At 40.1% G+C, this 72089-nt stretch overlaps 1 protein-coding gene across 1 annotated transcript; it reads left to right on the forward strand.

Moving 5' to 3' along the window:
* Nucleotides 1-31270: 31270 nt before the first annotated feature.
* On the forward strand, nucleotides 31271-58410 carry LOC125269615 (highly reducing polyketide synthase PKS6-like). The gene is made up of 6 exons (XM_048192545.1): nucleotides 31271-31328; nucleotides 31430-31583; nucleotides 49529-49689; nucleotides 50125-50331; nucleotides 50908-51089; nucleotides 51183-58410. Exons 1-6 carry the CDS (start codon nucleotides 31271-31273, stop codon nucleotides 56742-56744), a joined length of 6324 nt encoding a protein of 2107 aa, XP_048048502.1. The 3' UTR covers nucleotides 56745-58410.
* Nucleotides 58411-72089: the final 13679 nt, after the last annotated feature.

Genomic DNA, 72089 nt, shown 5'->3' on the forward strand with positions numbered 1-72089 from the left:
TCAGGGCGCGAAGAAATATAGAGCTGAGTATCATCAGCGTAACAATGAAAACTAATGCCATGCTTCCTAATGATATCTCCCAAGGTTAGCATGTACAGAGTAAAAAGCAACGGTCCTAGTACTGAGCCTTGCGGTACTCCATATTTAACTTGTGATTGATATGACATCTCATCGTTTACTACTACAAACTGATAACGGTCAGATAAGGATGATTTGAACCATGCCAATGCAATTCCACTAATGCCAACATAATTTTCGAGCCTGTTTAGAAGAATATTGTGATCAATAGTGTCAAATGCAGCACTAAGATCCAGTAACACTAATAGAGAGATACAACCACGATCTGATGATAAGAGCAAATCATTAGTAACTCTAATGAGAGCAGTCTCAGTACTATGGTATGGTCTAAATCCTGACTGGAAATCTTCACAGATACTATTTCTTTCTAAAAAGGAACATAGTTGTGATGAAACTGCCTTTTCTAGTATTTTTGACAGAAAAGTGAGATTTGAGATCGGCCTGTAATTGACTAATTCTCTAGGATCAAGTTGTGTTTTTTTAATAAGAGGTTTAATAACAGCCAGCTTAAAGGTTTTTGGTACGTATCCTAGTGATAAAGATGAATTAACAATATTAAGAAGAGGATCTATGACCTCTGGAAGCATCTCTTTCAATAGCTTAGTCGGTATAGACCTCTTTAGAGCAGACGTCACAATTACGTCACTTGCAGCTGCGCGCGCATAGTGGTTGCAGAAAAATAGCGGTAGCAATTGGAGGAAACTGTGCAAAATCCACAGAATAAGAGAAAAACGTTTTGTTGTGCCTCTGGATGTTGGAATCGGAATGCAAAAAAATATAGTTTTCATTTTTAAAGAAAACCATCGTTGAAAACGTCCTTTGAAGCTAAATGGAGACGTTTCACAGACTGGACTGATGACACCTGCAAGGATTAGTCTACTATTAAAGCAGGAATTTGATGTAAACAGTAAGTCTACATATTATTACAATATTCACATATGCAGTTCAGAGGACATACATACATAGCAGTTACAGCATGAAATAATATTTAAACCTATAACATTTTACATAGATAACTTTTAAACATAGTCTATAAAATTTTTATTTCACAATTCTGACTTTTTTTCTTGCATTTGCGTGTTTATGACTCCCAGTTCGGCCATTATAACTCGCAATTGTGAGTTTATTTCACAATTATGAGGGGAAAAAAGTCAGAATTGCGGGATAAATTGCAATGCAGAAAACGAGTATAACGAGTTACAGGATAACGAGCATATCTCACAATTCTGTTTTTCTTTGTAAGAAATGTGAGATATAAACTCAGGTTTGCGAGAAATAAAAGTCAGAATTGTGAGATATAAACTCGAAATTAACTTTTTTTTATTCTTTTATTTCGTGGCTTCCATAGACTACTACTGCTCAACTGTCATTTTCTGCAACCAGGTAGGCTCCGCCCATAAAAAACGTCATCGCTGTTTGCAAACACCAAATTGGTCTATAGGGTCTAACATACATGTGGATGATTTAACAAGTTTAGACAATTCTTCCTCTCCTAAAGCAGTAAATGAATTGAATTTTTCTTTAGGGACACTACAATGCACTGTCTGACACAAGACTGTAGTAGACGGTTGCATGGTTATAATTTTTTCTCTAATATTATCAATCTTGCAAGTAAAGAAGTTCATAAAGTCATTACTGCTGTGCTCTTTGGAAACATCAGAAGTTGAAGCTTTATTTCTTGTTAATTTAGCCACTGTATCAAATAAATACCTAGGGTTGTGTTTATTTTCTTCTAAAAGTTTTGAAAAATAGGCAGATCTAGCAGTTTTTAAGGCCTTTCTGTACTCAGTCATTTTCTCTCTCCACGAAATGCGAAATACTTCTAGTTTTGTTTTCTTCCAGCTACGCTCCATTTTTCTAACTGCTGTTTTTAGGGCCCGAGTGTGCTCATTGTACCATGGTGTTGGATTAATTTCCTTAATCTTTTTTTAAACGCAAAGGAGCAACTGAGTCTAATGTGCTGGAAAAGAGAGAGTCAATAGTTTCTGTTGCAATATCGAGGTCTTCTAAGCTGTCTGGTATGCTAAGGCGATGAAACTGATCAGGAAGTTTATTTATAAAGCAATCTTTAGTGGTAGAAGTGATGGTTCAACCATATTTATGGCAGGGAGGCAGTTTAGCCACTTTCACTAAATGTAATATACACGAGACTAGATAATGATCTGAGATGTCGTCACTCTGCTGCAGAATTTCAACGGCATCAATATCGATTCCATGTGACAATATTAGATCTAAAGTATGATTACGACAATGAGTGGGTCCCGACACGTGTTGTCTAACACCAATAGAGTTTAGAATGTCTGTAAATGCCAATCCTAATGAGTCTTTTTTATTATCTACATGGATATTAAAATCACCAACAACATTCTCTTTGATAAAGTCTGTATTGTGCCCTGGTGGCCTGTATACAGTAGCCAACACAAATGTCAACTTACATAATGTTACGTAAAGCACCATCACTTCGAAGGAATTATATTTGAAAGACTTCTGTCTGATACTGTAAATATTACTATAAATTACAGCAACACCTCCCCCTTTTCCTTTCTGTCGAGGATTGTGTCGATAATCATAACCTTGAGGACTAGACTCATTTAAAGTAGTGTAATCGTCCGGTTTTAGCCAGGTTTCTGTCAAACACAGCACATCTAGATTATTGTCTGTGATAATATTGTTTACAATAAGTGCTTTTGAAGAAAGTGATCTAATATTTAACAATCCAAGCTTTATCATTTGTTTATCATTATTATCTCTATTTTTTATTTGTTGAACATCAATTAAATTTTTACCATTAAATGGGTTTGGAAGTTTTTTGTTTTTATTAATTCGGGGTACAGACACAGTCTCTATTTGATAATATCTAGGTGCAAGAGTTTCTATGTGTTGGGAATTATCTGACTTCTGTAACGTGAGGCAGCTAGCAGACGGTCGGTTTAGCCAGTCTGTCTGCTTCCTGTCCTGGGCCCCAGTTTGTCATGTTTTAGTTCTGAGACTATGTGCCATATTACTAGAGAGAAGAGTAGCACCATCCCGGGACAGATGAATACCATCTCTTTTCAACAGGTCAGGTCTGCCCCAAAAGCTTTTCCAATTGTCTATGAAACCTATATTATTCTGCGGACACCACTTAGCAGATTATCATCACTCAATGGCTGGCTGTCTAACTATCTCATCACTCCTACGAACAGGAAGGGGACCAGAGCAAATTACTTCTCCTGACATTGTATTTGCGAGTTCACTCACCTCTTTAATGTTAATTTTAGTGATCTCCGACTGGCGAAGTCGAACATCATTTGTGCCGACGTGAATAATAATTTTAGAATATTTACGATTAGCATTAGCCAGCACTTTTAAATTTGCTTTGATGTCAGGTGCTCTGGCTCCCGGCAAACATGTGACTATGGTGGCTGATGTCTCTATTTTCATGTTCCGTGTAATAGAATCGCCAATAACTAGGGCACTTTCAACAGGATTCTCAGTGGGTACGTCACTGAGTGAGGAGAACCTGTTTGATGTTCTTAATGGAACGGAAGAGTGGTGTTTTCCGCGGCTAGGCCGCCTCACCGTTACCCAAGTGCCCTGCTTTAGATTCAAAGATTACAGGCTAGTGACGTCAGATTAATGTGGTAGGCAATAATAATAATATAAGCAACAATGAATAAAAGTAAGAGATTCAATAAAAGTAAGAGAAAACAAAGCTATACGGATACGCAAACACCAGCAGCGAGGCAGAGGCAGCGAGGCAGACAGGAGCAATCGAGCCTAAATCGCCTATGGTGACAAAGCACGCAAATAAGCAGGCGTTTCGCCATAGGATTTCAGGTCATTCGACTGAAGCGACGACACTGAAGCCACAGCCTCGTGGCACGGCAAGTATCGCAGTACTCATTCCGTATCTCAGGGAACCAAGTACCAAGTACGTTCCCTTTCGATACTTCACTCGTACTGCGTATGGGGAACGAATTCAACTGCGCCGTGCCATGGCAGGGAACGACTGGACTTGTCTTGGGCACCGATAGGGAACCAGTGGACAAGTGAGAAGGCCGAAGCCGTCGAACCCATGTTACACTTGCAACGAAGGGAAAAACTCCCGGAATGTCATGAAGCGGAGCTTGGTAGAGGCCGCTGAATCACACCGACAGGACCCGAGCTTGTAAGGTCGGGATATCCAAATTATAAAATCTGACAAAAGTGGACAGCAAGGACCAGCCGGCTGCCTCACAGATGTCTTTAATGGAAACTCCACTGGACCAGGCCCAAGAGGAAGCCATTCCTGTAGTTCTGGGCAGTTCTGGCCCATAGAGGAGTAACAAAGAGCAATAGCGTTGACTAACCAACACGAAAGATGCTGCTTAGAGACCCCCATCCCTTTGGTGTAGCCTCCAAAGCAGACAAAGTGCTGATCAGATTGCCGGAAAGGCTGAGATTGCTCAATGTAGGTCCTCAATGCCCTGATGGGGCAGAGTAATTCCAGCTCTCGCTCATCCGATGAGGGAGGAAGTGCTGAGAGGGAAATGACCTGTGCTCTGAACGGAGTTGAGAGCACCTTAGGGACGTAGCCATGCCTAGGTTTTAGAACGACTTTGGAGTCGTTAGGCCTGAACTCGAGGCACGCAGGGTTCACAGAGAGAGCCTGCAAGTCGCCAACACGCTTAACCGATGCTAGTGCAAGCAGCAGAGCGGTTTTGAGCGTCAGGGGCCTGAGGTCAGCTGAATGCAGTGGCTCAAAGGGAGGCCCTTTGAGAGCTCTGAGGACCAGAGAGAGGTCCCAGGTAGGGATGGTGAGAGGACGAGGAGGATTTAATCGCTTAGAATCTCTCAAGAAACGCACCAATTGTTTCGTCCCAATGACTGGCCAGCGATAGGAGCGTGAAACGCTGCAATGGCTGCTACGTAAACTTTGAGCATTGAAGGGGTGCGACCCATATCCAAATGCTTCTGGAGAAAAGACAGTATCGGTAATACGTCACACTCCTTAGGGTCTATGTTGCGTGCAGAGCACCAGCCAAAAAAGACAGACCATTTCTGGGCGTAGAGGCGTCTCGTGGACGGCGCTCTTGTGTGAGAAATGGTATTTAGCACATCCCCTGGGAGGTTAGCAGGCTCCCATCGAGGGACCAGAGGTGCAGAGCCCAAAGTTCTGGCTGAGGATGCCAGATCGTCCTGTTCACCTGAGAGAGGAGGTCCCGTCTCAGGGAAATTGGCCACGGGAAAGCCTGAACAGCTCTGAGGACCAAACTTGGCTCCTCCAGAGCGGGGCCACCAGGAGGACTCTGTGTTTGTCTTCCCTGATTCGCCTGATGACTTGAGGGATCAGAGCGATCGAGGGGAAAGCATAAAGGAGAGTGCTGGGCCAGACGTGGGCCAGCGCATCTACCTCCTTCGAAAAATAAATTGGGCAGTGAGAGTTGTCTTTTGAGGCGAAGAGGTCTATCTCTGCCTTTCCGAAGAACTCCCAGATTCTGAGAACCATCTGGGGGTGGAACATCCACTCGTCTGCACCACGAGCCGAAGGCCGACCTGCCCTCGCAAAGAGTGCCCCAACCCGTGTTGGACGTGTCTGTCGAGAGCACCGTCCTTCTGGACACCGCCCGTAGGGGTACTCCTTGACTGAACCACGTAGGGTTCATCCAGGGTTTCAGAGCTGTCAAACAGACTCGATTGACCATGAGGCGCAGGCGGACGCGCTGCCAGGCATGAGGAGGGACCCGAAACTTCAACCAGTATTGCAGAGGCCGCATCCGAAGAAGGCCGAGCTGCAGAACCGGGAAGGCGGAAGCCATCAGCCCTAACATCCTCTGGAAAAACTTCAGAGGGAGACAGGCTTTGTTCCGGGAAGGCGGAAGCCATCAGCCCTAACATCCTCTGGAAAAACTTCAGAGGGAGACAGGCTTTGTTCCTGACCGAAGCGGCGAGCTGCTGAATAACCAGAGCGCGCTCTGGTGAGACTACAGCTGTCATATGGGCTGAGTCGAGAACTGCACCCAGGAACGTTATACGCTGGCTGGGGAGCAGTGAGCTCTTGGCGAAATTGACCCTGAGACCCAGGCACTCCATGTGGCTGAGCAACATGGATCTGTGATGTTCTTGCTCGGCTCGAGATTGGGCTAGAATGAGCTAGTCGTCGAGATAGTTGAGAACTCGGATTCCCATCTGTCTCAGAGGGGAAAGAGCCACGTTCATGCACTTGGTAAAAGTGCGAGGAGCTAGGGACAGCCCGAATGGAAGGACCGTGTATTGGTAAGCCACACCCTCGAATGCGAATCTCAAGAATCGCCTGTGATGGGGGGCTATCTGGATGTGAAAGTATGCATCTTTCAGGTCCAGCGAGCAGAACCAGCCCCTGGGGCAAATCTGCACGAGGATCTGTTTCAGCATTAACATTTTGAACTTCCGTCTCATGAGGGAAAGGTTCAGAAGTCTGAGGTCCAAGATGGGTCTGAGACCGCCATCTTTTTTGAGGACAAGGAAGTAATGGCTGTAAAAGCCCAACTCGCTCTCTGAGGGGGGCACTATTTCTATAGCCCCTTTCTTCAGCAGAGACATCACTTCTGTTCGAAGGACATGTGCGTCGTCCGTGTTGACTGAAGTGGGAAGTACGCCGCCAAAGCGTGTGGGTCTGCAAGCAAACTGGAGCGAGTAGCCTTGAGATATTATCCCCAGAACCCACTTTGACACTAGGGGGTTGGCCTGCCAGGCCTTGGTCCATGAAGCAAGGGGTTGAATGGCGGCAGGCGGCGGGCTGCTGAGAGGGGGCCCGCACACTGGCGAGTGTGGGAGAGGAAAATTGCTCTTTTTTTGAGAATGTAAAATATTTGTGTTCGCCATAACAACGGCGTTTTGCGTGGGTGCAACAGCAGTGGACCCTGGAAGCAGAACACAACAACTGGTTCCTGTGCCCGGAACTGAACGGGGCAGAGGGGAAAGTGGACGAAAAAGCTTTTGGGGTGGTCCGGCCTCGGCGGGACTTAACCCCTTCCTCTTTTCTCCCCTGTGATCAGGAAGACTTGGGAGGCCTCGGGTCCAGCTCTATCTTAGGCCGGGGAGCCTGCTGTTGCCTCGGGAAGGAGGAGCGCTTGGCGGGTCGGACTTGGCGGCGCTGTTCCTTCGGAGCTGGAGCTGCCTGGGTGGTAGAGGGAGCAGGCTTGCTCTGTTGAGCCGGCACAGTCCTGGGGCAGCTGGAAGCAGAGGTAGAGCTGGAGCGCTTCGGCAGGAAGTGTCGCATGGCCTGGAACGACTTCTGAGCCACGGTGAAACGCTCTGTAAAGCCCTCTACGGCTGGCCCAAAGAGGCCGGACGGGGAGACAGGGGCATCCAGGAAGACCGTCTTGTCTGCGTCCTTGATTTCAGTCAAGAGCCAAAGATGGCGCTCGAGCACGACCAGGCTGGCCATTGACCGTCCGATGGCCTGGGCTGTGGCTTTCGTGGTGCGCAGGGCCAAATCCGTGGCACTGCGAAGGTCATGAAAGGCAGGTGCGTCGATTCCAGACCCCTCCAGGGAGCAGTGGAGCTTGGCTTGGAACACCTGGAGTATAGCCATGGTGTGCAGCGAAGAGGCAGCTTGGTCTGCAGAGGTGTAGGCTCTGCCAGCTAAGGCAGAGGTGGTCCTGCAGGGCTTGGTTTTCCACCCCACGGCCGCGGGGGGACAGAGGTGAGCTGCCACTGCTTCATCCAGGGGCGGTAAGCTGTCGTAGCCCTTCTCCGTGGAGCCATCAACTGAAATGAGAGCTGACTGTTGAGAAGTACGTAAGCGAGCCGAGTAGGGTGCGTGCCACGACTTGGTCAGCTCATCATGGACTTCAGGGAAGAACGGTGCAGAGCGTTGGCGAGGGGCCTGGCGACGTCCCGGCAGGAACCACTCGTCCAGTCCGCTGCGGGAGCCTCTTCGATGGCGGCAAGAGCGTCTTCCAGTCGAGCTTCTTCCAAGGCGGCGAAGGCTTCAGCCGGAGATCAGCGAAGAGCGATGTGAAGTCGTCGGTGAAGGAGAGAGAACTGAAATCCTATGGCGAAACGCCTGCTTATATAGCCCTAAACCCCGCCCATTTCGGCGGGAATATTCGTGTGCTTTGTCGCCATAGGCCGACAACTATGAGTGAACTAATGACGATGCAGTTACATTGCGTTATTGAAAAAGGCTTCAGTAACGGGGAAAAAGGAGACCTTTCCCCATACGCAGTACGAGTGAAGTATCGAAAGGGAACTAAACTACTGTGACTTACAACAGATCCTGGTTAATCGGTTCCCAAAAAAATAAGGTCAGGAAGCGTTTGCTAGGATCAGATTCAGAAGTTCACTCTCCATCTAGACGCAGACCGTGATCATACTGTACCTCCATTCTCTGACTTTTTGAAAACTTAACTGGGCTGAATACTTATATAGTTGTGTTAGTACATGTGTATTTGATAGTAAGTTAATGATAATCATGAGCTGAATTTGGTAAGTAGTTAACAGTGAATTAATTATGATGTGCCCCCTCAAGTAAAGTCATGACATAATTATGCATTAACAATAGGGTGACCAGACGTCCCCGTTTTCCGGGGACAGTCCCGGTTTTTGGTGCTCCGTCCCTGACTGGAGCTGTCCCCGGAAATGTCCCCGTTTTATGTTTTATATCTCGTTCAAAATAATCCGCAAATACATTGCAAAAAAGTCTGGCCAGCATACAGGTTTCTTAATAGTGCTGTTAATATGTGACCCGCTCTGGTGAAATGAGTCGGAAGTCGCAACGTTCTATTTTAAGATATGGGCCAATAATGTGGAAAAACAATGAAAAAAATATTTATTTTTTTTTAAAGCTAATTTCAAAGAACAGACTTTCAAAAATAATCTCCCAAAGTTTCATAGTCCAGATAATTGAGTAAAGGTATTTAAATGGCTAGTAAATTTGGCATGGTTTTACTAAATTTGCTGGAAATGAACTTCTCAACTCCTCTCATCACTTATGAGCATTTCCCGGTATCCCCTGAAACGTCATTATCTATGCTCTACAAATATGGTGTTACACGTTGTATAGAACCAATCAAACAGCTTAGAAATGTAAACAAACTGACCTAAACGCTGATTTTTAACAATGGGAAGCCCCGTTTCGACTGACAGGCACGCGATTGGTCCAGCCATCCTCCTGTCAGACTAGCGCGCCTTATAAAATAAAACTCCCATTTGCGTGTCTCTCTTTAAAAGCCAATAAAAATTGAATCCATATAGGTAGCATAAAAATTCGTTTTGCATACAAAACCAAAGAATTTAAACTTTCATATCAAGCCTCCAACATGCTTCTGTTGCGTTGTTTTCACCCTCTAATGAGTCTGAGTAATATGCGTTTACAACAAAAATAGCACAGCCGCTAACTGAATACAGGTATGTATATTTCACGTGCTCATAACTTCATGAAAAATACACAGATCATAAAAATGGCACATCAATATTTAAAGCAGATTCTCAAGATTAAAACGAATCCAAAATCAATATAATATATTGTGTTGATCACAAGATATTACTCACGGAATGATTTAACATACTTGGCTAAAAACATGTCTCTCATCTCTCCGGGATGCAGTGTGTATCCAATGTTCCCGGACCCATCCATGTTCGTTTTCCAACGTGGAATAACACAAAATAGATATCATTTTAAAGCTTAGAATCTCATCTTTTTAATGCATCTAACCATTTTGAAAAAAAAATCCTAACGAGTGCAGAGAAGCACCTCTAAACCGGAGTTTACTGCCCGTTGGCGCCAACTGGCTGCGGAAAAAATGAACAACAATTTTTAAAACTATTCTTTATGCTATCACCACGAAATTTTAACCAGATGCAGCTCACATATAGGAGAGCATCACCAAAAAAGAATTTTTTAGCGATCTTATTGTGTTCCTGAGTTATTCCATGTCAAATTAAAAATAAAGAAAAATTATTTTAAAAAAGTATATATATTTTTGTCTTTTATCAGCTGTTTCTCAGCAAGAAAATGTCCAAATGTAATGTAATTTATATTTTCTTAAAATTTAAAATATTTTCTAACAAATGATACCTACCTTTTGACTCTCCTTGCTAGAGTTTTGGAGTTATGAGTCTTTACTTTTGTGTGTGTCGCTCAGGAAAAAAAAAAAAAAAAAAAACTCTAAAAAATCCTTCAGGTCTTAAAGAGTTAATTCAAATAAGTATATACTTTCAAATAATTTTTCTAAACATATCTCTATATTAAAATCATAGATTAAAATATGTTAAACAGTTCAATACCGCTTTTCTACAGTATCCATATACACCGGCAGCGAGTTCACGCACACCGCAGTTGAGCGCAGACACGCCTCCTGTCACTCACTCAGAGCAGCGACAGGCCTCGAGACTCTCTCTCGGTCCGGTTGAAGGGTTTTTGTTATATAACAACTTATATGACAACTTTAGCACATGTGTCAGCTAAACATTCATTTAAAACATAAATCGTCTCTATGTTGTATTTTGCCAACGAACTAAAATCGAAACCGTGATATGGCTTTGTGCCTTTATAAAACAGCAAAATACGGTGATTAAGTATATATACAGTCTGTGCTGCGTGTTTTAAAGAGAAGTGCGCACTTTGCTCACACGATCAGCTGGCGATTTGGTGATCAAAATTAAAGCTCAAGGATATATCTTAGAAATTGGCTACAAACTAGTATTTTAATTTCCCTATACGTTGTGTAAAGTAGCCTAACCCAAAAAAAAAATAAAAAATTGTCATCGTAGGTGCATGTCCACTGTGAGAGACATAATCTAAAAAAAAAAAATCCAGTAATCACAATGTATGATTTTTTTAACTATTTATTTGTATGATACAGCTGCAAATAAGTATTTGAACACCTGAGAAAATCAATGTTAATATTTGGTACAGTAGCCTTTGTTTGCAATTACAGAGGTCAAACGTTTCCTGTAGTTTTTCACCAGGTTTGCACACACTGCAGGAGGGATTTTGGCCCACTCCTCCACACAGATCTTCTCTAGATCAGTCAGATTTCTGGCCTGTCGCTGAGAATCACGGAGTTTGAGCTCCCTCTAAAGATTCTCTATTGGGTTTAGGTCTGGAGACTGGCTAGGCCACGCCAGAACCTTGATATGCTTCTTACAGAGCCACTCCTTGGTTATCCTGGCTGTGTGCTTCGGGTCATTGTCATGTTGAAAGACCCATCCTCGACCCATCTTCAATGCTCTAACTGAGGGAAGGAGGTTGTTCCCCAAAATCTCGCAATACATGGCCCCGGTCATCCTCTCCTTAATACAGTGCAGTCGCTCTGTCCCATGTGCAGAAAAACACCCCCAAAGCATGATGCTACCACCCCCATGCTTCACAGTAGGGATGGTGTTCTTGGGATGGTACTCATCATTCTTCCTCCAAACACGTTTAGTGAAATTATGACCAAAAAGTTCTATTTTGGTCTCATCTGACCACATGACTTTCTCCCATGACTCCTCTGGATCATCCAAATGGTCATTGGCAAACTTAAGACGGGCCTGGACATGTGCTGGTTTAAGCAGGGGAACCTTCCGTGCCATGCATGATTTCAAACCATGACGTCTTAGTGTATTACCAACAGTATCCTTGGAAACGGTGATCCCAGCTCTTTTCAGGTCATTGACCAGCCCCTCCCGTGTAGTTCTGGGCTGATTTCTCACCTTTCTTAGGATCATTGAGACCCCACGAGGTGAGATCTTACATGGAGCCCCAGTCCGAGGGAGATTGACAGTCATGTTTAGCTTCTTCCATTTTCTAATGATTGCTCCAACAGTTTACCTTTTTTCACCAAGCTGCTTGGCAATTTCCCCGTAGCCCTTTCCAGCCTTGTGGAGGTGTACAATTTTGTCTCTAGTGTCTTTGGACAGCTCTTTGGTCTTGGCCATGTTAGTAGTTGGATTCTTACTGATTGTATGGGGTGGACAGGTGTCTTTATGCAGCTAACGACCTCAAACAGGTGCATCTAATTTAGGATAATAAATGGAGTGGAGGTGGACATTTTAAAGTCAGACTAACAGGTCTTTGAGGGTCAGAATTCTAGCTGATAGACAGGTGTTCAAATACTTATTTGCAGCTGTATCAAACAAATAAATAGTTAAAAAATCATACATTGTGATTTCTGGATTTTTTTTTTAAAATTATGTCTCTCACAGTGGACATGCACCTACGATGACAATTTCAGACCCCTCCATGATTTCTAAGTGGGAGAACTTGCAAAATAGCAGGGTGTTCAAATACTTATTTTCCTCACTGTATATATATATATATATATATATATATATATATATATATATATATATATATATATATATATCTATAAAACACCTTTATATATTCTATAAAGCATCCAAAAACACCTAATGTAGACTTTATATCACAACTAAAAAGATGTTTGAACCCTCTTTAATGTCCAGGTACAAGTCAATGCTGTTTCTTTTTTTAATGTGCACACTGCACATGGTTTGAAACTCTTAATTTTGAGCTTCCAAAGTGCACCAGATTGATGCATTTAACCTTAAAATGTACAAAATTTCTCCTCACCTAGAGGAGGTATACAGAACATTTTACAAATTCCAGTGGGAAATAATAATGTAACCAATTTAGCCTACATTTTATGAACTTTACTCAACAATACTACATCAAAGCTCCTTTCATGTCAGTAAAGCTGTTAACAGAAAATGAAAATGTCATTGGACAAAAGTTGTAATTTTGTACAGAAAAACAGCTCGTGAAAATTAAAATATTCAATTCAATAATAAATGTTGCAAATTTTTTTTGTGTTATTTATTTCATATTTTGTAATGTGATTTTTTCAAAATAGTGTAATAGTTTAATAGTTTTTTGTAGTTAGGCCTACTGGCTAGTTATTTTGGTGAATTGCATTAAAACCAGACCAAAAATCCTATTAATAAAATTAAATTATAATATTTATTAATGTAAAATGTGAAACCCACAACAATAAAAAAAAAATAAAAAATGTACTGTCCCCGTTTTTTAATTAATAGATAATAACAAATGAGATTTTGGTGGTATTTTGACCACTCACATAGGAAATGTCCCCGGTTTCCATTTCAGAAATCTGGTCACATTAATTAACAAGCCATTAGTTGATGTTAGTATATGGTTAATTAACCATATACCTTGTGCCTACGGACGAATCACAGCCGTGCTGATATACAGCCATATCGCACGGCTATGAGTGTGATATTGCGTTTATACAACAGTTTGACGGCACGAGTGTGTAAATAAATAAGAAATAACAATGGAGTATCTTTAAAACCCTCTTTTGTGCAGCACTACCTCCTTCCGCCATGGATTCAAATCTCAAGTTGACAGTTGGACCAAGCCTCCGTTACTAACTCTAAAACGTTAAAGGATGTAAGTTAATTATTATCAAATTTAACATAGCACAATTCAACTTGCTCTTGTCACAGACACGTCAGGTTCCAACATCCACCAATCACAGTGCACACCTTCCCCAGAGCACTGATCACCGCCACCTGCACCTCATCACCTCACTCATCAGCAGCACCATAAAGAGCACACGCACACAGCACTCCATGTCCGGTCTCGTTCGCATATACCTGTGTTAATGCTTACCTCAAGGACTCCTCTCTCCATACCTACCAGTCTCCAGCGTGTCTCCTTCCCTCTGTGTTCCTAGTCCACTGTGTGTGTGTGCTTCAGCCAGCTCCAGTCACCTCCAGTGATCTCCAAGCTCCAGCATATCCATTCATCTCTGCATCTGAAAGAAAAGGACAGTAACTATCTCCATTATTCTCATCATAACATCCATTGACTCTCATCTGCTTACCTGTTGAATGATCCTTGCTCTACTGGTGTCAATAAAGACCAAGTTACCTGTTTACATCTGTGTCTGCCTCCTGTGTACCGTAACAGAAGACCGGACCAACACCGCAGACCCAGTATGACCCAGCCGGATCCATTCCAGGCCTTGGTGGATGCGCTTCGGCGAACCCTCACCACCAATCCACCGCTACCATCTCCAGTCACTTCTCCCTCACCTGCACCAGCGAACACCACCGCCAGCACCACAAGACCTTCTTCACCGCCACCGTACGCCAGTCCCATGGCCAAACCGGCGCCCTACTCCGGATCGGTGGAGGATTGCAGCGGATTCCTGCTGCAATGCGAACTGGTCCTGGAGATGCAGCCGCACCTGTACCCGAGCGAAACTTCCAAAATCGCCTTCATCATCTCTCAGTTAAGCGGCAAAGCATTGAAATGGGCTGATTCCATCTAGTCACAACATGGTGCCATAACACAGTCCTATCTGGCGTTTATTTCCCACTTCTGGGAGGTGTTCGGAAAACCGATTACAGATTCGTCTGCTGGTGAGAAACTCTACAATTTAAAACAAGGATCAATGTCTATTTATGATTATGCTTTGCAATTCAGAACGCTTGCTGCAGTTAGCGGATGGAACGAACAAGCTCTCATCACTACATATCGTCAAGGATTGGAACCTCGGGTACGGCTGCATCTCGCTGCATACGAGGACTCCGTCGGCCTTGAGAAGTTCATCCAGCTCTCCATTCGTTGCGCCACTCGCATGCAGGCGTGCCTCCAAGAGCACCAGGACCCGTCACTTCCCAACATGCTCCTCTGCCGATCCAAACCCGTCAGCTCCCCAGAACCAGCCAACGAATCAATGGAAGTAGAAAACTCCCGTTTGTCTCCCACTGAGCGCCGCCGTCGTCTGACCCTGAACTTATGTTTGTACTGTGGCGCTCCTGGGCATGCGATTGCGGCGTGCCCCACACGACCTCCTCAACCCATGGTGAGTGCCATCATTCCTTCTACTCATAAGATGAAACCACTCACCACTGTCGTCAATCTTACTGCCGCTGATATCTCTCTTACAGTGGTCGCGCTCCTCGATTCAGGGTCAGCCAGCAACTTCGTCTCAAGACCTCTCCGTCTCCGACGATCTACCAGATCAACTCCTTAACAGGCAAGCCTCTCAGCCGTAAGAGTGTTCGTACAGTGGCAGGACCCCTCAAGCTTCAAGTTGGTCTACTTCATCAGGAAGAATTACATGTGCTGGTTCTGGAGGATTCCATCGCTGACGTGGTTCTAGGGCGCCCCTGGTTGGAGCAGCACAACCCGACCATCTCCTGGAAGACGGGCGAAATCCTGAAGTGGGGCGACACCTGTTTCTCTCGCTATCTAACTGAACTTCCTGTGCCGTCTACTCCATCTTCTGATCTCTCCCTCTGTGCAACTTCCATCGAGAGTCCAGTTGAACAACGCTCCATCGACATCCCCAAGTGTTACGCCCCCTTCAGCGATGTCTTCTGCCTGCAGAGGGCTTCCAAGCTGCCTCCACACCGGCCATGGGACTGTGCCATCGACCTGCTTCCGGGTGAACCAGTGCCGAAGGGTAAGATCTACCCATTGTCCATCCCGGAGGAGAAGGCCATGGAGGATTACATCAAGGAAGCCCTAGCCCAAGGATACATCAGGCCGTCTACTTCCCCTGCTGCTTCCAGTTTCTTCTTTGTGGCTAAAAAGGACGGAGGCTTGCGGCCTTGCATAGACTATCGCTCACTCAATAAAATCACCATCAAGTTCAGGTATCCCCTTCCTCTCGTCCCAGCGGCCCTGGAACATCTCCGTGGTGCCACTGTGTTCACGAAGCTGGACCTCCGCAGCGCGTACAACCTCATCCGGATACGTGAGGGGGACGAGTGGAAGACCGCCTTCATCACACCTACAGGGCACTACGAATACCTTGTTATGCCGTATGGCCTGGTCAACGCCCCCTCCGTATTCCAGGACTTCATACATGAGGTGCTCCGGGAGTTCCTCAACCGCTTCGTTCTAGTCTACATCGATGATATACTCATCTACTCCCGGAGCCAGGCCGAACATCGCTGACACGTTGCGGAGGTCCTCACCCGTCTACGCCAATTCCATCTATTCCTCAAAGCAGAAAAGTATTCCTTCCATCAACCTACCGTCTCGATGTTGTCGCAGCAGCAGGGGACGCCAAGTAGACTCCATCCATGCGCCTTCTTCTCCCGCAAGCTCAGCCCGGCGGAAGTCAACTACTCCATCGTTGACAGGGAACTCCTCGCTATAAAGCTTGCCTTGGAAGAGTGGAGGCATTGGCTGGAGGGAGCCAAACATGCGTTCCTGGTGCTAACCGACCACAAAAACCTGGAGTATCTTCGTTCTGCAAAACGGTTAAACCCAAGACAAGCCCGTTGGGCCATGTTCTTCTCCAGATTCAACTACACCATCTCCTATCGTCCAGGCTCAAAGAACATAAAAGCCGACGCTCTCTCCCGTCTCCATGCTCCAGATGAAAAGATAGAAGAACCCGAGCCTATCATCCCGAGCTCACTCATTGTAAGCCCCATCACTTGGTCAGAGGAGACCATTCCCTCCTCCAATGCCTCCACAAATCCTCCGCCGGGCTGTCCACCCGGCTTGCTCTACATCACCCGGACACGACGCACTCAAACCATCCACTCCGCTCACACGTCACTAGGCACTGGTCACCCGGGGGTCAATGAAACCCTCTCGTTGCTGAAAGAACGCTTCTGGTGGCCAGGGATGGCATCTGATGTCAGAAGGTACGTGCAGGGCTGTCGGGAGTGCGCCATCTCCAAGAGTCCTCGTCATCTGCCAGCTGGGAAACTCCTTCCTCTGCCCGTTCCCAACCGACCATGGTCACACCTAGGAGTGGACTTCATCACAGACCTCCCTGTTTCTGATGGAAATACCTGCATCCTAGTCATCGTAGACCGTTTCTCCAAATCCTGTCGTCTCATTCCACTACGAGGATTACCCACTGCCATGGAAACCGCAGAAATGCTCTTCAACCACGTGTTCAGGTATTTCGGAATACCAGAGGACATAGTATCAGACAGAGGACCCCAGTTCATTTCCAGAGTGTGGAAGGCATTCCATTCCCTCCTAGGTGTGGCCGTCAGCCTAACTTCGGGATACCATCCGCAGTCGAATGGGCAGACGGAAAGGAAGGTCCAGGAGATCGTCCGCTTCCTCCATACCTTCTGTCATGACCACCAGGACTCTTGGAACCAGTTCCTGGGTTGGGCCGAGTACGCCCAGAACTCTCTCCGGCAGTCGACTACAGGACTCACACCATTCCAATGCGTACTCGGCTACCAACCCCCACTGTTCCCCTGGACCGGGGAACCCTCTAACGTTCCGGCAGTGGATTACTGGTTCCGAGAGAGCGAGAGGGTCTGGGACTCAGCGCACCATCAGCTGCAACGAGCCCTGCGCAGACGCAGAATGACAGCTGACCTTCGCCGTTCCAACACTCCAGTCTTCCAGCCCAGTCAGAAGGTTTGGCTGTCCACCCGGGACATCAGACTGCGTCTGCCCTGCAGAAAGCTGAGTCCCAGGTTCATTGGCCCATTTCCCATCATCAAGCAGGTCAACCCAGTCACTTACCAACTCCAGCTTCCACAAGGGTACCGTATTCACCCCACTTTTCACGTCTCACTCCTTAAACCTCACTACCCTTCTGCTCTCTCCACAGGACCTGACGTGGATCCCGCCGAACTCCCCATTCCACTCATCCTGGAGGACGGAGCGGCATATGAGGTTCATGAGATCTTGGACTCCCGCCGTTGTGGTGGTCAGCTGGAATACTTAGTCGACTGGGAAGGATACGGCCCCGAGGAACGCTCCTGGGTCCCAAGAAACGACATCCTTGATCCCAACTTACCCCAAACTTTCCACGACAGTCACCCTGATAGACCGGCACCGCGGGGAAGAGGACGACCACCATGGCGTCGGGGTCCTCGGCCCTCAGGAGCAGGCCGTGGAGGGGGGGGGTACCGTCACAGACACGTCAGGTTCCAACATCCACCAATCACAGCGCACACCTTCCCCAGAGCACTGATCACCGCCACCTGCACCTCATCACCTCACTCATCAGCAGCACCATAAAGAGCACACGCACACAGCACTCCATGTCCGGTCTCGTTCGCATATACCTGTGTTAATGCTTACCTCAAGGACTCCTCTCTCCATACCTACCAGTCTCCAGCGTGTCTCCTTCCCTCTGTGTGCCTCGTCCACTGTGTGTGTGTGCTTCAGCCAGCTCCAGTCACCTCCAGCGATCTCCAAGCTCCAGCGTATCCATTCATCTCCGCATCTGAAAGAAAAGGACAGTAACTATCTCCATTATTCTCATCATAATATCCATTGACTCTCATCTGCTTACCTGTTGAATGCTCCTTGCTCTACTGGTGTCAATAAAGACCAAGTTACCTGTTTACATCTGTGTCTGCCTCCTGTGTACCGTAACAGCTCTGGAACAAATAATAAATTAATAAGACCAAAGATTGCCCGTTTAATGTACTCAAATTGAATTATGTCTCATGTTTAACCACTATAAGAGCCAGCGAACAGCCGCTGACGCCCTGGAGCTTGCATCTGCAAAAACGTCAAAACAAATGAAATAGGCGCTATTATTAAATATAAGTCACAAAATTCAGGTCTAAACAACTACATTCTTGCCTAAAAAACTATTAAAACTACAGTTCGTGGTACAAAAAGTAGTATTTGTAAAAATTACGGTTGATTTGATCGGCTGCCATGACGGTCACTTCAAGCGGAGTGATACAAACGGTGAAAAGGTAGGAGTGCTGTTATCACTGAAATATCGCACGGCTATCAGCCAGTCAGATTCGAGAACCAGACAGAAGTGTTGTATATAAGAAATTAATACTTTTATTCAGTAAGAATGCATTACAATGATCAAAAGTGTCAGTGAAGACGTTTATATACAGTGGTGTGAAAAAGTGCTTGCCCCCTTCCTGATTTTTTCTGTTTCTTTGCATGTTTGTCACACTTTAATGTTTCAGATTATCAAACAAACTTAAATATGAATCAAAAATAACACAAGTAAACACAACATGCAGTTTTTAAATGGTTTTTATGAAGGGAAAACAAAATCCAAACCCACATGGCCCTGTGTGAAAAAGTGCTTGCCCAATCCCCCCGGTAAAACATAACTTTACTGTGGTTTATCACACCTGAGTTCAGTTTCTCTAGCCACATCAAGGCCTGATTACTGCCACACCTGTTCGCAATCAAGAAATCACTTAAACAGGACCTGCCTGACAAAGTGAAGTAGACCAAAAGATCCTCCAAAAGCTACACATCATGTTGAGATCAAATTCAGGAACAATTGACAAAGAAAGTAATTGAGATCTATTAGTTTGGAAAAGGTTATAAAGCCTTGGGACTCCAGCGAACCACAGTGAGAGCCATTATCCACAAATGGCGAAACAGTGGTGAATCTTACTAGGATTGGCTGGCCAACCAAAATTACCCCAAGAGTGCAGCGACGACTCATCCAAGAGGTCACAAAAGACCCCACAACAACATCCAAAGGCCTCACTTGCCTCAGTTAAGGTCAGTGTTCATGACTCTGCCATGCAGGCCATTTTTGCCTAGTCTCTTTCTTATGGTAGAGTTCCAAGACGAAAACTGCTGCTGAGCAGTTTTCGCATAAAGGCTCGTCTCAGTTTTGCCAGAAAACATCTTGATGATCCCCAAGACTTTTGGGAAAATACTCTGTGGACTGACGAGTGTTACATCCACGCCTTCCCGGACTCCAGTTCCCAGCATCCTCCTGTTCTCCACACCTGTCTCCACTTCCCGCATCAGTCTTCCCGCTATCTCCCCTGATTCCCAGCACCTGTTGTCCTCGTTAGCACTCCCTTTAAGTTGGACTCACTCCCTGCACTCCTTGTCTGTGATATCGTTTGCCATAGTGTGTTTTGCTGTACCTCTACTCCTTGTTTGTTATTAAAGCCTAACTTATTGTGGATTTCCTTGCTCGCCTCATCTCTGCAGCACAGCACCGTAACAGAATCACGGACCAAAACTGCTGGAATTCCACAACAAAGAATGGGCTTGTTTTTCATCTCCAAGACCGCTGCATCTCCCATGCCTCCCAAGCTGGTTACAGCCTCGGATCACCTTGTTGGGTTCCAGCAGGACGGGCGTTCGCTGGAGAGGTATGTGGAGGAATTTGTCGAGCTTGCTTATTTGGCGAATTGGCCAGATGCCTGTTTGAACGCTGTTTTTGTGGCGGGGCTGGACGAGGACATGATCCGTTTTAAAGAACCTGCATGTAATTTTCCCCTAGTCGATGCAATTAATCTGATTTTGTTTCTAAATTGTTCTAAGTTCATTATTGAAGAGGTTCTTTTTATATCGTGTAATCCTCGTCCAGTCCCCGCAGAAACTCAGGCGGCCTGGCCAGTTCGCCAATCTCCATTTTCCTCCACCTACCCCTAGAGTGAGCATTCCCCTGGTGTCCTGCCAGACCCAAAACCCAGCATGGCCAGAGAGAAATCCTCCGCTGGGCCCAAACGGCCAAAGAGGAAAAAAGGAAGGCCGTGCAACCCCAGGCTCCTGAGTTGTCTGTCTCCATGCAGCCCCAGACTCCTGAGTTGTCTGTCGACGTGCAGCCCAAGATGCCAGTCCTGGACACGGAGGACTGGTTAATAGACTTTTAGGCTGAACCAGCTCCCAGTCCCCTCGACCTTGTTTCAGCCTTACATGTGCCCGCTCCATGCTCCGCCGTGCCAGCTTCATGCTTCGCCAAGCCAGCTCCATGCTTCGCCAAGCCAGCTCCAGCCCTCGCCGAGCTCGCTCCAGCTGCCGCTGCCGAGCCCGCTCCAGCCACCAACGCAGAACCCACTCCAGCAGCCCACGAGCACTTCCAAACACCCCTGAGTCTCCCAAAAACAAATTTTTTGGGGGGGAAGGGTACCCGTGGGTGGGAAAGATGGGGGTGGGCTCGGAGACCTGCCATGGCCGACCACGGCCTTTGACCCGTCTCGGCCACCTGAGACTCTTGACCCGACATGGCCACCCTCAGCTCCTGACCTACCATGGCCGCCTACAGCCCCTGACCTGCCATGGCTGTCCACGGCCCCTGACCCGTCATGGCAACCCGAGACTCCTGACCCGTCATGGCAACCCGAGACTCCTGACCCGTCACGGCAACCCGAGACTCCTGACCCACCATGGCCACCCTCGGCTCCTGACCCGCCTTGGAGACCTCCGCACCCATCTGCACCCCCCGCACCTGCCTGTAGGTCTCCAGGGCACCCCTCCCCCCTCCCCGTTGTTTCATCTGAGGCGCGAGGTCGCACCTTCCGGGGAGGGGGAGGTAATGTTACATCCACGCCTTCCCTGACTCCAGTTCCCAGCATTCTCCTGTTCTCCACACCTGTCTTCACTTCCCGCATCAGTCTTCCCGCCATCTCCCCTGATTCCCAGCACTTGTTTTCATCGTCAGCACTCCCTTTAAGTTGGACTCACTCCCTGCACTCCTTGTCCGTGATATTGTTTGCCATAGTGTGTTTTGCTGTACCTCTACCCCTTGTTTGTTATTAAAGCCTAACTTTTTGTGAATTTCCTTGCTCGCCTCATCTCTGCAGCACAGCACCGTAACAATGAGACAAAAGTTTAACATTTTGGAAGGTGTGTGTCCCATTACGTCTGGCGTAAAAGTAACACAGCATTTCAGAAAAAGAACATCATACCAACAGTAAAATATGGTGGTGGTAGTGTGATGGTCTGGGGCTGTTTTGCTGCTTCAGGACCTGGAAGACTTGCTGTGATAAATGGAACCATGAATTCTACTGTCCACCAAAAAAATCCTGAAGGACAATGTCCGGCCATCTGTTCGTGACTTCAAGCTGAAGTGAACTTGGGTTCTGTAGCAGGACAATGATCCGAAACACACCAGCAAGTCCACCTCTGAATGGCTGAAGAAAAACAAAATGAAGACTTTGGAGTGGCCTAGTCAAAGTCCTGACCTCAATCCTATTGAGATGCTGTGGCATGACCTTAAAAAGGTGGTTCATGCTCAAACCCTCCAATGTGGCTGAATTACAACAATTCTGCAAAGATGAGTGGGCCAAATATTCAAATGCTTGATTGCAGTTGTTGCTGCTAAGGGTGGCCATGTATGTTTGGATTTTGTTTTCCCTTCATAATAAAAACTTCATGTTGTGTTTACTTGTGTTATCTTTGCTTCATATTTAAATTTGTTTGATGATCTGAAACATTAAAGTGTGATAAACATGCAAAAAAATAAATAATTAGGAAGGGGGCAAGCACTTTTTCACACCACTGTATGTGTGTTTGATGTGTATTTATTGTGTTCAGCATAGTGTTTCATTTGCTTAAAAACAACTCTAAACAACACTGCAAATTTTGCTGTGTAGAAAACCGTTATAAGAAAAGGCTTAACGTGGCTTCATTTGTATGAAATAGTTTGTTGGAATCTCCCTGTGTGACAGTCAAACGTGCAATTAAACACATTAACTGCATTCCTATTCTGGGCTTATCTGATTTTCTGTACATGGTAGGCCTATGCTTTATTAGTATGTTTAGTTTGGTCGGTTAAAATCACTGTCTTAGTATATTAAGCCACATTAAGCCTTTTCTTATAACAGGTTTCTATGGGAGGAAAAGGCTTAACATGTTATTAAACGTGTTAAGATCATATTCTGGGCTCATCTTAATTTTTTGCACATAGTATACTTTATTAGAATGACATTTAGTCATGAGTTTGGTCAGTTAAAATCACTGTCTTAGTACATTAAGCCACGTTAAGCGTTTTTCACGTTAAGCGTTTTAGAATGTCCCTCATTAGGTCGAGCTACCGTGCTCGCGCAGCTGCATTGTGGCGCGAACACTCATACAAACAGTAGCTGCACAAAATGTGAAGATCGCGCGCACGGAGGAACGCAGAAATTAGTTGTCAGCGCTGTCCTGTGATTTATCACTAAAGTAGCTTAGAAACTCAAAACTTATTATAGCATATATTTTTCTACTTTTTAAGGAACTATTTACAACCCACAGCTTCACAATTAATAGAGAGATGGTATGACTAATTCACACGCAATCGCTCTTATTACTGGTACTGTGCTAATTTATCTTTATCTGATTTACAACAAGCAGAAATCTGTAAGAAATGTTACGAAACATATATAAAATAACTGCTGAAAGTAAGCTATGTCAGATCACTATTTCAGTAGGAAAAAATATCCCACCTTTAATAGTCAAGCATATTTACAGTACAATCCTTATCAGTGAACTATGAGGGCAAAAAAACAAACAATCAAAAAACAAAGTAATCGTTCATTAATTGTAATCGAGGTAAAATGTTCAGTTAATCAAGGTTTTGATTTTAGGCCATAATCGTCCAGCCCTACAATACAATATTGTTTAAAGGTGCCCTAGAACCCTTTTTTACAAGATGTAATATAAGTCTAATGTGTCCCCTGATTGTGTCTGTGAAGTTTCAGCTCAAAATACCCCATAGATTTTTTATTATTAAATTTTTTAACTGCCTATTTTGGGGCATAATTAAATATGCGCTTATTGAGCGCGTCCCCTTTAAATGCTTGTGCTCCCCGCCCCCAGCTTGCAACTCTATAATACATTGCAGCTAATATAACCCTCAAAATGAATCTTTACAAAGTGTTCGTCATGCAGCATATCAGATCATGTAAGTAATATTTATTTGGATGTTTACATTTAATTCTGAATGAGTTTGATAGTGCTCTGTGGCTAACGTGGCTAATGCTACACTGTTGGAGAGATTTATAAAGAATGAAGTTGTGTTTATGAATTATACAGACTGCAAGTGTTTAATAATGAAAATAACAACATGGTTCTTGTCTCTGTGAATAAGTAAGAAACAATGGTAACTTTAACCACATTTAACAGTACATTAGCAAAATGCTAATGAAACATTTAGAAAGACAATATAAAATATCACTAAAAATATCATGATATCATGGATCATGTCAGTTATTATTGCTCCATCTGCCATTTTTCGCTATTGTCCTTGCTTGCTTACCTGCATAAAGTCTGTGTCTGCTCCAGACGTTTACCGGCAGAAAAAAATTAATCGGCTAATGAATTACAGCCAGCTTGCCAAAAAATGTAAATCAATATTCACATAGCATAATAGTAGTAAATGTATCTGTCTCAAACGCTTTGTTCCGCAACAGATCAATAGCCAGGTGGTCACCCTACGTGCAATGTCTCTGTGGCTGTTCGAACTACTGTTGTATGATTGATGTGTAAAAATCACCTGAATGCATTACACACAGTTAAACGTGCTGAGAAGATTTTATTGTTTTATGCGATCACACATATCTTTTGCATCACAGCGCACACATTTTTGGGGCCCTGGAGAAGTTTTGACATGCCCTGACATTTGTGCTTTTTTCAGTTGTTCATAAACATATAAATGACAAAAGTGTCATTACACTGTATTCAGCACAAACTAGGCTACAATAATATATGACGAACATGTATGTACATGTTTGTATTTTTGAAGGAATAATGTTTATGCGTGGTTATTGAAAAAACAAAAAACTTAAGTCACTGAAATAAGGCCAAAAAAAGTATATTAAATCTGTGTTCACAAGACTTTTGGGTAATGGAGGTTGTAGACTAGAGTTTTTGCTTCAGAATTATGTAAAAATTATGCTGCCTACTCCTTCATATAAAACAATATATTGATTTAGTTTTTGTAAGACAATTTTTGTCAAGAAACACAGTATGCGTGGAGGCGTGAATCTGCATGAATAATGGGCCATTTACACCTGAGAAGACAAAAGAATCACATAATAATGACCTGAAATGACTTGCATATTAATGAGGCCTTTCAGTCAGGTAGGCTGTGAAAAAAAACCTCTGTAATAATGTCTCAGCTCCTCATAAACAGCAATACTGTGAAATATTATTACAATTTAAAATAATGGTATTCTATTATATTCTTTAAAATATAATGTATTTCTGTGATGCAAAGTGTCTGAACAATTATGTTACCTCTATGGCTTTTCATATAGGCTTTTAGCTTAAAAGCATGCACATTTGGAGAAATATTGATGGATTCTTATATATTTATGTCAACTTTCTATACTGAGAAGTAATATTTATTGTCATCACTATGAGTGCTGGATACTGTGCTTTCAATTCATACTTGCAGCCGGAGGGTGCTCTCTGTACACCTTTAGTCCACAAATTATTCTAAAGAAGAAGAGGACATTTCAGGAATGGTGTTTTCAATTCATACTAGCAGCCGGAGGGCGCTCTCTGTACACCTTTAGGCCACAAATTCATATAAAGAAGAAAAGGAACTAGGAACTAACGGCATGTCTTCTAGAGATCGCTAACCATTGCTTTAACATCCAAATAAACACTTTTCAAGACAATAAATACACGATTGAGACGATGAATGCATATATTGCCTCTGAATTTGCCTCTGAATAGCGCTGGCTCCGTGGACGTGGCCGCATTAGCGGATAATGAGCTGAATCACAGACTTCTGACATGGCTCTCTTTTCATACAGATTACATAAACACAGAATGTTTGTTTTCGATTTGACTTACACAATTTAAAACCTGACATTTCAACGTTTCTTTAGATGTAAGTGTCATTTTTTTTGTCATTAGTATTCATAAGTTACAGTTCATTTTCTGAGAACTATCAGATTGGACTTCGTTCAGAGGGAGAGGAGAGATCACGCATCATGTTTTCTTTATTTTACAAAAAGCACAACATTGTGTTTTTACTCTGAGTGTACACAAATAAAAGAAGACATTCTATAGTTTCAATTGATATATTACTTATGTCTCTATGACAAGAAATGACGGAGTATTTTAAGTCTGTTTTGCTGCAATGTGAAAAAAATCCTGCAAAACGCGCCGGCGCGTTTTCAGACCTCAGGGAGTTAAATATTAAAAAATATTTTTACAAGGGAGCATGAAATTTCTTTGCAAACCTTACATCAATTGTCCTATTTGATCTATCCCTTCACCATTACACTGACTCAGTTGATTAAGTAAACAATAGCAACAGGTTTTCTCTGCCCAAGTCATGCAATAAATCTGACATATGCAACCAGTTAAAGGCACAATATGTACAGTAGGATTTTTAGATTAAAATATCCAAAAACCACTAGAACAATATATTTTGTTGACTTGTGTACTTTTACATTATCCCAAATGTTTCCAAGAATGTTTAAATCCAGAGAAATATGCAATTTTAACCAGGACACGGGCTGTGTCTGTGCGTCGCCTATCAATGACATCATACCTGCATTATACTCGATTTCTGGTTTTATTTTGTAGAAACTATGGAAACACCAAAGACGCATTATGTTCCTCATCTGTCTAATAAAACATATTATATGTCTATGAGGAACTGTTTAGTTTTCAGTCGATGAATGAATCCAATCATGTTATATAGCTTCTTGTTTAAATCTCATTTTCTTGATTTACCGCGGTACTATGTTTTACCATAACTAATATCTATCTAGCTTACTGCAGTGTGCAACAAGTGTCTCATAGCAGCTGCCAAGCGAACGCACAGAGTAGTATTATAACAGCTTTCAACCCGCAAATGTATCTAATATGATAAACAGTGCTGCATTACCCAACATACGCTAGACCAAAAAAAGCGGAAGCGGCGATTGTGGCATGATAAAAGTTCCGCTGCTCTCGAGACATGTTGCGCTCGTCTCTCATTAGCAATATCTCCAGCGGTCTCATTCAGTTCAACGTCACTTGCCCTGCTCTGCTTCATACTACAGTAATAATCTCATCCATGAACATGATTTCTGCCCGAGTCCCATCCCGATTCTTTTCCACCAGCTGTAGATGTGAAAACAACACATCCCATGATTTCACAAAATCAAGTATAAGCGACTGAATAAGCGACCTCTAGCGGCGAAAATTTACATATGTGATTATTTGATCTGTGAAATCCACAATATCCCTGTGATTGCTCAGATGAAGGCCAGTTTTAAAGTAACCAACAGTTTAATTTTTAACAGTTTGCGAATGGCTTATAATTGTATCCTAATTTAGTTACTTGATGTTTGGTAATGAAGGGCCTACTTTGCATCAGCAACACTGACTAAATGACAAACAAGTCATTCATAAGAAGACAACTGATGGCTTTTCTCATCCTGTGGAAACTGCTACTGGTGCTTCAAAGGGTTCCCATTGCCGCAGTCCTTGAGATTAATGGTTGGAGCTGGGAATGAAGGATCCTGTGACCTAAATAAAATAAAAACACATTTTCTTTAAATACATTGAACAGTTCTCATTGTTTAAGCACAGGTTAGAATGATGCAACATGACATATGATAGTAAAATGTAATGATAATACAAATTTTGTTTGTTAGACAGCAATAACAATGAAAAAAATCAAAGCAAGTAAAAATGCTTTGTCGTTTCAGTAGCTGAATAAATACAAGATAACTTGGGTAACCGAATGGTATTCAAACAAAAACTTTTCTGTGTGCAAGTTACCTGATTGACTCTGTTCTTTGAAGAGCAACAGTATTCGAGAAGAATGGCAGCATTTACCACCTGGCCTAAAAACAGTCATATATGTATTTATGTATGTATGTATCAGGGGTGTTTCCTCCGAGGAGGCAAGGGAGGCAGTGCCTCCTCAAAAAATAGGATGATAAAATAATCCATATTACATATAAAACAACACAAATATTACAAATTATGACATTAAAAAGAGTGCAAGTCACTCGTATTTCTAAAGGAATACTGCCCAACAGCGACACCTGCAGGTAAAGTTACAGCAGGAGTCATGCCTCCCTTTGCTCTCATAGGAAACCACAGAAAATCATCAGACCCCCGGCGTGCGGTGGGTTTTGTGGGGGGTAATTGAGAATGAATGGGGGAAAGTCACGTGAGAGGAGGCAATGTCTCCATCACGCTATGATTGGATGTAATTGGTTATGATTTGATATGATTGGTTTGTGCGATAAATCCTGCCTCTTATTTACGTGCGCGTTCTGCACGTCAGTTTGACTGAACAAATGATGCCGTCAATGGGAAGACTAATTGAAAAGTTAACAGATCACCCAGTTAGATATCACCACTTTATGTCACATCAAAATCAAACTTGAAATGGACTGAAATCATGATGACTGCATTTTTTTTTTAGTGCAATCAGCTTGGTGAAATTAAAAATACATTTTCGTGTCTGTGACAGACGGTGTTTAAGGAGCATGACTGATGATCCAAAATAGCCTAAGTTGACTATTAAAAAGAAAAATATCAATACACAAATAAAATGTATTGTTTAAATTATTATTGTCTTTAGTTATTATTTTGGAATGAATGTAGAAATGATTAAAACACTAACTTGATGAAATTGACTTGGTTTTGATAAATAGAACATTACACTGTTAATGTAAAATTAAAAACTAGAATTGTCTTTGGTTTCTTTTTTTCTTTTTTGATGTAATGTAAAGTAATGTTCATTTAAAAAGGAAGATGTGTCAACGTTAAGAGTAATGCACATGAATTTACATTGATTCATAAATAAATAACATTTATCCTCATTTCATCCTCATTTCATGTATGTGAGAACACACTTGCAGAACTTGCAGAATCTGTGAAAATGTGCAAAATTTTAACAAAATAAGAGAGATCATACAAAATGCATGTTATTTTTTATTTAGTACTGTCCTGAGTAAGATATTTTACATAAAAGATGTTTACATATATATATATATATATATATATATATATATATATGTGTGTGTGTGTGTGTGTGTGTAAACATCTATATATATGTAATAATTTTTGGTTCCAAATTTTTATCAGTTTTACTGGTAGTCCACAGTATGAAGAATTTTTGGGTATAATATCTAAGTTTACTTTATTTTGCTAGCCTCACATAAATGAACTTTAGTGTCCACTAGTAAAAATGTATCAAAAATATCAAAAAATGTTTGACTTTTTGGCTTGACTAATATATATATACACACACACACACTTCTGATTAGGCTGTTCTCACATGACAAAAGACTCGCTATATCGCTCAGCAAGTAAGAAATTTTATGAAAGATGAAATATGGGACAAAACATGATTTTTTCATAAGTCGGGACGCCAAGAATAAACTGTATGTCTGGTCATCCTACTGATGATGAAACATTGGAAGATCTAGTTATTCAACCCAAGCCTCCATTGCAAGGACGACTTGTGCAGGACATTTCTCAGTGATACGCTACTCAGTTTGACGTACATTATGAGACAATAACTTTATTTATTGTGCACTTTGATCTTTAAAACTTTGCAGACCTTTTACATTCACAAACAGCTTTATTACACACTGCATGAAAGGTAATATCTGAAAAAGCATAATAGGAGCACTTTAAAAGTTATCAAATTTAGTCATTTATGCAATGATTTTTTGAGTAATATATAATATGGATTTAATTTTTAGTAAGCAAAACAAATTTCAGATACTATTACTATTTTATGATGTGAAATAGTAAAGTGAACATGAAGGATTATAGCACAATAGTAACATAAGCACTGATGGGCTAGACCATTCAAAGCTTTTCAGAATTTTAAAACAAAACCTGAAAGGTAGCCAATGTAGAGACAATAGTATTGGGCTGATATGATTATATTTCTTAGTTTTAGTAAGCTTATTTTTTTAAGCTTATTGAGTCTGTAGGACATCCATCTAATAACACATTCATACATTTATGGCATTAGACTGATGTAATAAGTTTTTCGGTATCAGAGACAGACATTTGTCAAGTCACCTTAATTTCTGTAATGCTTTTTACAGCACAGGTTGTTTCAAAGCAGCTCCACAGTAATGAACAGGAAACTAATAATCAATGATGCAAATTAATATTTAGTACAATAGTACTGAGTACAATACAGACAATTGTGTCATTATTCAGCTCAAGTCAGCACTGCTTCAGTTCAATCACAGAGTCAATGTTGCAAAATTCAATAAGCATAAGACAATAGTGTCATTATTCAGCTCAGTTCAGTGTTTGTTCTCATTCAATGGAGTCAGTGAAGTCAAATCAATTAAACAGTTTTGCTCAATATTAAGTGTATATAAACCTGATCAAGTCAAAGGCAATAGTGGCAAGAATGCCAAACTCCATCATTTGACAGAATGGAAAAATAACAACAGGCTCAGTCGGCTCAGTTCTCCTCTGGCCTAAAATATGTCTTAGTTTAGCAACATTTCTGAGGTGGAAAAAGGCTGTTCTGCAAACATTGTAAATATGATTGTCAAAGTACAGATTGCTATCAAACCTAACACCCAGTTTCTTAACCCTAGAAGATGGCGTGACAGTATATGATCAAAACAAAGTTATACTCCCTTGTCTAATGTTCTGAGTTTTTTAACCCAATAACCAATACTGTTTTGTCAATTAAAAAGAGAAATAACCATTCAGTCTTTGATATCACTAATACATTCTGAAAACTAAAAAATAAAAAGTGGAATTCGGTTAGGTTATATCTAAATATCAAACGTGATAAAGAGTTGTTAACTTTATCTATTCCAGTGTAAATGACAGCATTTTACATAAGAGACTAATTACAATCAGAGGGGTTTTATTAAGAAATTGTTTTATGAGCTAATAGCTAATGAAACCAGTAATAATTTCCAGTAAAATGAAATGTTGTACTAGTCAATCATTACCTTTTACCAAATAAATATTGGGTAGACTGAGCCTCATGTAAGCATTTTCAACAAGACACGATTCAACATGAGTATCCAGGCAAGTCCATGTTTTTCATTTAATTTGCTTTATATTTTTGTCTCGTTCTCTGAGACAAAACTGGGAAAAATAATAGAAAATAAAAATAACTTAACAAAAGAAAATTATAGACAGTTTCAGCTTATCAACATATCAGCTTATAAATATTCTTAAAACAATAAGCATAACTTAAAAAAAAAAAAAATATATATATATATATATATATATATATATATATATATATATATATATATATATATATATATATATGCACGCACACACACACATACACACATTTAATATACAGCTTAATATAAAGCTTATTTACTCTACCTAAATTTCAAATTAGATTCCATGTTTATTCAGATTTTCAGGTTGTCTTTGCATTATACAGGATTTTTTTTTCTGGTTGACTAGTAATAATTGTCCATTCTGTGTCAACTTAACACAAGGTCCCTTGATAAAAAATATATTTTTTCCCCTTTTATTTTATTTACTATTTCTGCTGAAAAAAATGCATAAATGAGGAAGAAATCCGAAAATGTTAAATGCCATGGATAAATATTTAGTTAACTGCCTCAATGTATTTGCACACACAGCCTATGAAATATGATGGATGATGATGTAGAAATCGCTGTTGTTGGCATTGGATGCCATTTTCCTGGAGGTAATTGTTAATAATTTACAGTGTTTCATTATTTTGTTTGTTGTTTATGTTATGATTTTGGCATAAATTGTATTTAGATTGTATGTTCTCATTCATTTTAGGTGAGGGACTAGAAAACTTCTGGCGAGTCCTCCTTCATGGAGAGAACTGTGCAGTTCAGATACCAAACGACAGGTTTAATCTCTCTCAGTGGTACGATCCAGATGAGAAGAAGGCAGGAAAGACACACACAGCAAAGGCAGCACTTATTGATGGGTAAGACTTCAATTAATTTGCCTTCATAAAAAGAACTTATGATGTTTGTCGTTCAAAAACGGTCAACATTTTATAATACATGAGTTTTTAATCGATCTGCCTCAGACCCTCTAAAATGTGACTTTAAAAGTGTATAAATTACTTATTTTTTATAAAATGACAGTCCAACAGTGACACCAGCAGTTACAAACAAAGTTAGAGTGTCTTGCCTCCCTTGAGCCCATTGAGTTTTAATTATTCCCCCTTGAGCAGGGTTCCTCAAATCCGTGCCTGCAGAGTTGAGGTCAAACTCTGATCAAACTCACCTACCTGTAATTTTCTAGTAACTCTAAAGACTTTGATTAGCTTGCTCAGATGTCTTTGATTAGAATTGGAGCTGAACTCTGCAAAGCAATGGCCTTCCAATGTCAGATTTGAGGAACCCTGCTGTAAAGTGTGCTGTGAGTTTGGTGGGGGGTAATTGAGATAGAATGAGGGAAATGTCAATGAGAAGAGGCAATGCCTCCATCGTGCTATAACTGACCTATTACACTGCTCACGCGATTGTGCGCTTTCCACATCCGTACCTCAGACTGAAAAAATTAATGAAGAGTTCATTTGCAAAAACCGATAAAAAATATATTTTTTAAAAAATGACCTGCAGTGCATTATTCTCCACATATAGCACGTTCTGGACCATAAATCCGTTTTGTCAGAAAAGCAGGTATTGTCCGCTGTCAAGGCATTGCAAGTTCACGCTTTACAGCAGAAACCGACAAGCTCCCTTGTTGTTTGTTAACTGATGCAAAAACTTGAGAAAATGAGATTCAGGCAATTGATGACGTTGAAGAAAAATTATTTATTCATTGCAATTAAATTTAGCCTCACACGCAAACTTTAATCGATAATGAAAATATTTAATAAAACCAAAAGGTAAAATAACAATCAGAAAGAAGTAATTAACAGTTAATAATAAAATTTAGAGTATTGTAAAATCCAGAGTATTGTATCTAATAGATGAAGATCAGAATATACAGAAAGAAAGAACAATAATTAAGACATTTGCAGATAGGAGAGATGAAGCAGAAGATCAAGGGAGAGCAAAGGAAAGAGCAAAAGAGAAAAAAGCTAAACAATCAATGACTCGATGGAACAATGGAAATTTACTCAAACCTTGTTTTCGTTGATCAGAAAAGGTCAGATGAATTTACCCATTATGTCATAGACTGGTCAAATGTAAAAATAGATGAAAATAGAAATAGGGCATTTCCCTTAAGGGGATTTTGCAAATCTTACATTATTACATGTCAGCTGAAATAATAACAGACATATTTTGCACAATTGTGTCAACATGACCTGTCACATTGGAACACTTGAAGAACAATTAAATATAACATGCATACATACTCTTAAAGGTACCTTAGAATTAAATATTGAATTTATATTGGCATAGTTGAATAACAAGAGATCAGTACATGGAAAAGACATACACTGAGTTTCAAACTCCATTGTTTCCTCCTTCTTATATAAATCTCATTTGTTTAAAAGACCTCCGAAGAACAGGCGAATCTCAACATAACACCGACTGTTACGTAACAGTCGGGGTGTACACCCCCAATATTTGCATATGCCGGTCCATGTTCAAGCCATTAGACAAGGGCAGAACGTCTGGATCTGTGCACAGCTGAATCATCAGACTAGGTAAGCAAGAACAATAGCGAAAAATGGCAGATGGAGCAATAATAACTGACATGATCCATGATAGCATGATATTTTTAGTGATATTTGTGAATTGTCTTTCTAAATGTTTCGTTAGCATGTTGCTAATGTACTGTTAAATGTAGTTAAAGTTACCATTGTTTCTTACTGTATTCACGGAGAAAAGAGAGCCGTCGCTATTTTCATTTTTAAACACATGCAGTCTGTATAATGCATAAACACAACTTCATTCTTTATCAATCTCTCCAACAGTGTGTAATGTTAGCTTTAGCCACACAGCATAGCCTCAAACTCATTCAGAATCAAATGTAATACATCCGAATAAATACTATACTTACATGAGCCGATGTATGCAAGCAGCATGCATGACGAACATCTTGTAAAGATCCATTTTGAGGGTCATATTAGCTGTGTAAACTTTGTTTATGCTGTTCAAGGCAAGCGCGAGCTCCGGGGGAGGGGGAGCACGAGAATTAAAGGGGCAGCAACCTATATATCGGTGCATAGTTAATGATGCCCCAAAATAGGCAGTTAAAAAAATGAATTAAAAAAAATCTATGGGGTATTTTGAGCTGAAACTTCACAGACACATTCAGGGGACACCTTAGACTTATATTACATCTTTTAAAAAGAAGTTCTAGGGCACCTTTAAAGATACCAGAAGAATAACCATAAGGGTACAATAACAAGTAAATACTTGAAAATATGATGAGAATTAATATATAAAGTAGGAGTACATAAATATATGAAATCAAAAGTAAAATTGATAAATCATAAGCCATAAATGATTAACATAAATATGAATAAAATGCATGAATATGAATATTGACCATTTTGGATCCACCAGTACAGAAACCAATAAGTCCGTTTTAGCGAATCAGCGTGCAGCATTCAGGTCAGGTGACAAGGCTTCTAGTCACTTCAAAAAGACATGCTAGTCGAGGGAAGCTTCGTCAAAGTGGACTAAAAGTGATCGAGGATTTATTATTTCAACTCCTGCAAGTCCTTGTACACCATACACGTCTTACATGCTGAACCCTTGGTTGTCCTTTTGTGTGTGTGTGTGTGTGGGGGGATGTGTGTAATTGTCTACCTATCTAACAGGGGACCATGGTGTCGTTACACATTCACCAATAGGGGACCACCGAGCAAAGAGGGGACATTTTTCAGTTCCCCTGTTGGTCATAGGGGTGTAACGATACGCTCAGGTCACGATACGGTACGTATCTCGATACGGAGTTCACGATACGATACGTATCACGATATTTTGAACAAAATGAAACTGAAATTCAAACAAGATTTATTCAAAAAACATGAACAAATTTCAATAATTTTCCTTGTTGTACATACAAGATCACATTTCAAGGTTTAATAAAAACCTTCTGTATTCAAATTAACAGTTGAATAGGGCTGTCTGTCACTGAAAAAAAATGTTAAATTTAACATGAACTTAGAATTATGAATGGGGCCGTTCACATATCGCGTCTAAAAACACGTGGAAGGCGCGGCCACAGCGCTTATTCTTCTTTCCAAAGCGCTTGCGCTCCCGTGGTGTCGGTCGTTGCTATGCAACCATGAACTGAGCTCTCCAAGAGGATCAGGATGTTTCTGCAAAGGATAAATGATTTCTAGCCCTTGCATTAGTTTCACTACGAGATATATTGATGGAGATAAGATAACCATGAAACCACCATGTACAGCTATGATCAGCTGTTCGGCTGAGCATTTGATGTTTTGTTACGGAAAGGCCATAGCTGATCGGTTGATTCTTGTCACACGACCTGCGGTGCGCTTGAGGCATTCTGAAAAGTTGAGAATTGCATGCGCGTCGCGACCGCGTTGATCCCATTATGAGCGCGCCTGCCACGCGGCTACATTTGAAAAAAATAACTGACTTGCACGCGGAAAACACGCAATATGTGAACGGCCCCACAGAACTTCTTAAAGCAAAGCATCGCAAGCGTCTTTTGCTTTTCTGTGAGCACAGCTGTTGCTGTGGCACTGCGGTGAAAGAAAGCCATGACTTTTCTCACACAACCATGCAAGAGACTGACATGAGAAAGGTTTAAACCTGCTTGCAAGATTCAATGTGTGCCCGAAACACTTACTTAACTAGAGAGCTGATTGAGACACACCATTTATATGCGGTGACAACCGGCTTCTCTCACTGCCACCTTGCAGAGTAGGTCACGTCGACAGCTCAACCAATAAGATTAAACTGCCGTCATATCGTAAAACTATCGCCATCATTCTACGATGCATATCGTAACATGTTTGCATCGCGAAATATCGTACTACGATAAATCGTTACACCCCTAGTTGGTCATGCTTTAAATCATGTTAAAATCAAGTAAAAAACACTCTGGTGAAGCACCCCTGTAGGCTGGAGCAGGAACTGTAATGGCCCATTAGATGAGTGTGAACAATGTGTGCTATTGTTTGAATGGCTTGCTGTCCCAGACAAAAGTTCTGAGACTGTAGAGCTGCTGTTTAACAGTCTGCTTACTAAAGGAACCTTTTAGTAACTACTAGGCCAATTATAGAATTTTTAAAAATGTATCTTCATTATTATTTCACTCTAATTCTAAATTAACAAAATATTCAAATGTTGTTGTTTTTTTTTTTTTTTTATATACCAGAAATTATATATGCATCATTCTACATCTGGATAATATTTGACCAATTTAGCAGCTAACACATATGCAAACTGGGAGCTTGTGAAAGAAAAAAAAAAGCCTAAAACTTACTAGTTTCAAACTTTGCATTGCATTAATATTATTTTTTTAATTGAAATTTTAAAACGGTAAGTATTTCAAAATATATATTCAACCATTATAAAATTAAATAAAAATGGCATCAATAGAGGGAAAAAACAAAGCAACCGAACAGGTGTCACACTTCAAAATTTTATATCGACTTGCTGCACTGAAAATGTTCAGCTGGCTTTATCAAATTATGCAAACTGAATGTCTATTCACACAGGCACTTTAGTTGAACCAACTTAAGATTTTCAATGAAAAAAATTAACATAAAACTAAGTTTTGATCCAAATTAAAGGCAAGGATATAAAGGTTGTAAAGGCAACCAAACAGGTGTTGCACTTTACTATCTAACAGGGGACCAGTGTCCTTTTGTGTAGTGAAATCACTATAACTTGCACATGCTCTTGCTTCTGAACTTTACCATGTACACTTCAACTTGTGTGGAATTTGGCATGGAATGATGAATAAAAAAATGGTAACATAAAATGGTAAATTAACTTATTTTGTTCAAGTCAAAAATATTATTTAACATCAATAAACATACCATGGTCATTAAAGTAACGTACATACATCAGTATATACCAACAAATCCAGCAAAAATAGCTCTTTAAGGTAACAATTGCAGGTCATCACTTTACATTATAAATAGTCATTCTGTGAAACAAATTGACTAATTGTTAGTGTCCCCTGTTAGATGGTAAAGTGTGACACCTGTTTGATTGCTTTGTCATTTCTTGCCATCACAAACACACTTTAAAGATTCTGGAGGTCAGATCTCAATTTTTGTTGACTTGCTGCATTGCTGCAAAATTGTTAGTTGGCTCAATTATCTTTTAGTTTTAGTTGAACTTTAAAATTGAAATTTAAGTTGAGCCAACTGTTCAATATTTAGATGCAACAAACAACATAAAACTTTGAGTTTTGATCTTCAAACAGCAGGCTTTATGTATTGTCTGGTTTTATGACAATTTACATATTCATATCACTGAGGAATGATTATTATATATGACTACATTATTATTGATGTTCAGCTACATCTAATTGTTTTGATAGTATTTTGATAGATCATTTTTTAGATTCTGAAAATATTTCAAAAATATATTACTGTTTAATGTAGCAAATTGATGTCTTATTATGTTCGGTTTTGAAATTAAGTTGAACAGTTTTGAATAGAGCATGAAATGTGCTTGTACGTATAGACAGGCCCTAAAATTAATACTTGCCAAGTGCCAAATGTGAGTAAAAATTGGTGTTACAAAGCATGAACGCGAACAAACATAAACGACGATTGTCAGAGTGGGCGGGCCAGCGCTGCATCGTCAAGAAAGTTTAAGCCTTGACAATTTAAATATTCAAGTGCAAGAAGGCACAAAAGGAAGCTCATTTTGTGTGCTGTGGACCATGTAACAAATTGCAGAGAATTCTGAAAACAGAAAACAGCAAAAAATATTGTATAATACCTGTCAATAGTGTTTTTAAGTCTGTGTTTTATGAGTTACAAAGTGTGTTTATTAGGTGAAATCTTTGCTAGTGTTCTGGAAGAATGACTTAATTTGAGAAATGAATGATGTGTTTTGGTAGTTTTAGTGCATTTTGAATGTGAAATTAACTGCTGTGAGGTTAAAAGTTGGTTTGGTGAACTGGGTGAATAAGACACTACAAATTCTGTAGTGTTACAGTGCTGCACAAATGGCAGCAAGGTTTCTTTATGAAATAGCAGACACAATACCAAATCAACTTCAAGGTTTGGATGCAGTGAGAAATTCACAAAACTAAAAACTTAATGAGTCAAACTCTTTTTGTTTAAGAGACATTTAAAACTGTAGTCTAAAAATGTAATGATTTGACTAAACTCAACTCAGCTTTGTTTATATAGCACCAATAAAAACAACAATTGTTGACCAGGGTGCTGTACAGTAGGGGTGTGACGAGACAGGTATCTCACGAGACGAGACGAGACTCGAGATTGAGTTCACGAGACGAGACAAGATTTTTGCACACTATTTTTAAGAAATCCTCAATGGTGAAATACATGACTAGAAAAAAATTCTGCAGGTGTATTTGAAATGTTTTAACTAATCATCTTGTAATGAATGTCATTTCAGTTCTACTTTCTGAGTATGAATTATCATATGCAGTAAAAGACAACAATACTCAAGCACTGTAAAAGGTTTTGCCACAAACTCAACTGACTGGCTTCTCTTATGTATGATTTCAGTCTCTTCAGACCTTACTGTACATGATTTATGAGCTTCTAAAACTTTTGACCTCCTAACTGAACTCCTTTCCACAAACTGATCATAGAAATAAAACAGTATAAATGAAAATGTTAACACTTTACAATAAGGTCTAATTTATTAACATTAATGTATTAACCAACATCAACTAACAATGAGCAATATATTTGCTACAGTAATTATTAATCTTTGTTTATGTTAGTTAATAAAAAATAGTCATTCATTGTTAGTTCATGATAGTGCACAGTGCATTAACTAATGTTAACAAATGAAACCTTACTGTTTGTGCTTAACAAGATTAAGAGAAAACTGTTATTCATTTTTATGGTAACACTTTACAATAAGTGCAACCATAATCGCACTCTCTCAATATTCAAAGTGCAAGTAAGACCAAATTTTTCTTTGATACAGAGCTAAGAGATGGTTACAAATACACTGCCCAGCCTAAAATAGCTTTCATATTGAGAGGTATTTGCATTCAACAGGGAGCCGCTTTCAAAATGCGGGGTATTGAAATCGTGTTTGAATGCGTGCTCGCGTTTACTTTCATTTTCAGCGATCCCGTGTACTCTGTAGATATGGAGCGGCGGCGACATTATCCAACTGGATTAAATTTTTTTTTTATTTAAATGCAAAGCAAAACGACAGGAGAGGCGTAATGTAAAGGTAGTGGTGGCATATTCTTTCCTAATCATCCTAACTACTCTGTCATGGCAATATCACAAGACTACTTTTCGCCTCGATGAGAAATCTCGTCACATTTTAGTCCCGCGAGATCTCGTGACATGAGATCTCGTCACACCCCTATTGTACAGTATAACAAACTAACACCGTGTACACCATAAATTACAGCACAAAACAAACCAGACACAGGACACATCAAAGACAATTAAAAGGCAGAGAAAAAAGATGGGTTTTAAGTTTTGTTTTAAACTCATGTAGTGTAGAGGTAGTTCTAATAAAAACAGGTAAACTATTCCAGAGTTTTGGAACAGCAACAGCAAAGGCTCGGTCTCCTCTTGATTTCAGTCTAACCTGAGGAATATTTAACTGTCTCTGGTTGGAAGACCTAAGAGACCTTCCAGGATTATGAACAGATAGTAAATCAGTAATATATACCGGAGCTAGACCGTTCAGAGCTTTAAAAACCAGCAACAAAACTTTAAAATCAATTCTGTAACGAATTGGGAGCCAATGCAAAGATATCAGTACCTCGGTAATATGCTCTCGTTTGCGCACACCAGTAAGGAGCCTAGCAGCAGCATTTTGTACCATTTGGAGACGGTTAAGAGATGCTTGGTTAATACCCATATAAAAGGAATTACAATAATCAAGCCTTGTTGAAATAAAAGCATGGATGACCCTTTCAAAGTCCTTAAAATAAAGAAGTGGTTTTACTTTAGCTAAGACTCATTATTATCCTAGATATTCTAAAAGGTAATTTCATGTGTATTTAGGATTGTTTGGATTGAGTTTGCTGCACAACCCCCACTGTCCATTTACATTTCAATACAGGAAAGCTTGAAAGGCCAGTTTATCACAGGTGAGGTTAACGAGTTTACAAACAAGCTCACTAACTATAAACAATGTCTAAGAACCTGTGGAACTTCTCAAATAAACTAGAGAAGATGATGGGATTTACCCAAATTAAATAAAAACACAGTTTTTTTTTTTTCCCACTGCTAGGACTCATTTCTCAATATTTAGAACTGGGTGAAGAGTTTTGAAAAATTACCTTATCAACTTTCAGCTTCACAATAGTTAATTTCACATTCAAAATGCACTAAAACTACTAAAATACTTCATGTCTCAAATCAAGTCATTCTTCACAATACTGAAAAAAGGTTTATCCCAACAAACACACTTTGTCACTCATTAAAAAAAAAAAAAAACAGAAGCATTACACAATGTTTTCTTTTGTAAAATCTTTACAAAACAAGAATGTCACTGTTTACTGTTTATAATTTTCTGCAGTTTATGGCCCCGTCCGCACGGAGACGTGTTTTTGTGAATATGCACAAATTTTGAATCGGAAAGGCATTTCGTTCACACGGATCCGGTGTTTTGGAAGGTGGAACCGCTATTTTTTGAAACCGGGTCCCAGAGTGGATAAATCTGAAAAAGCCGTCTTTGCCTTTTCATGTGGACAGCCTATCTGTATATTTTGTGAAACAATGATGTCATCACCCCACGTGTCGACCCTAGTCGGACACCGCTAACAGCACAAAACAGCTACAACAACAAAAATAGCAGAGTCTAGACGCTTGTGTTTGTGCTGCAGAAGCTACTGAGCAAAAATAAAGCATTATTTCTAAGCTTGACTATAGTTTGTATACAGCGCGCAAGGTTTATGCACATGCTCCAAGTCTTATTCGCTGCTTTAAGTGAATCTCTGTGGCAGAATTACAGCGCCACATACTGCTCTGGCATGTATACTACATAGCTTTGAGTCGTTTCAGTGGTTTCGTGTGGACGCAGAAATTTCTTGAGTTGAGGAAATAAAAAAGATTGGATAAGGTAAGCTCCGGCTTCGTGTGGACGTAGCCTATGTTACAAATAACTTTTTGTCATGTAACATACAATTCATTTCTCACTTAGGCCCAATCCCAATTCTATTTTATACTCCTTCGGCCTACCCCTTCGCCCTTCCCCTGACCCCTTGAAACAGTGTGGCAAGGTGTAGGGGTGAAAATATTCCCCTAAAAATTGGGACATCACTACTACATATTACACACATCATCATTATCAAGTTTCTTTTATTAGTGTCTTGTAACATTTAACCAGTATGAACTGCAATGAAGTGCGCATATCAACAGAAATCAGGCGCAAGCACATTTAACAGATTACTCACTCGTATGAGCCTTCAAGTTTCCCAAGACTGGTGAAGCCGCTTTTCCATTGGGCCAAGATGTTTGTTCAACCATTGCATTTTGTGCCGAGCCGTCCGGTATGGACGTGGTTTCGTTTTCTACTATGGTGCTGCAATAACGGAGCTCTTTGCAATGTAATACAAACGAGTCAGTTGTTGCCTTGGTTATGCAAGAGTTTACAGATGATACGAGATGCAAATAGTGACTGCGGTATGAAGGATGACCAGATATTTCTTTTAACTGTATCACTCATTTGTGTTCACATCATCAGCCAGGTAACACACAAGTGATCGATCCTGAGTGGAAATATCACTACCATGATCACTACACGCATTCTAGCAGCACTGTAGTCGGTGTATGCAGGGAAATTTCTCATACCCCTTCGTTCTTATGAAGAATGACATAATTTGAGATATGAATTAAGGTTTTTTTTTTTTTTTTTTTTTTTGTGGTAGTTTTATTGCATTTTGAATGTGAAATTAACTGCTGTGAAGCTGAAAGTAATTTTTCAAAACTCTTAACTCAGTTCTCCTAAATATTGAGAAATGCATCCTAGTAGTTGTAAAACTGTATTTTAATTTAATTAGGGTAAATCCCGCCATCTTCTCTAGTTTATTTGAGAAGTTCCACATTTTGTTAGACATTGGTAACAGTATTGGTAGTTAGTAAGCTCTTTTGGCCTGTACCTCACCTGTGATAAACTGGCCTTTCAAGCTTTCCTGTATTGAAATGTAAATTGACAGTGGGGGTTGTGCAGCAAACTCAGTATTAAATACACATGAAATTACCTATATCAGAATATCAAGGATAATAATGAGTTGTGGTCAAATCATTCAATCTTTAGACCACAGATTTAACCCTTTCACACGTAAGTTTAAAATACTGTCTGAACCCCCAGCGTGAGTTTAAGGCGACCATTATTTAGAAAGTATCACTTTATTGTTTCCATGGTGATGCATCATTGCTTGTCACGTAAACACACCACAGCACTGTATGACTGATGATCTGCTTTTATTAAATTTTTCCTTTTTTATTCAAAATTTATAACGATCGCGTTAGTTGAGCTGCATGCGCAATGGGTGCCGCCATTTCAGTTTGTGCCGCACAAAGAATCGGATCTGTTCGATTCAAGTGGATGGATTCTCATGTTGTAAATCCATCCACTTCTCCCGAAATACATGAAAGTGAGTCCGTGAACTGGGGAAGAATAGAGTAAGCTTTAAAGTTACTTACACAATGATATGAATTAAACGTGTCATCTAAGTTTAATAGAAAGGGTTGTTATTTCTGCTTCTATAGACAGCATTGTGTATTTTACAAACTCTAAATATATTGTTTTATTAGTATTGTGTATTGTGTATTTAAATGTCTGAAACCTAAAATAAACATTATTTGGTTGAAAACACTGCATATATGTGATATGTGAAAAGCGCTGTGCGCATCCGTCTCTGGTTTAGCTCCAGCCAAAGCGCGCAAGCATATTTGAATTTGGCAGTTGATCACGTGATACGCTGAATGTTCTAATCACACCGGTGTGATCGTACGCTCCAGGGACCAGCCAAGAATGATCACACTGTTGAGATTGTACGCGTCAAAGGATTAAATTATCTCTTAAACAAAAAGAGTTTGTTTGACTCATTAAGTTTTTAGTTTTGTCTCTGTGACTTTCTCACTGCATATTATCATTCTGTCTTCTGTCCCTCAGGATGATGGTGCGAACGACCCTAGAGAGGCAGTGTTTGTGTAAATGTGTTTACACACTAGGACACATTTTGAAAATTCACTTTTTCAAAATTATTTTTTGAAAAAGTAACAGTTATTATTCAGACTGAAATTTGCAAAATTTCTACAGTAGTACTATAGTGAAATATATTCCAAATCTAAAAAATGAAATACTATCAAAACAATTAGATGTAGCTGAACACCTACATAAGTGTTAGTCTTTTGTTTTCATCATCTATACAAAAACGAAAACTTAGAAATGATTTTGTACACTAATGTAAACATGAACAATGTGACATAAAATGCAGTGAATTCTGAACAGCAAAAAACAGCAGAAAATATTGTATAATGCTGCCTGTTAGTGTTTTTTTTTTTTTTTTGACAGTTTGTTGGGTCAAACCTTTGCTAGTGTTCAGGAAGAATGACTTGATTTGAGACATGATTGAAGTGTTTTGGTGGTTTTAGTGCACTGTGAATGTGAAATTAACTGCTGTGAAGCTGAAAGTTAGTTTGTAGAACTGAGTGAAGAGTTTTGAAAAAGTGACAAGTATTGAAAAATATTGTTAAAAAAAACTATATTGAGTCACAGACACTTATCCATTCTAATTTAATTCTAATATAATACTTCTAATCTTGTCGGTTAATGGATAATGACCGGGTAACAAGCATCACCTGTCAGTCAAGGGGAAAAAATGCAAAATGAACATCTATATATATTTCAATTGAGTCAAGATAAAATTTTGAGATCTGACCTCCAAAATCTTTACAGTGTGTTTGTGATGGTAAGAAACGGCAAAGCAACCAAACAGGTGTCACACTTTACCATCTAACAGGGGTCTCTAACAGAGCCACTATTTGTTGTAGTGATTTCACTACACAAAACGACACTGGTCCCCTGTTAGATGGTAAAGTTTGACACCTGTTTGGTTGCCTTTATATTTAGCAATATTTCATATCTCTAAATGTAATGGCAATGTTCATAACACCACTAAAACACCAGACTTTGTCATTAAAATAAAAACTGAAAATGATATAACCATACTTGGCCTTCACATATCACTTTCACTCTCTCTTTATGTTACACCATAATTTGTTTGCTTACATTTATAAAATTACCATGCATTTCCATTTTACACTAATGAACAAAAATTATCCAATAGTATGACTGAATTTACATTTATATAATCCCAATCGGAATATCAACAGCAGGTAAATAAATAAAAAATAAATAAATAAAAAAAAACTTTGTGGGGTTCGCTATCCAGAAAGTTTTTAAAAACACGGGTGTAAGAATGCAGGATGCCTGTGGAGTTTAAATATTGAGTTGAAAATTTTGTTTGTGGTGACAAAAGTACATGAGTGTGAAGTTTGTACTATTTTGTTTCATTTTGCTTGGAAAAAGCTGGCCTAGAAAAACAAATTAGCTAAATCATCTAATCACGCAAAAACATCTGAATCTGTTTTAATTCTTCAAACAAAATGAAATATTTAACAGTCGATAAACTTTTATGTCAAAAATACTTCGACATGTAAATTATTTAATTCCTTCATTGTCTATGCTTTAATGCTAGCCAAATGTCTAGAAATTAGAATAATCTTAATCTTAACTCAGATTTAAGTCTGAATTGTTGTTGTGCAACCTCTTTGTTAATGGGTTTAGAATGTTTGAGCAGTGTATGATGAATTGTGATTGTTGACAATCTAAACATGTGAACTGTTGAGGAACGTCCCTTTCAGCTCTATAGAAACGAATGTTGATCTTCTAGCCGGGACTCGAATTTCAAATAATCTAAAGAACATCTGCACATTGTTGCACTGCCCACACGGCTATTGTGTTACCACTGCATTATTTAATGTAGCCTATTAGAAAGCTATGCTATCACTCCTAATTCTCCCATGCACGTGTAGCCTATATAATTCACATTTCTATATATTTTTTTTATTTTATTACAAGGAGAAAATAATACAAATTAAGAATTAATTTTTGAAATATGGGGTATTATGGGGTACTAGGCTACTGCATTATAAAGCATACTCAATGATAAAAAAAACAGCAATTTTGGCTTTTGGCTATTGATTACTATGATATATTTATGTGGATGATTTTTTTTTAACCTTATTGATAGTATGTTTCTGCTACTTGTGAAAACGAGCCGTGATGCGTCTACTCCATAACGTGAAAATCTATAGTTATAGCACCACTTAGCCGTCAAGAGCAGAAATTTATGGTACCCGCGGCTGCAAAAAAAAAACGCATTCTGGTTGTACCATCTATAGTTTAGCTTTAGTACAAATAAAATTTTTATTTAAACTTTATATTAACAGCATCAATCACTATTTGTACTTTGAAGAAACAAGATGCTATTTATACTTGAAAACAGTACCAACCACTATTTAGGGTCCGTTCACACTTGGCATGTTTGGTTCGATTAAAACGAACACTGGTCCGCTTCCAAGCGAACTCTGGTGTGGTTCGAATGATATATGAACGCAACACGGACGAAAGACATGTAAACAAACCAAAAACAGGAAGATGAGACCCTAAAAAGGACAGAATCCTCACGCATATCGTTTTTTTCTCGTCATAGTTGTGAGTTTGCCCATCACAGGTATCAGACGCGCATCTCCACGCAGTAGATCGTTTTTGTGTGACAGATGGATTCCCGCCGCTGTTTTGACTCCTTCACACATTTTATAAGCTCTTCATGAGTTCCCAGCTGGCCAAAATACTATCACATGCAGGCTAAGCACACACAACAAGCGCATTTACTTCAGTACACAGCATTGTTTGGGAGGTTCGGTAAGTTCCATCTCAAAATAGGCAATATGTCATAAAATCCGACCAATCAGGTTGTGAATGTATCCCTATGCCTTTAGGTGTGGTGTCTTTTGTTTCAGTGATAAAATTGTCAATCTGAACGCTAACTGGACCAGGACTAAATGTTTTTCTTTTTTGGTATGGACCAAATGAACAAAACGAACCAAACTACAAGTGTGAACGCACTTGTATAACCCCATTAGTTTACAATCTAATGCACATTCCTTACTTTTAAATTCGAACAATTCTTTTTGTTGCTCGAATGTTAAAACGCAATTCTCCACATCACTCTTCGGTTGGGGATAAATTGTCCACATCAGATTGCGTATCTAAAGTTAAGACCAACCTTTCCACTAATTTTTCTTTAACAGCTTTACGAATTTGTTGTAGGTTAGCAGTTTAAGGCAAAGCCAATTCAATATTAAAATGTTCACTAGCTTTACGCAATTGATCTTTTGTGAGACCTTCAAGTTTTTCCTCTGTAGGCACCGCTAAAAAAAAACTCCAACTTATCCATTATAAAAAAATTTCGATTTCAACAAAAAGAGTTAGAAGTTAATTAAAACGATCAAATCACCCTATTTTCTTTTTGGTTCATGGGATAGTGGCAGAGGTTGCAAAGTACAAGATAAAGCATTTTTTCCCTTATTATTATTATTAGAAAAAGAGTAGGCTTACATAGATTTCAGAAAGTTACCCCGTAAAATTAACTAAACAAACTCAAACCCTAACCTCTTCGATGTGCCCACATGCAGCTCAACTGCCACCACAAGCAGTCTACCCACATCCGACACATCCAACACAAAAAAATAAAATAAAAAACAGCGTTAATCGCTTTTTAACTAACATGGGGCTAACTTGGCTCTTACAAAGTACTCCGAGACGAGCCCCCACGTTACATACTACCTGGCTCATGGCAGTGTAACAAAACGGGGAGGCCACGCTCAACTCAAGTTAACTCAAAAATATATTTATTTAAAGAAGGAATACATAATAAACTAACAAACAAAATAACAATAACACAAAAGACTGGTGCTGGAGAGAGGTCAAGCCCAAATGAAAACAGGAACCCAAGCACAGATCCAACGCCCTCTGGAAAGACAGATCCTTTTATCAGTCCACTCATTGTAGGCAACCTGTTACACCTGCCGCTTGACTCCACCCTGCAAAACACAAAAAACGAACCCAGACACAACAGAACCTAGGACGCCACCTAAAGGCCAACAGCTTCCGTTTAGGGAACAGGTGTTACCCTAATCCAGAGGTGGGCAAACATTTTAGACCAGAGGGCCACATCAAGTTTTGCAAACCAAGTGAAGGGCCGCATACTGAATCCTTGATAAAATAACTTTTATTTACACTGGAGGTATGCATGGAAAATATATTATCTGATAGAAACATTTGTCACATTAAACAACAATTCTTATTTAATTTCTATTACTGATTAAAATTTACAACAGATATAATCTCATGTAACTGCTATGTACATATTAATAATCATAAAATTATGTCTGATTAAAACTGAGCGAGAACCTTAGTCTTTGTCTTTCCAAATCATGGTAATGAAAGTGTTAATGTGAACAATGAGCCTGGTCCCCACTCCTTGCAAGGGTGTCAAAGTCTGGAGTGATCTTTGATGATGAGATCCTCAGGATAGCTGACAGGTGGCTATTTGTTAAATTTGATCTGCGCTGTGATTTGTTGTAGTTCATGACTGAGTAGGTTTGTTCACACACATATGTGGATCCAAATAAAACAAGCATTCTTTGTGCAAGCTTTTTTATGTTTGGGAATTTTTTTTCATCCAGTGAGGTAACTGGTTAACTGGTGATGTCTGCAACTTCTCCTTCAAAGTACTGTCACACTGGATGTCAAGGAGTTCCAGTTGTGTGTCTGGTGGTGCTTTTTCACTGTCAAAAGATAGGGGGCATGAAACAAGTTCAAGTTCAGTCTCAATTTTTGCAAAATCTGCGAAGCATCGGGAAAATTCTGCATGCAGGTCGATCAAAGTGCTGCTGTACCTCTCAATGCAAGACTGAAGCCGTGTTACTGGTGTGCTTAGTCCGGCCAGTGTAGGAAAATGAGCAAAATCTCGGCTGGATATCTGTCTGGAGAAAAATACAAGTTTGGCCATGAACGCTTTTACGTTGCTGTACAGTTCGTGCATAAAAACGTCCTTTCCCTGAAGTCTCAAATTGAGATTGCTCAGATGCCTCAGTGTGTCCACACAGTCTGTGTCTTGTAAGTCGCCAGTTTTACCAACCGCATCGAGGAAGATTGCTATCTCTCCTTTTGTTTCCCAGACACGGTGAAACACATTGCAGAGACTTAGCCAGCGCACATTTGAATGGTACAAGAGGTCATGGTGCTCTGCCTCCATTTCGTTAAGGAGCTGAATAAACTGCCGATGGTTAAGCGCTCTTGTCCGTATAGTTGACAAGCTTCACAACCACTTTGACAACTTTTTCTAGCTTCAGCACACTTTTACACAAGGCTTCCTGATGTATAATACAGTGAAGAAATATCAGTTCTTCCAAGTTCGGGCTTTCGACTTTTACTTTGTCTTCTAACCTTTTTAGCAGTCCAGTGTTTTTGCTGGTTAGATTTGGCGATCCATCTGTTGTGACGCTTGTCAGCTTTGTCCACGGCAGGTTATTTTTTTCCAAGCAGACGGACACACTGTCATACAAATCCACGCCCTTGGTCATTCCCATCATTGCTTCCATCCCAAGGAGTTCCTCTGTTATTTCGAAATTTTCGTTTATTCTTCTGACAAAACTCAAAAGTTGAGCAGTGTCTCTGATGTCAGTACTTTCATCAAGTGCGACAGAAAAAAGACTGAAGCCGTCTGCTTTTTGGCAATCACTTCTACGCGCCTGGTAATTGTTCTCCGCGATAAGCTAATTTTCTCAAACTGACTTTTAGAACCAGGACAAAGTATGTCAGCAGTCTCCACCATACAGTCTTTCACAAATTCCCCATCCGAGAAAGGCTTGCTGTGCTTTGCAATTTTATGTGCCAGTACATAACTAGCTTTCGTTACAGATTCTTGAATAGAGCACTGTTTTGTAAATGTATTTTGCTGGGCTTTTAAGTTTGTGGCGAGTTTTAAAGCTTTGTTCGCCTTTCCTGCAGATGACAGGTTGGCTGCATAATTCGAATGCTTGCTTGAAAAATGATGACCGATGTTGTAGTCTTTAAAATCTGCAATACTTTCTTGGCATATTAGACATACCGCCTTCTGTCCGATACTGGTAAAGAAGTATTTTGCTGTCCATTCTTCGTTGAACACTTGACATTCGGAGTCCACTTTTCTTTTTTTCGCCACACTCATTTTCATTCATTAACGTCCGAGTTATTACCGAGTGCATTCTAATTCTACAGTAGCTAGGCCCTAACTCTAACTGTACTGCATGCTATACTGCCATATATTGGCGTTCACTTGTATTGCATCAAATTAGAAATTCTGAACCAAAACTGTTACTCAAGTGTAATATTTTAAAAACTCCCTCGCGGGCCAGATGAAAGTGTTTGGCGGGCCGTAGTTTGCCCCCCTCTGCCCTAATCCGTAACTATATATTTGTTTGTAGTTTATTTAAAATATAGTTAACAATATAATCCAAATCCAAATAAGTCAATGAGTTTCAATGTTGTTTGGAGACCACTGACTTCAAAGTATCATCTTTAATGTTCCACTGAAGAAAATATGTCACACAGGTTTGGAATAACATCATGTGAGGTTGAGTAATGATGGAATTGTCCTTTTTGGATGAACTATCCCTTTAGTATCTGAACTCCAAAAGAAATAACCCCATCATTTACCTTTTATTTTGTGTAGCTTCAATGAGTTTGACCACAAGTTCTTCGGCATCACTAATGCTGAAACAATCAACATGGACCCTCAGCACAAACTTTTGTTGCAGTGCACCTACAGGGCCCTAGAGGATGCTGGGATGCCAATGGAAAAGGCCAGTGGAACACGAACAGGAGTATTTTTGGGTAACATATAAGCATAATATAAGATAAATAAGAAAGTAACTTTTGGTGTCTTTTAATCCCAGTGAATAAGTATATGCACTACCTGCATGGGAAGTACCTTCAGAGCAACCTCAGGTTAAGATTCATTGCTAAATAGCACATTAATTTTCGTAGTAATTCCCCGGTTCAAAAGAAGGATCTAACTTGTCCTGACCTCAGTATGTGCAATTGTGCTTTAATTTCTTTGTTATAACACACATAGCACATTAGGTGGCTACAGTTAAGGGCTGATAACTAAAATGTTGCATGTCAGAGCACTGCAAGTATTGTTCTCTTGAGCAAAGCACTTAACTTCAGGTTGCACTGTAATTAGGTATACAGTAAGTGGCTATGGATAAAAACATATCTCCAGCTAACATGTTTTTTGTTTTGTCTAACTTTGCTTTTTTTTTTCAGGCCTAATGAACAAAGACTTTGAGCTGGCAAAAGTGAGAATTAATCCAAAACACATAGACCACACCAATGGCACTGGTTCCGCTATGAGTATAGCTGCCAATCGCATCTCATACGTATTCAACTTCACTGGCCCCTCACTGTCCATTGACTGTGCCTGCTCCTCATCCCTCGTTGCCCTTCACTTAGCTTGTCAAGCCATAAAACAAGGTAGTCTTCAAAAATATGTTTGTAAGCTGTGTAGATCAACTTATTTGCACATTTTAAGAAGACTGTCCATATACTGTATACTGTATGTGTACTAATTTATAGTACTGTGCAAGACATTAGATGCTTTATGTTTCATAAATGTTTTGTTTTAGTGTGCCATTACATCAATGTGTGACATCAATTATAGAGTTTCAAACATTCCTTTTGCAATTACTGTAATATTGAAAAGTAGTCTTACTGCAGATTGTCTGACCAACACAGAGACAGAAGCAATTGAGACTAAAGCCTAAATTCATAGCAGAACTGTGGCAACATCTTCAAGATGCATGGAACCTATCTGTAAACTATATTATAATAATTGAGTGTAGGTGTATCTGGGAAATACATTCTGTGAAAAATCATCTTACAGTACACTTATTTTTCTCCAATTCATTTGAGACTATCTAGCTGAATGGTGATGAAGCAAGACAAGCTATAGCTCCTTGTTCCTAAATTTTATTAAATTAATTCAATTATTAGCCATTAGGCTTCTCCCATCACCCTAAGTTTTGTGGTTATCTGTATTCCACTCAACAGGAGACTGTGATATGGCCTTGTGTGCCGGTGTGTCCTGTATATTGGAGCCAACCCTTTTTGTGACTCTCTCCAAGGCAAAAATGATCTCCTCTGATGGAACAAGTAAACCTTTCAGCAGCAAAGCAGACGGATATGGCAGAGGTGAAGGATGCGGGGTCGTTCTATTAAAGCCTCTGAAAAAAGTAAATAAAAAGATTGTGTCATATAAATTATGACGATGTACCTAATCATAAACTACTGGAAGAAACACCCATATGTTGTCTGTATTTTGACAGGCTTTTGAAGACCATGATCATATTTGGGGTATTGTCAGCAAAACTGCAGTCAATCAAGATGGCCACACCACTAGTCCAATCACCAAACCATCCATGGTACAGCAGGAGGAGCTGCTTAGAAAAATCTACTCAACAGAAACTGACCTGACTAGTATCCAGTACATTGAGGCTCATGGGACAGGGACTCCAACTGGAGATCCAATAGAAGCAGGTAGCATCTCAAAAGTCATTGCCAAAGCAAGACCTCAAAAATCAGGGCCACTCATCATTGGATCTGTTAAAAGCAATATTGGACACACAGAATCTGCCGCAGGTGTTGCAGGGCTCATAAAGGTTCTATTGATGATGCACCATGAAACCATTGTGCCATCATTGTTCTACTCTGTGGAAAACTCCAGCATAGACATTGTATCTCTCAATATGAAAATCCCCACCAGAACAGAAAAATGGATCAGTGACTGCAGCGCAGGGAGGTCTGCAGGAATCAATAACTTTGGGTTTGGTGGAACAAATGCACATGCAATTGTCAGACAATATGTGCAGTCAAAAAAGCCAAAAGCTCAGCTAATAAACAAATCCCATCAGTTCTTTGTGGTCTCTGCAGCCTCCGAAAAATCCATGAAAAATATTATTGCAGATACAGCAGAACAGATCAGTGCAGGGAAAATATCAGATCTACAGTCTTTACTGTACACATCCTCATGTAGAAGAAGTCACTTGAAACATAAATACAGGAAAGTATTTCAAACATCATCATTGGCAGATCTGCAAGAGAAACTAACTGTTGCTGTGGAGAAAAAGCTTGTACCGTCAAAGACAGACTCCAAGCTAGTTTTTGTGTTTTGTGGCAATGGTGTTACATATCAGGGTATGTGCAAGCAGCTCTTAAAACAAGAGCCAGTTTTCAGAGAGGAAATTAGAAAGATTGAAACACTGTTGCAAATCTATAGAAGTTTGAATCTGATAGAGATGCTGGAGAGTGAATCTGAGAAAAGTACAGAGCTGTCTGATCCAAAGATTGTCCAGCCTCTTTTGTTTGCTATTCAGGTTGCTGTTGTCAAACTTCTGAAACACCGGGGCATCAGCCCTGATGCTGTTTTGGGGCACTCTATTGGAGAAGTCGCTGCAGCTCATTGTTCTGGTTTGCTGTCACTTGAAGATGCAGTGAAAGTCATCCACTATCGAAGTTCTTTGCAAAGCACTGTGACAGGAGGGAAGATGCTAGTAGTCAGTAATATGGCTGTTTCTGAAGTCTTGAAAATTCTTCCATCTTATTCAGAAAGGGTTTGTCTGGCTGCTTATAACAGCCCTCAGTCATGCACTCTCTCAGGAGATGCAGAAGACATTGACAGATTCCAAAAAAATTTGAGCAATTCAGCCAGTGGAAAAGATTTGTTCCTTCGCATTTTAGATGTTCCTGCAGCATACCACAGTCACAAGATGGATCCCATTTTATCCAAAGTTAAACAGAGTATAGGCTCATTGCAGGCACATAATTTGGAGGCAGAACTGTTCTCAACAGTGACAGGTGTTAGTTTGTGCTCCTCAGATTTTACTACTGGTGAATATTGGGCAAAGAATATCAGAGAACCAGTGGAATTTGAACAAGCTGTAAAGTCTGCAGTTAAAAACAAAAGGAGTGTGGTATTTGTTGAAATTAGTCCAAGAAGATCTTTGCAGAGGTACATCACTGAGACTTTGGGAAATGACATTACTGTGATTCCCTCAGTGCAGCCTGATAAAGACCAGGAGACAATGCTTGCAGCTGTTTCCAAACTGTTTGAGCTTGGGGTCAAAGTGGACTGGGAAACATTCTTCAAAGGTTTTGAGACTGAACCAATTCCCTACCCACGATACCAGTTTGATGATGTGAAGAGAGATGTCTTTGCTTCAAATTTGCAGTTGATCAGTCCCACTGGCAGCCATCCAGTAGTTACACAAATTGGTACAGACAGTTCAGTGTTCAGCTGTGATTTATCCTCCGATTCAATGGCCTTCCTGCAGGACCACAAGCACAGTGGGGTTGCCATCATTCCTGGGGCATTTTATGCAGAGTTGGGATTAGCAACTTCCATGGCATATGCAAAACCTAAGGTTCCACTCAGTTCTCTGCAGCTCAGCATAACGTTTCAGAGTCCATTAGTTTTTAACCAGAATACCCCAGACATAAATGTACAGCTGGATCATTCAGACAATTTGGCCGTTAACGTATTTAAGTTCAAAATACAGTCTACTTCTGCAGTCTATGCATTTGGCACAGTAGAAGCAAAACCAGGTAGAAGACCTGAAGAACAGTTCATTTCATTAGACTGTATTTCTAAAAGATGCACATTCCACATGACTACTGAAGAACTCTACAAACTTCTAAGTCAAGCAGGATTTGAGTATGGGTCTGTCTTCAGAAATAATGCAGATGTTTATTGTGGAAAAGAATTTAGAGAGGCTATATCTGTTGTGAAGGTCAGAAAAGAATTACTGCCTCAATTACATGACTATCACCTTCACCCTGTGGTCTTGGATTATGTCATGCAACTTGTTCTTGCAACTATAGGAGGTGTATCAACAAGGCCCCAATATCCTGTGCAAATAGGAAGCCTGACTGTATTTGAATCATTGCAAGAGGAGATGGTTGTATATCTGAGAGCAGTACATGTAGGAGAAGATGATTTTGACATTTGTGGCTGCTTAGCCAACAAACAGGGTAGGGTGTTAGTTGAACTGAAGCATGTGAAGATTAGAATGCTAGGAAGTCGTTTCCAAGTAGTCAAGGAGTACTTTTTCCACAACGATTTCAGTAGCATCTCTGAAATTGACACATTTGATACACAGATAAAGGCACTGGTCTTTTCTGACCAGGTAGGAATATCTAAAGCTCTGCAACAGTACTTGGACCCAACATCTAGGTATGTGTCTTCTTCAAGTTGTAACATACTGTTAGAAGATGGAGTTGAACTTCTTTTGTCAAAACTGAAAATTTCAAGTGTAAAGAAAAACTTTCAGGAAATTTTGTTCATGTGGGGTGATGCAGACCTAACCTCTCTCGAATCAGAGAAGATCTTGGACAGTATGGCGGGGTGTTGTGAGATTTTCCGAAAGCTTGTCAGATATCTCAATGCACTTCATTTCTCAGGTGATATCAGAGTAATAACCTATAGGTCGTCTGAGAGCATAGTGGACCACATAAACCCTGGGTTTGTTCTGTCAGGAATGATAAGAGCATGTGCAGCTGAATTGTCAGAACTTTCCTTCCAGCTGATTGACATGGGCTCTGCCACTTTTGAAGACATCAAAGCTTTGGTTCAGGTCCTCAGATCATACCCCTGTAACAAATATCCAGAGCTAGTAGTGAAGGAGGGCAAAATTCTCAAACCTGAAATCACCCACACATCTTTGCCAACCATGGTAATCTCTTCAAGAAATGCACACATTTTGGATGAAGAAGTCTTCATCTTGCAGACATCTGACCCATATATAATGACAAATGTGTCAGCAACTCAAATGGATAATTCCATTGAACTGATTCAAGGAAAAAATATTGAGCTTCGCCTCAGTAATATCTGTGTTCATTCATCAGATTACTTTCCAGTCAGCATTTCTGGCATGAAATATTTTCAGACGTTGTATTGGAACAAACACACAACTGAAAACCATAAGCTCTTAGCCCTTGACTTCAGTGGCACTGTCACAGCTGTGGGTAAAGATGTCAGCAAATTTAAAGTTGGTGATCACGTTGTGTCTTGTTACCCTGTGGCTGCCACCACTAAAGTAGTTCTCCCAGCAGCTGTTTGCTGCAAAGCAAAAAGGCTTTCATTCTTGAATGACATGCCTTGTGTCTCTTATATGGTACTGGCTTGGGAGATCTTGCATGAGGCGTTACCCAAAGCTAAACAGCAATGGAAATTGGGCATTTTCTCAGCTGTTCCGGACTCAGCTTTGATGAATGTCTTAATTGCTATTGCAAACAGATCAGGTTGGAATGTCAGAGTGAGCACTCAGACTGATCAGCTGTCTTGTGATTTTAGTGAGGTTGTGGGGGCTGTTCTTCTACCTCCTTATAATGTAAAAACTGCTGAAATTGCTAGCAGTATTAGAGGCATCAAAGATATTGTTCTTGTCTATGACAACCAGACACAATTTCCATTCAATACTACAACATTCCGAGGTACAAATGACGAAGTCCACTTCCATGTCCTCCTCATGTCCCAAATAATGCAAAAGGGGTCTCTGCAAATGAAAATGCCACATGTCTACCGTTGGCTGAAATCCATGCATTTGGACAAAAAGTCCTTGTCTTTGGATGCAACAGCTGTTCAAAGAGTGAAATCTCAAGACACTGATCTTCTGTCTGTAAAAGAATCTGAATCATACTTCAGAACCCAGATCCTACCCATTATCATCCTGAACATTGAAGACAAGAACCAGCTGTCTGACATTCCAGTGATGCCTAAACACAGTCTATTCAAGAAAAATTCTGTCTATATTGTCACAGGTGGTCTGACAGGGTTGGGGTTTGAGACAGTAAAGTTCATTGCTCAGAGAGGAGGAGGAAACATTGTCATTCTGTCTAGGAGTAATCCAAACACTCAGATCCAACAAGAGATAAGTCAGTTCAGTAGTCATTGGGATTCTGTCATTAAGTGTCTGCCGTGTGATGTTTCTGTATCTGAGCAAGTGGACCAGACAATTGTTAATATTGGAAAACTGTTTCCATCCAGTCCAATCAAAGGGGTATTTCACAGTGCAGTTGTCCTGCATGATGGGCTGATTGAACGTCTTGACAAATCTCTTTATGAGAAAGTTATGAGGCCAAAAGTAAATGGAGTGATTAACCTTCACCGTGCTACCATACAATGCAATCTGGATTACTTTGTGTGCTATTCCTCCATCTCTGCCTTCATTGGCAATGCCTCACAAACTAATTATGCTGCAGCTAATACATTCATGGACACTTTCTGTCACTACCGCAGAAATATTGGGCTTTCTGGACAGTCCATTAATTGGGGGGCTTTGAATCTTGGCCTTCTGCTGAACAAAGGCCATTTCCAAAGATTTCTGGAGGCAAAGGGAATCATGCTTTTGGAGATTCCAGAAATCCATGAAAGTCTTGAGCATTGCCTCTTGATCAACAAACCTCAACAGGTTGTATGCAAATTCAATTTTAAAAACAGCTGGAATAACATTCTTAGTCAGAATAAATCGCTACAAGCACGTTTGTTCAAAATAGTAGATGAAGCTTTTAGTAAAGCTGGACTGAATTTATCTAGACCTGAACAAACCAAGAAATCATCCTCACCACGTGATTATCTGTGTCTCATGATTAGTGAAACGACTGGTATTGAGATGGCTGAGCTGAATGATGATGTTCATCTTTTCAATTTAGGCATTGACTCAATGTTAGCCATGACTCTGCAGAATCTTATCTTCAATGATAGAGGTGTGACTGTCCCTCTAGTGACTCTGATGGATCCAAATAGCACACTGGCATCTCTCATTAGAATCCTGGAGGAGAATTGTATAGATGAATATCAGAGTAAAGATGAGAGCAAATCCACATACTTATGATTTGTAATTTGTATTTCTTTAAAGCAGTCTTGTAGCCTCAAAACAAGGACTTTCTTAGAAATTCATGACATTTTGATGTGAAATTGGGATATAATTATGACGCTTTTCCACTGCGTGGTACAGCTCGGCTCAGTTCGGTTTCATCACAGCTCGACTCGGCTCGCTTTACTTTCAGTTTTCTTTTCCACTGCAGTTTAGTACCGCTTCAAAGTGGGTGGGATTATAGACTGATATAGTTGCGGCACCTTTGCTGGCGTAGAACCGTTCCTTGGCTACTAACAAATCTGACATCTACTGACCACAATATAGCCATTTCTTTTTTCAAGTTGGGTGTGACGGTCTTTTGAAGCAAGTCATTTTAAAAAAGTCATTGGTAGTGATGATTCTTTGACCAGTGATCTGCAGTGTTTACCGAGGTAGTTTAAGTGAGCCATACTGAACCATCCCATGCAGTGGAAAAGCACCACAAAGTGAGCCGTACTGAGACGTACCGAACTGGGCAGCGTTTCCCAAAAGCATCGTAAGCTTAAATTGATTGAAACCAATGGAGCTATGATCAACTTATGCTTATGATGCTTATGGGAAACGCTACCCTGTACCATGCAGTGGAAAAGCACCATTAGTAATATAGTACTTAATTAAACAATGCAATTAATTCAAGTTCATCTAGCTTAATAAGGGCTAATATTGGCAGATATTCCAATATGACTAAATTTCATTAAATTTCCCTCCAGTCTATTGAAATATTGACCAGCGAGGCAACTAATCTATCTCCAACTACTCTGTGTTAACACCACATATCAATAACACAGCAAATTGAGGTTCTGCAGACTGTGGACTTGACATTGTTTATCATTGTTTTTATTTAGATTTTGTTCTTGAGACCACAGTAGGGTTAAACACACATTCAGCACTTCACTTTAGTTTGTAAAGTGCTTTCTGTATCAATTTGAATGTATTTCAAACCAGAGTTGTATGAGTGGCACATACTGACATGCTGCTGATGATTGAGATGGTTATGATTATTTTGTTTTATTATTATTATTATTTTGTCTAGCTAAAGAGATCATGAAAAACCTATTTTTTAATTTGGGTCAGAGGTAACCACATGAAATGAAATCCTTGAAAGTACAAAATACATTTTAATTATAAATGTTAATAATACAATTGTTTTGATCGATTCATTAGTCATTTCACAATACATTATAGTTTATATGCTGAATGATGTTTTAAATGCTGTCTACAATGACAACTGTAAAGATATGTTAATGGATTACTAAGTGCTTATACTTTGTATAAAAAGACTTATAAACTCTGAAGTAAATACTAGTATCATGCTTTTTTACAAAGCACATGTTGAATCAATAGCGCAAAATGAGATGTCAACCCAGATAGCACACGTACGTCTGCAAGACGTCTGTTAAAGATCACTTCATCTGGAAAGCATCTGCTGTTTACAAACATCTAATAGACGTCTTTAAGATGTCAGTTTTACATACATTCTAAATCATAAACATCTTAAAGACGTCTTCTAAACGTCTATTTGACATCTGACAGGATACGTCCTATAGACGTATTCCAGATGAGCAAACACCCTAAATAATACGTCTTCCAGACGTAAACACGCACATCAAATAGACGTCTCCGAGATGTACGTGTGCTATCAGGGAATATGATATGATCATTTATCAGTAAAACTACAATGAAAGGAGCAACTGAGTAATAAACAGTGAAGTACAACTGTGATTGGGAATCGGATGTAACTGTAATAGTATATGAAGCGTGAGTATATATGCACCAACCTTGTTATCCAAGGTAAATGTTTGAGAAATAAAGAAATGTAATTTAGAAAGTCATCACTCTCTCTCTCTTTTTTTTTTTTTTTTTTACATTTTCATTAAATTAATGATTTTTGTTTATTACACAGCTCTTTATATACCTAGATCTGATTAGCCATTGCATTCTGATTTCAGATATTTTACACAATGATGCTAAACTATAATTGTCTGCAACTGATTTCTGTCACGTTTTCTTCGTGATCTGTTGTCACGGTTAATTATAACACTCACTCTTTGTTTGGCCTACGATTTTGAAACAAACCTTACACATTACATTGCATGCAGAATTATTAGGTACGTTGATTTTCTGATCATTTTTTTTTTCAGGCATATCTTACTGATTCCAAACCTCATTAATCTTAATAACTACTATTAATTTTGTATTTACTCATTTATATGTGATATATAATTGTTCAAGGCTATAAATGAAAAACACCTTCAGGTGTTCATAATTATTAGGTACATTTTCTTTTACAGATAAAATGAGCCAAAAAAGACATTTAACTTTTTAAACAATTATTAAATGACCCTGCTGACCCAATGAGGCAAAAAAATGCCTGTGTATCTTGAATTTTGATGGCATATAACTGCATGCATAGCTACATCATGCTGAATAAGACGAGTAAAGAAAACGCGGTAGGCTTATTAAAAGAATCATGCTTATTTAAATATATGAACACAGAAAATCGCTGTTAACAGGTTAATATTTCCCATTCCATGACTAGTAAAATAATCACAACTTACTCTCTGTAAAATGGCGTAATCTGCAGAGGATGGTGGTGTTGCCACTTCGCGCTGACTGTAGCTATAGGCAAATTCTGCAGATTGGGCTGTTTTAGGGAGCCGAACTTTTTTCGGGTGTGCACAGAGCCTGTGCACTGCATCTTCTTCTTGTTTGACAGATGTCAGTGTTAAGGTGCAATACTGCCACCTGAGAGCTCAACCAGGTACTGGCGCTGGAGTATTTACATGTTATGATATCATAAGCGTCCTATTCATTTTAAATATTGTGGTTATCGCCAATACTGGTATAATTGTCACACCCTAAATTAACACGATATCGATATTTCATGCTTTGAATATCACGGTTATCGTCAATACCGGTATATAGCGACACCCCTAATTCAGAATAAATTACATTTACAACACATAGGCCTACAAAAAAAAAAAAATCCAATTTTTTTCCAGACAATTTGCTTGCAAGCACAAAACAAGGCTTAATGTTGAGCCCTGTATTTTGTATAATTTATATTCTCTCTTTTAATGGTAGCATCACTCTTATATAATATTACTGACACTGAAAGATTTTATCATCATAGCCTAGGATGTAGCTTTACACACTGCCAGTATCTAGAATGATTTTGATCAGCATTTTACTGTTCATAGCAGAGGGCTCTCTCAACTTGTTATATTTTACAGTTTGTCAATTGATAATATTCTGTAGTCTTTGCATACACATGCACCCCTCGAAAGCCTGAAACCACAGAGCCCCCCCCCCCCCCCCAACATTATATAATAATATAATATAATATAATATAATAATTAAAAATGTGGAATGTTTAATTAAAAATGTGGAATGTTTAATATGTATTTAAATTAGATTTATACACAAGGTTAAAAAAAATTAACCTGTTAATTAAAAATAATTAATTATACAAACGTTAATTAAACAGTACACCACATTCATTAGATCATGATCTTATTTTTTTCATTCAATTTTCACATTTCATTAAATGAAATTTATTTTCTCATAGGTCTTGATTATAACAGCAAACTCTTCTAACAAAACCATCACACATGTAAATAGCGGCTATATGCTGTGATTTGGGTTAAATCCTTATTATTTGTCCCTTACAGTGCACTTTCTACATCCGAGTAATAAACTATATAAGCATATTTAGAGACGAACTATGTTAATGTGTGTATGCCCAGACAGTTAGTAAGAGTGACATGTATGGACATGCTGTTTTGTACTCATTCTTTGATGACTTGTCTGCGGACACAGTCAATTTAATACACCACTGCCTCTGCAGCATAGACGGATGCAAGCTCATATTCATCCAAAAAGGTGCTAGATTTGTCGCTGTGCATGTGAACGTAGCATAATGCTAAACATATGGCTAAAATCGATAAATTAGCACTGGTGTGTCCGTGCTCCATTTGGAATCTTATGGCAGAGGGCGTGTGGCTATATGTGGCGGGCTGACACAAATAAATCAAAAGCCCTGTCCAAATACCCACAAAGTGTGTGTAAAACTTTTGATTGCCCCGATGGGACACACTTGTAGTCTAATAACACTAAACACTAAAGTGTTTACAAAGCTTTTTTTTTTTTAATTATTATTTTCAATGCTTTGCATTTTAAAATACACTTCTAAATATCTGTTCAGTGGTCGCTATGTAACTAACAGAAGACACAATTTTAAAATTGTGGTGCTTCTTTAAGTGATAAAAAGCAGTTGCAAATGATGTACAAAATACACACAGCCTACCCATCTTTGCATCAATAAAATGTGCAACATCAAATTATATGTAATATATAATTAATTTAACTTACAGTCGTATGTTTTCCTTGACATCTCACAACTTCGGGGTATGCAAGTTCCGAACATAACGCATGATGGGATACGCTTAGCCTCGAATAGCGCTCCGAAGCGGTATTCAATATAGTGTGGGTTTAGTGTGCATTAAGGGCACAGCACTTTGGCATTTTTAAGATATGGGACAGTCTTGCACACTTACTTCTTGTTGCGTACACGCGCTCTCAAGTGGCCAAGACCGCAAAGTGTGGGTATTTGGACAGGGCTAAAGTCTGGGAAACACTGCAGTATATACTATATACAGTTCATTTGTATTATTATTTTATATCCACTCAGTTTGAATTCATAGTGAGGCGGTATTAGACTAATATTATTAGTATGTAAAACAACAGTAAATCTTAATATTTTTATGTAACATGCGTATATGACTGTAGCACAGTTAAGTTCGTAATAGGGAAGGAAGAGGACAGGGTCGACGAACAACTGCTGACTGAGCTTTTATTGACTTGAAAAAGGTTCAACAAAAAGACTGTGCAGCGCACAACAACAAAAATAAATAATCCACAAAGGGCTTCACTCCAGGTTCGGTACACACAATCCACAAGGGCTTCACTCCAAGTAACTCGACGTGCCTCAGTCAGCAGTTCCCCTCTCTCTCACACACTCCTGCTTCTCACGGCATTTTATCCTGTCTCCGCGCCAATCACTAGAATGAGAAACAGGTGTTCGTGATTTGCATTCAACCCACTCACTTACCAAGCGTCTCCCGCTATATCCCGCTATTCTCTCCCGTTGCAGACCTCGCTGAACCACGCCCCCCTCGCCACATACCCCAACCGCCCGACTCAGGCCGGCGGCAACAGAAAAGGGAGATAAAAGTCAGGAGAGTGAAGCAATGGCCCGCCACATAGAGCAGCCTTCACCTGGGTAAAGGCCTGCTGGCACAGCTCCGTCCACTGGACCGTATCTGGTGCATCCTTTTTAGTTAGATCAGTCAACGAGCTGGTGAGGGCCGAATAATTAGGTACAAACCTCCTATAATATATCCCACCAGCCCGAGGAACTGTCTAACCTCCTTTTTGGTCTTGGGGTGCGGACAGGTCGCAATCGCTGCCGTCTTGTCAATTTGGGGATGCACCTGCCCATGCCCCAAGTGGAAGCCCAGATACCTTACTTCCATGCGCCCAATCGCACACTTCTTCGGGTTGGCCGTGCTAATCACTGTCGCCAGCATCACTGATTCTGCCTCATTCCATTTTTTAAGGAGGTTGAGGTGATAAATTTGACGCGCCCCCCTCCTGTCAGACCGTACCACCTCATAATCGAGCTCGCCCACTTGCCGTGAAACCTCAAACCTTGCCACTTTGCAAGTAATTTAGAACTTGAAGTAGGGAGCAATACAAGTACTTTCTCTCCCGGTGCAAATTTGCGTAAATTAGATCGCCTGTTATACAGCTGGCTCTGTCTGTGCTGGGCTTGTAACAAATTCTCCATCGATAGCCGCCCCAAAGTGTGGAGTTTTGCTCTCAAGTCCAGCACATACTGAATTTCGTTTTTGGCCTGAGATGGTCCTTCCTCCCAAGCCCTCCCTTAGGACATCCAGTACCCCGTGGGGCTGGCGTCCAAAGAGAAGCTCGAAGGGGGAAAACCCCGTGGAGGTTTGCGGGACCTCTCGCACTGCAAATAACAGAGGTTCTAACCACTTATCCCAATTTTTGGCGTCCTCCTGAACGAATTTACGAATCATGGATTTAAGCGTGTGATTAAAACGTTCGACCAGTCCGTCCGTTTGTGGGTGAAAGACGCTGGTACGAATCGATTTAATGCCCAACAATTCGTAAAGTTCGCGTAGCGTGCGTGACAAACGCTGTGCCCTGATCAGTGAGGATTTCTTTTGGAATCCCCACTTGGGAGATTAGACTAAACAGTGCATCCGCAACACTCTTAGCGAAATGTTGCGGAGAGCCACTGCTTCAGGATATCGCGTTGCATAATCCACAATGACTAATGCAAAGCGATGCCCCCTTGATGATCGTTCCAATGGCCCGATGAGGTCCATACCAATTCTTTCGAAGGGGACCTGCATTATGGGAGTGGCCGCAACGGTGCTTTTGGGGTGGACGGTGGATTTACCAACTGACATTCACGACAAGACGCACACCACCTGTGTACATTCTCGTGAATGCCCGGCCAGAAAAATCGGGTCATGAGACGATTAGTGTTGCCGCTTGTCCTAAATGCCCCGCCATTGGATTAGAATGAGCCGCTTGGAAAAGCATTTCCCTGCGGCTCTTTGGCACTAACAACTGGGTTGTATCCTCTTTTGTCTGAGTGTCTTGGGTCACTCGATACAACCTATCTTCTATAATTGAGAAATATGGATAAGCAAGCGGACGCCCAGGCTGGAGAGGCTGACCATCAATCATACAGACCCTTTCAAACGCATGTTTTAGCGTCTCATCGTGAGACTGCTCCAGGGGAAAATCATTGCGCTCCGGAAGAATTAGTCTTCTGGCTTCTGGCTCGGTTCCACTGCAGCAGAACTCCCCGGTCCCTGATCAGTCTCTCCCACCTGCACTCGCGCTTGCTTACCCCGCGTTTTCTTCCCCCAAGAGGCATCCGAGCATAAACATCCCAATAATTGACTGAACACAGGCCAATTCGTTCCCAAAATTATCGGATGCCGGAGGTGCGGGTTAACTGCGACCTCAACACTATGCTTTTGTCCCCTAAATTTAATTATGACGGGCATTACAGGATATTTCACCACATCCCCGTGCACACACCGAACCCCAATCATGCGGCCTGTATCCAATGCCCCAGATGAAATCAGGCTTTGATGGACAGAGGTTTGGTCACAGCCCGAGTCCACCAAAGCCTGATAGGTACCCCCCTTGATACTCACAGGTATTTGGTACCCGCCAGCTTGACCAGGGGCAGCCTGTGGATCGTTGGGGACCCGGATCATCATCCCAACCTCCATAACCGGACATTTATCCACAAAATGATCCGGATCCCCACACCGCCAACAGGCCGGCCCAGACCTGCCCGCTGCTCCTGTGGCAGAGAGTGGGCTGAATGGTTGACGCGGAGAAAGGGGAGAAGCAGGAGTGGGGTCCGTCCCGGCAGCAGGGAGTCCCGCCCCCTGGGCAGAATAGAAAGGTGCCTGTCCCGTTCGAACACGAGGTGGGCCGGGCGGACGAGACCTGGGAAAGGGAACAGGTCTAGAGAGAGAGGGGGACAAAAGAGAGGGAGAGAGAGAGACAGCTGGAAGGGGTTCGCCGACCCCTTGGCACGCCACCATGTGGTCCTCCGCCAATTGGATGGCTGAGTCCAGCGACGTGGGGCGGTGGCACTGGACCCACTCGGCAGTTTTTTTCGGGAGCCGAGTGATGAACTGCTCCAGCACCACACGATCGATGACCAGGTCCACGTCGCTTCCCTCAGCCAGCAACCATTTGCGGCACGAGTCCCGGAGCTGTTGGGCCATCACGAAGGGCCGGCCGGACTCACCCAGGTCGAGGGAGCGGAAGCGCTGTCGATGCTGCTCTGGGGTCCGACCAACCTGCTGGATGAAGGCCCGCCGTAGGTCGTCGTAGACCAGGAGGTTCTGGACTGGCAGCTGCTGTGCCGCCACCTGTGATTCTCCTGAGAGGAGCGGGACCAGCCTCATAGACCACTGGTCCCGCGGCCATTCACTCGCCTCGGCGGATCTCTCAAAGAGCTCGAGAAAAACTTCTGGATCGTCCAGTGGGCCCATCTTATTTAGAGGCAGGTGGACAGGCACAGCTGGCTGCCCGATGGGCTCCCGGGGAACCTCCCGGTCAATCCAGCTCCGGAACGCCTCGCGGTCCTCCTGCTGGGTCTATAGGATGGCTTGAAAGCACCACTCCTGGTCGCTTCGTAGATCCAGCAGGGCCTGTTGTTGTTCGCGGTGCAGGACTGCGAGGGACGCGATGATGTCCGCAAATGGGGTGGAGGACGATGCTTGCATGGCGGCGTGCTCCCGTCTTCCTTCCCGGGTTTCGGCACCAGTGTAGCACAGTTAAGTTCGTAATAGGGAAGGAAGAGGACAGGGTCGACGAACAACTGCTGACTGAGCTTTTATTGACTTGAAAAAGGTTCAACAAAAAGACTGTGCAGCGCACAACAACAAAAATAAATAATCCACAAAGGGCTTCACTCCAGGTTTGGTACACACAATCCACAAGGGCTTCACTCCAAGTAACTCGACGTGCCTCAGTCAGCAGTTCCCCTCTCTCTCACACACTCCTGCTTCTCACGGCGTTTTATCCTGTCTCCGCGCCAATCACTGGAATGAGAAACAGGTGTTCGTGATTTGCATTCAACCCACTCACTTACCAAGCGTCTCCCGCTATTCTCTCCCGTTGCAGACCTCGCTGAACCACGCCTTAATAATACACTCAAATGTATTTTTTAGAACTACTTACCCATTTTATTGATTCCCGTTCATCATGTTGTGTTCCACGTTGTGTAACAAAATGGTGGAAAGCCTTCTCAGCTGACCACTGATGACGTCAGTAGTCACATGACTATGGGGAACACACTATTTATAATTTGATTTTAAGGAATGGATTTGCCTTACTCTAACAATACTTTGTTTTAATTTGAATCCACCAAAATTTTTTACTTAACACGAATGCCTAGACAAAAAAATGAAATGTTTTGAGTCAGCTCAAGTATAGAAACTTCTTTATAGTCCAGGTGATATGTGAAAAAAAAATTCACTTTTTCATAAAAGCATGAAATTTGGTACGCTTGTACAGTTTGGGACCCTGAAAATAGGGGGCGTGATAGAGGGGTGTGGTTTGAAGAAATTAGCACACTGGATCACTTGTTTAATTTAGGTAGGGCAGATTCAGATCTGTAAATAAAGGTCTATGGTTTTGCATAACTTCATCTTGCTGGAGTTTATTGCTGTTTCTAAATTGCTGTTCTTCATGCGCTCAGTAACTGAAATTTAAAACTGTTAATAGAAAAGTCTCAAACTGTTGCACAGATACAATAATACAGTATGCATTAATATGCAAAGTGCTGAGGTGCTGTGACTCAATGTTTCTTCAAGAGCATCATTCTGCACACGTCATTCTTTTGCATGAATGGAGTCAGCCAGACTCCTGTTTATTTTGAATGTCTACCAAGCTAGTGAAGCTATTGGTTTATTAACATTGTTGCACTGATGTACAACTATTTAATAAATAATTCACAACATTTGTGTCTGTTTATTTTGTTTTACAAAGTTAGGAAAGTAATGTTTAAGTCCAGCCTGATGCATTGCACAAAAGAATGATCCCAGTCTCTTCCACAGAGTGAGGCATACAGTTTATTACTTAATTCAGCACTGTTTTTTTATTTTTTATTTTAGTATCAGATCAATACTCAGCATCAGCCAATACTGAACCCCAGGTATCACAATCGGTATCAGAGGTGAAAAAGGTGGATTAGAGCATCCCTAGTTTTGACTGTGTTTTTCTGTTACTTTTAATATTTTCATGGCTAAAGTCTGATTACACTGTATTCAGCACAATCTCTGCTACAATAATATGTGAGCAGCATGTATGTAAAAGTTTGTAGTTTTGATAAAATTGTTTATGTGTGGTTTGTGAAAAAAAAAGAAAAAAAAAGACAAAGACAAAGAAATAAGGCCATAAAACCCATTACCCATACTGAATATTTGTTATGGTAAGATCCTTACTCCAATTAAAACATTCACCGTACTCTCCCAGCTAATCAGGTGCCTAGACCTATATTTAAAATGAAGAATACAAGAAAGGTCTGCACTCTAAAAAAAACTTTAATTGAAGTACAAAGGAGATAAGATAACAAACGTTTTGGCTATTCACCTTCGTTAGTGTAACAATTTCATTCACTCTCAATAGTAATATAGAAAATGCACTATAAATCCACAGGTGTTTACAATCATGATTAAAACGATCAGATAATTAGTCCACAAACTTCAGTTCAAGTCCATAATAGGTCACAATTAAGGAATGACAAGAGTAAGTCACATCTGACAAGATACACAACAATGATTTCCAAGACACCAGGGGGCCTGTACCATGAAGCCGGATTAGCTGGCTAGCCAGGGGGGTATTGCACAAAAGCAAGATAAGGGATTAAGCTGAGATTTTCCAGTTATCCTGGCTGAATTTAGCCCTGACTCGGTTGCATGAAGGGAGGCTAAATTAATCTACATTAAGTTACTATGGAGATTTACACTTTGCAGCTAGCCTGCTCCGGAGCAGGCTAACAACCAGGCTAAGCTGAGCTCCTCTAACACTGACCAATAGGAACGCAATGATATTACAACTGACTCTCTCACATACAATTATTTGACTTTATTAACATATATATATATATATTGTGTGTGTGTGTGTATTATGTGTATATTATTATGCGTGTATATATATATATATATATATATATATATATATATATATATATATATATATATATATACACACATTTACTAAATTGTGCTAAATAAAAATATATATTGGTGTTAAGTTTTTACATTAAGACATTTTTATTATTTTAATATTTTATTAAAAGGTAAGAATGATGAGAAACAAAACATTTAAAGAGAAGTAATTTATTAAAAATTAAGTGTTATATAGCCCACTGAATCATTCTCAGACTTAATGCTGACAACAATGGAAGCACTTGGGAGAGAACTGTCAGGAGACTTATTTCTTAGCACAGAAGAATACAAGAGGATTACCAAATCATTGTTTTAAGTGTGAAAATATAGCAAAAGTAACACAGAAATTCAAAATCAATAAACCTGTGACAAGGCCCCTGAAACAATCAGGCCTTCATTTGTAAGCTTTCATTAAGTGATGAGTGATTTTTTTGCTAGACAAAGAGCAGGAGAAATACCAAGTGAGTGTTTCAGAGCCAGCAAAAGCTATGAGAAGAGTGACAGAGTAAGATGCAGCCTGCTGAAGTGGCATGCATGGTTGTTGTCCACACTGAAACTACCCACTGTAGTCAAAGCACAATAAAGTCAGCTAGCCTTTTCCAAGGCCCATATTTAATCTATACTCTGGTCTCATATATATATATATATATATGGAATTCAGGTTGATTAGGACACTTTTTGCTATTGAAAAGACTGGGAAAAAGTGTCCTAATCAACCTGAATTTTATATATATATATATATATATATATATATATATATATATATATATATATATATAATATAGGTTTTCCTTTCTTACTGGCTAAATGTTTTGTGCCCAATATTTAATTAGATTGTTTTAAAATATATGAATACATTTCTCTCTGGTTTTGTTTGACAGTAGTACTCTTTATGGTTAAAAATTAAAATTAATATGCACAGACTAAATTTTAATTGGTAAGATGAATCTAAACTCAGTAATTGTCCCAAAGTATATTGATTTACCCCATTACAATAGTCCATTTACAGTTACTATCATAAAAATACACTTACTTGTAGGTTTGAAAGTGTACATAAGGCACATTTAATGTCCAACATCAAATATTTTAGCGAAATGTATATTTTAGAATTACTGCGCTTCTATTGCGTCCCGTCTGTTTAGCGCGCATGCGCGCAACAGCGCTCGTTCAATGTGAAGTTTAGCCTCAAAATGGAAATATTTGCATTACTTTCTAACATTTACAGATGGAGAATAAACTTGTGAAAAGTAAGTTATGCACTAAGGAAAACATCATGTCTCAAATGCATAAAATAGCACAAAATGTATGCCGTTTCCTATGGTGGATCGATTTGATCCATGATCGACCTCTAGGGCTGCTTAAGAAAAGCGTGCACACTAAATTATCTTGACTAGGTGAACCTGGATCGAATCAGTGCCCAAGGAAGTCGACCGGAAGTTGAAGTCGGCCGGGTGCCGCCATCTTGTAGCAGAACTTCACTTGCGTTAGCATCCCCATTGACTCCCATTCATTTTGGCGTCACTTTGACAGTGAATAACTTTACATCTGAGGCGTTTAAAGACTCCATTTGTCCATTATTTATTTCTAAAGATACACGACAATGTATAAAGGGCTCCATTACCTTCTATGTTACATTATGGCCCCGTAGATACAATTTTTGTAAAAATAGGCTAACGATTGCGTCATAACCACTCGACTCTCTGTCGCACAGTAAAGAAATTACCGTACAGACAGGAGGAGAAGCTCGCAGGCAATAGTATGCATTAACTTAATATGGCGTACTGGCGTTACATTTTAAAATACTATACAAAATAATTAATCAGAATACTTACTCCTGCTCACTCACGCCAAAGAACTCCCCGCTCAAGCTCGCCGTCTCTGCAAGATTAACGATGGCAGTTTGGACGCACAGCTACTAGAAGATTTACATCTGTCAGACAGGTTGCTGACGTCATCAAGCTTAGTTTGAGTCTGCGCGTCAGAAACGGAAGTGCTAAAAATCGCTAAAAATGGGCTTCACTTGTCTCAATTGAGTTCCAATGGGGTCGCTGTGTCCATTTCTTTTACTGTCTATGGATCGAATTAGCGGGACTGTGTGAACTTCAGTTACCTTTTATGAAACCGTTTTAGCCCAAACTCATTTGTTAGGTTAATTCAAGTCAGGTTTTGGAGTTTAATCCTCGCTTTTCTTAGCATCTTTTATGAAACAGCCCTCAGGTAAATTTCAGATTAGTTTACGCCAATCCTGGGTTTTAGGTCTCGTGAAAGTGACTTGGCTTTTAGCGGTGTTCATCACCATAGTAACATACGCTCCACGGCAAACCTGCTCCAGGGCAGGTTATGTTCTGGTTTAGAGATCTCAAACCGAAATTGGGCCAATCGGATGTGAGCTAAATGAACTGATGCATCCAACGCAATAAAGTCACTCCCCCAGTTTCTTGTCCTCCAAATTAAAGGTCACTATATAGATATATAAAAAATAATAATAATAATAATAATAAATAACAATGAAATTGTATTAATGATAATTACTTAGAATTATTTTATGATTTATATAATTATTATATGATATATATTATTATTAATCCAATATACACAAGCAATTTTAGTTTAGCAGTTATTATTAAGCATTTAGTTTCAATGAATATTAATATATACAGATCATATGTAATATAAATAAGCTGTAAATAAACTTTAATATGACTACATGTGACCTTACATGTTTGAGTCACTATTGCTATTTATTATTAACTATATAAACTAACATCACAAGTTTCACTTGCACTGATAGAGCAAGATAATTTCTTTTATTTGTCCTTTTTCATGGACAAGTATTTTCATTAGTGTAAATGAGTTTAAATACTTCATTTTCTTAAATCTCTTAAAGGGTTAGTTCACCCAAAAATGAAAATTCTGTCATTTATTACTCACCCTCATGTCGTTCCACACCCGTAAGACCTTCGTTCATCTTCAGAAAACAAATTAAGACATTTTTGTTGAAATCCGATGGCTCAGTGAGGCCTGCAATGACTTTTCCTCTCTCAAGATCCAATAATGTACTAAAAACATAAAAAAGCCTGAGTTGACAAAGAAAGTTGACAATAAGCATCATGGTACCAACAAAGCCAGATTGGAGTGCTTTAGTTTTGTCAACTCGAAACTAATTCTATAACCCTGAGTTTGTTCAACTACCATCATGGTACAGGCCCCTGAATAGATCCTTCAAAAATAAACACCAGAATAGCTCCATCAAAGATAAACAAATAAATAAATGGGATACAATAACACATCAGGCAACATCAGCTTATCTCCTGTGTACTTCAATTAAAGTTTTTTAGTAGAGTGCAGACCTTTCTTGTATTCTTAAAGGTCCCGTTTTTCATGGTTTTTTGAAGCTTTGATTGTGTTTATAGTGTGCAATATAACATGTGTTCATGTTTCGCGTGTAAAAAAACACAGTATTTTTCACATAATTTACTTATCTGTATACCGCTGTTTCCACTGTCATAAAAACAGGCTGATGACTTCCTTGTTCTATGAAGTCCCTCCTTCAGAAATACGTAACGAGTTCTGATTGTGCCAGCGGTTCCTGTGTTGTGATTCGACAGCTCTGAGTGCACCGTGCCCGGAAAGGTCACGCCTCTTACCATAACGTGGAGATGCATGCGCTCAGTGTTATTGTAAACATGTCTTTAATTTTACCCTATCAATTTGAGCCGGAATCAGACCCGGTGATTGGACTGCGGGATGAAAATAACAGCGTTTCGACGACATGGCGACAAACACACTCTACAAACGCAACTCTTGTGTATTCCTGTGGGCGGAGGTTAGTCAAAAAACTGTTTTAGTGACGTAATTAAAGAAGGAAGTAGAGGGATGTAGTCCAAACTGGCTGTTCGATGTAGGCGACTTCTGTTAAATAAAATATCTCGCTTGGCATTGAACTTTGAGCTTTAAAATTTTACAGATATTATTTATACTCTAACAACAACATTACACACTAACTAAAGTTTGAAACATGGGATCACGAAGAACGGGACCTTTAAGATAAGATCCCAAATGGAAGTTATTTCAAACAATTATGCTGTTATGAAGTGAGTCTGGAGTAAAAACGTAATGTTTTCAAATGCACATCGTAAGTGACTCAAACTCACAGCGCTTACAGAGACCATTTACTCTATGAAACAATATTGTTAAACGGCATTATAAACGTCTGTATTTGAGCAGATATTCCTGAACAGCATTTCACAGTAAACACTGTCTAAACATACTAACATTCATCATGTTACATTGTAAACATGCTTTATATTGTACTGTTTTATTTTATAGAGCATAAAAACATTCTCATTCTCATTTCATACATTTATATTTATTTAGTATTTACCTACCCACCTATAATTCATATTTCAACATGTTTCCTTCTATTTCACACATTTTAGTCTGGCAAAAGTTCAACTAGTAAAATGTGTACAAGTTTATGTAACAATAACACGTTAACTAATGTAAGTGAGAATAAATAACTTAC

This window comes from Megalobrama amblycephala, linkage group LG6 (genome assembly GCF_018812025.1).
Source record: "Megalobrama amblycephala isolate DHTTF-2021 linkage group LG6, ASM1881202v1, whole genome shotgun sequence".
NCBI lineage: Eukaryota > Metazoa > Chordata > Actinopteri > Cypriniformes > Xenocyprididae > Megalobrama > Megalobrama amblycephala.

What these genes read in the sequence shown, in the direction of transcription:
- LOC125269615 (XM_048192545.1), top strand. Translation starts at nt 31,271, where the DNA reads ATGATGGATGATGATGTAGAAATCGCTGTTGTTGGCATTGGATGCCAT. An exon ending in AAGGCAGCACTTATTGATGG is followed by an intron (nt 31,584 to 49,528) that starts GTAAGACTTCAA and finishes TATTTTGTGTAG; the next exon opens with CTTCAATGAGTTTGACCACA. An exon ending in TTGTCAAGCCATAAAACAAG is followed by an intron (nt 50,332 to 50,907) that starts GTAGTCTTCAAA and finishes TCCACTCAACAG; the next exon opens with GAGACTGTGATATGGCCTTG.